The sequence below is a fragment of the Lontra canadensis genome, unplaced genomic scaffold (genome assembly GCF_010015895.1).
Source record: "Lontra canadensis isolate GAN:19392208 unplaced genomic scaffold, GSC_riverotter_1.0 scaffold8, whole genome shotgun sequence".
In the NCBI taxonomy this organism is placed as follows: Eukaryota; Metazoa; Chordata; class Mammalia; order Carnivora; family Mustelidae; genus Lontra; species Lontra canadensis.
In genome coordinates, this window is record NW_022631002.1 from 36849388 (window position 1) to 36920713 (window position 71326).

Sequence of the window (71326 nt, forward strand, 5' to 3'; positions counted from 1 at the left end):
AGATCATCTTTCTATGGGTCAGCTCTGGATTCTCCCGAAAGGGTCAGGGATGGCTCTGGCTACCACAGAGCCCACCACCGTGGGGACCAGAGCATGCTACCTTCCTGATGATTCTGGCCAGACTCCTCCTTGCGGCATGGACGTTACATCTAGCCAGGACCCTGTGCGTCCCTGAGCTCGTTTCCACAGACGGGGGTCGGAGTGTTCCAACTGGCAAGGTCTGAGTCACATTCACATCTCCGAAGCTAAGAAGTGGAGTCAGCCCCATACCCCCCGTAAGCACAGGGTGTGGGGGAAGCGATTATCTCCATATGGAAAGAGTTGTAGGGTTTTTTTCTTTAAAATCAGCTATTCCCTATAAATGTGAACAGCATGCCTGTATCGCCCTTTCCCGCAATGGGGCGGGGGCGGGGGGTGGTTGGGAGGGGTGGCTGCAATCTGCAAGAGTGGAGAGAATGAGGCTAGCATGAAGAGAAAGGGAGAGAAACAGCTAGAACAAGCATCCTGATTGATTCATTTGAGTCCCTGGATCAAGCTGTGCCTGAAATCTATTTGAGTTATGCGAATCAATAGATTTGTTTCTTGTTTGTTTTACATGGTGTGAATGGTTTTTCTGTCACTTGCCACCAAAATAAAGACATGTTTAAATCCCTGCCCTCCCACCTACGGGGTGAGCTCCAAATGATCAGAAATCACACCTTCTCCATCTCTGGATACCCAGCACCTGGCACAGGGTCTGGCACGGATGGGAGATGCTAACTGAGCGGTTGTTGAATGAATGAAAAGTATCAACGGGGATGAGGTTGTTTCTCTGCCCACTGCCCTCTGCAAGCTCTCCACACTCGTGGAGCCCATTGCTGTGTTCACGGCACCTGCACACCGGGCACCTTTCCCATCCCCCATGACATCCTCAGACTCTGGCAGGACCGGGTCTGGCCCCCGTCCTACAAGAAGAATGAGGGCTAAGGATAGTGTCACCCAGCCTTCTCTCCTCAGGGCTTGTCCTTTGTTGCATATTGATTAAAATGTTTTTAAGAGACCCGTTTATGATACTAGTGAGCCACCTTTTGGACAGGTGGCATCCATGCCTCCTCAAAGGGTCCCCTTCTTTGGACTCTCCCTACAAAGCTGCCCGTGTACCCAGGCACCCACTGATAAAGGGCTTCTGCAAAGCAAGGCAGGCAAAGCCTCGGACATGTTTTAAGAGTGAGATGGAAATCGTTAGCTCCCATTTTAATTTAACAAGCCCAATTTTATAAATAAGAGTGAATTTTCCCAGGCTATTATATCTAATTATGCATTTACATCAATTCACATTATGCGGTTGATGAAATGTTAATACCAAAGGCAATTTTCTGCTGACGGGTGGCATGGAGAAGAGCTTTCTTCACATTACAAGTCAATATTTTTGGAAATAATTACCCAGTTGCTCACTACAGTCTGCACTGACTAACCCAGTAGCTGTGTCTACACAGCCCCCAACTTGAGATGCTATGAGGGGAAATCCCCTGACAGGCAAGGAAGATGGGAGAGACCACGGGCGCCTGAGTGAGGGGTCCTGGTGGCCTCTGGTGGCTGGCAGAACAGGCTTTGCCCAGACTCCACCTCGTACCAGTACCAGGTCCTTTGATTATGTTATTACTAAATTGCGCCACAGCTCAGACTTTCATCTGCGAGAGGAGAATGACACTAGGTACTCTCTCCTAGGGTGTAAATGCATTTATGCCTTCACTCATTTGTTTGTTCAAGGAATGTTTACTGCAGGTTACTCTCTCTGGGCGCTCGGGAAATACACAGCACACGGTAATGACGATTATATGGAGGAGGGTGAAGAACTCGGACATCCTGACGGCCTGGTGGGCACTCTTGGTCCCCAGGGGCAACACCTCTCAGGACTGATGGAGGCCAGCAGCCACAAAGCCTGAAGGACCACCAGAAGGACAACGCTTCAGCAGAGAGCCTCAGCAACGCTTCACTGGGCTTCCTCCCCATGGGAGACGAGTGCTAGGGCCAGGGGCCAGGGGACGCCTCGGCATCAACCAGCAAGGGGTGGCAGGGATCAGGATGGGACGGCCGCTGAGGAGGTGAAGAGAAGCGGGTGATCTGAGAGACATCCCAAGGGTCAAATCACAAGTCACTCCCTCCCTCCTGGGGGGCAAGGGAGAGAAAGGTGCTGTGATCTCTCCAGCTCGGCTGCAAGGAAGTCAGGCCAGTTGCTAAGCCAGAGAGAACTCCCAGGTTCACAGGACACCAGGCTTTGGAGAGGGCCAGGCTGTCAGGTCCCATGGGACATCCACGCAGAAGTGCACACCCACAGAGGAGCACCACCAGCCGGAGCTGGAGAAGAGGGCCCAGGCCCAAGCCATGAGGACTCCGAGACTCAGAGGCTGGGCGAAGACGGCCAGCCCACGGGGAGGCAGGTGGCACAGCCAGTGCAGGAGAAGGGACATGCGTGAGAAAGAAGAGCATGCCCAGCTGTGCCGAGTGTGTAGAAGCTCAAGCTGAGAACGACAGTGTCCCTTAAACTTGAGAACACTGACATCCTGAGGTTTGTGAGGTTTGAGATGCCACTGCGGTGAAGGAATGGGGTGCGAGGCAGGCATAGGAGGACTGCACAACGGGGACGCAGACAGACCTGCCCCCGAGGGAGGGAAGCGAAAGGCGGGTGGCGGTCTCTGTCAGCCTCAGCAGGAAGGCCGCAGGAACGAGACCAGCCCTCCTCCTCCCCAGCCTGGGCCTCTCAAGCCCAGGAATGAGGAGTAAAGCAGGCACTGCAGGACCCTTCTTCCCGAGTGTGAGCCCAGCCTCCTCACCTGTAAGTGGGGGAGGAATTCTAGACACAGGTGGCCGTGAGGGTGACAGGGTGAGGAGCCTGGCTGGCACCAGCACCAGGCCCCATCCCTCCAAGGCAACTCCAGAGCCAGCTCCAGTGAGAGACCTCTGACTGAAAAAAAAAGTCAGATTCAAGAACATCCTCACCCAAACTTGAAACGGACAGAAACTTCAGGTGAGTCTGAGAACTCCACAGGGCCATTTCTCATAGGAATCTCTAGTCTCGCAAGTATCCCCAGAGGGTGCACAAGGGTGCTGCCTGCTCTCTGTCCGTGTCTCCACAAGGTGTGGGGGAGACTGGGCGAGGGCCGCACCAGAGTCTTGCTGGGCGGGGGCGGCGGCTGGGGTTGGCCAGGGACGAGGCATGCTAAACTGATATGGAAAACTGGACCCTGTAGGCCAGGGCGTAGCCAACAGACCACAGAGGTTTATTTCTGTAGTGGAACCAACATTGAAAAACTAGATCCTGCATAGAAACCTGGATTTGCCAGCTTCACCAGAAACACTGGAGAATCAGGTACCACAGACCGGGGGCACGAAAGCAAAGATGGCCCCAGTCCCAGCTCCTCCCCAGCATCTCCTCCAATGGCCCCTTCCCGCTTTACATGTCTGCCTGGGCCCTGAAGGCTTCAGGTCTTGCCCCTAGAAGAGAGATATGGTGGAGTGCAGCTTCCAGGAAGCATGCGGGGACAGAAGGCATTCCTGCAACATGGACAGCTTGGCCCTCTTCCGCAGCTAAGACAGGGCCTGCCCAGAGTCCCTGTCCACTCACGCCCTAAGAGCAGCCAGGAGGAGAAGGGGGACTGGCTAAGGGGGAACAAGTCAGGGAGGGGAGTCAGCTCAGGTCTGTAGTCCCAGGGGGGATGTGTGCCATTAAAAGGAGAGAAGGAAGGGAGAAAGGAGCAGGAATAGAGGGAGGGGTGGGGGAGAGGGAGGAGGAGAGAGAAGGAAGAAGGGAGGAGGAGGGGGGGGGGGAGGAGGAATGGAAGAAAGTGAGGCCAGGCAGAGCACAGTCTCTGGGTTCCTGTTCAATGCCCCTAGGAGGGCCAGCCAGCCACCTGGCTGCAACTTGTCACCCTGCCTTTATGCATGGTGCACAAGCCTGCACACACTGTCCATATGCATGCACACTGTCTGTGTACAGGCTGTCTGGGCATATGCACACCATTTACACACATCTACGCTGTCTGTCATGCCAGTTGTCCATATACACACACACACACAGGCCAGGCTGTCTGCACACAAATGCCCCATCTGCATACACATGAGAGGCACACCGTCTGCACACAGGTACACTTGTGCACACACACACAGGCCAGCTGTCTGCACACCAGTGCCCCATCTGCACACACATGAGGGCACACCATATGCACACAGGTACACCTGTGCACACACACACATGTCCTTCCTGCATCCATGCTGTCAGTACACATAAACACAGCATGTGCCCACCTCCTGCGTCCTGAGAGCACATCCCTGGGACCCCAGGCCCTGGATAAAAGGGTTCGGGTAGAAGACCAGGACCCACGTGGAGAGTGAGCCTGCACCAGATAGTCTTTGAGGGGACAGGCCGCAGGGTGTGTGCCAGAAGAGCACAGTGACAGAAGTCGGCAATGCCTGGAGCAGGACCCAGGGGTGGCCGTCCTCCCAGTTCCCCACTGCCCAGAGATGGGGTGCAGGTGTGGGGGATCTGTGCCCCTTTGTCAAGACTCCAGCTTTACTTGAGGCGCACTCTGCCACTCTCTTACCACCAAGCACCCCCTGTTCTGTCATCCTAAGCTCTGTCACCTTGCACAAATGTGCCCTCCAACAGCCCCTTCCCCACAACTTGGCCACCATGGTCTTGCCCCAGCCATCCCCAGCTAGGGGTTCCAGAAGCCATGCCATCTCCCTCTTGCCTCAGCACTGCGGAGACCCCTGGTGTCAATGCCCACCAGGGCGCCCACCAGAGCCTGCTTCTCTTTGTTCCAGCTTGCCTTCCCCTACCCACCAGCAGAGCCCTCTCTGAGCCGCACCCCCACCAGGGGGTCTAAAAAGGCTGGCCAGGCTGGGTTGAAACTCTGAAAACCACTTCTCTAAAGTGCATGGAGCAGATCACAACTGGACAAAAATTCTCATGCCCGTTCTCCACCTTTGCCAGCTCCCTGACCTGAAATGAGCAGGACAGGGTGTTCCGTTTGTGGGGACAGCTGGGAGCTGAGCCAGAGAGAGAAGGAAAGGGGCACAGGCCAGTGTAGACAGGGGCCTGGTCTCTCCCCAGGCTCATACCTCTTCCCAAACAGAGAACCTTACTCAACAGCTTTTTTTTTTTTTTTTTTTTTTTTGGAAAGGGAAAAATGACATTTTGAAACTACTGTGAAAAATTAATTTTGGTCTGAAGCATCAAAGACATTTTGCAAACAAAACCAGGGGATTTTGTGGCTGGCGACTGCCGGAGTTTAAAGCCCCAGGCGCCCGGCCCAGTCAACAGGCCCCAGGGGGCGTAGGGACCTCACCCACCTGCAACTGCTCTCCTGGGGGAAAGCGTGGCCCAGCTCCAGAGCCCAGGGGGACTGGAGAGTAATCACATGCGTGCAAAGCCAAGGCAGCCCCCGGCTCCTCAGGCAGGGTGACCTTTTGTCAACTTCGGACAGGAACACAAATCTACCGTCACTCTGGATCGGCCTTGATTGGATCAAAATCCCATTGGAAAACAGGGGGGGAAAGGCAATAAAACCTCCAGAATTGATATTAAACCACTGACATTTCACAAACCGAGCGGCCCTGGCAGCTGCCAGTCTACCGGCAGGAGGAACTCTAAAGGGGCAAGTCAGGCGTGAAGGTCACGGCGGTGCCGAGGAGCCTCTCCCAGGCCTGGGCATCAGCACAGAGGGCTAGGGGCCCAGCTGGCCAGGGCCCAGCATGCCCAGGCCAGGGTGGACGCCCCTGCCTGGGGGTCCTGTCCCTTCTGGACCCATGCATTTGCACAGGTGCACCCCAGCAAGAGAGATGAGCTGACCTCCAGGGCCATCCAGACCAGACACTCCGGGGCTCTGAAGCCAAAGATAATGTCAAACCTGGAGCTTGTGCCTGTTCCCTTGACCCCAGTGGTACACCTACCATAGCCCAACAGTGGGGAGGAGCCCCTATTCAGGAGGAAACCAGGACCAACAGACATTCCTTTGAGAAACGCGCTGGGAACTGTGCAATTGCCTCAGCTTCCTGCGGTCCAGCACACACTGAGCCCCTGCTACATGCCAGGGCAAGTGTCTGGGTAGGTCCAGACCAGAGTTCTTTTTCTGCAGGTAACCCAACTTGGGCAGGAGCAGGGAGACAGGCTCAAACAAGGCACTGCCAGAACCAGGCACCTGTGCCTACCACTGTACGTGGACAAGGAGGGGGACCCAAGAGCTCTCATGTTTATGCCCAAACTCTGCCAAGTCTAGGTACAGACCTACAGGTGCTGGCCTCAAGGGGAAAATGGGAGAAGGAAGCCCTCTCCAGAGCTCAGGGAGCTCAAGAAGCCACTCCAGGGTGGGCAGATGCTGCCATGTGCCTCCCGCCCCCACCCACAGCAATGGCACATGTCACTTCACCATGACAACAGGCTTCCTGGCAAAGCCCAGATGTGGCCTCAGAGTATATTCCCCAACACAGAGCCCCAGTGGAGGCCAGCACCTCATCGAGTCATCCTGAGAGATGATAGCAGGTCTGAGCCTTCCTGAAGTGAGAGTTTCCCGGGGGCATGAGGGGTGTTCTGAGTCCAGACGAGAGGAGGAGATCATGAGGAAGTCTTCCTGGAGGAAGAGTCTGGAGGCAGGAGTCAGTCGGAAGAGCTAGTGGGTAGGCAGGGGAGCATACCCTGGGCTAAGCAGGGATGGTGGGGCAGGACCACGGAGCTGGGCCTGCAAACTGGACTGCAGGAAGCAGCCCGAGTCCAGCCCTGGGACTCCTAGGTGGGGCTGGAGGTGACCCTTTGCCGGACCCTCAGGTTCCACGTCAGCTCAGGATGGAGGTGGGGGACGGAGAGCCCGTTCCGCTCCCAGACTCTCCAGAGCCAGCCACAACATGTGGCACCAAGGGCGGCACCACTCGGCCACGGGGTGTAACCGCCCATGGGCTGCAGTGCCTCCCGATGGCTCCAGGTCCCCCGTGGGGTTGCTCTGTTCAGAAACTTCTAGGTGGTAGTCCGAAAAAGATGTAGAAAGATGCCCAAACCTTAGGGTCCTGGAAATAGAGTCATCTGATGGCCAGACAGGGATTTCCTGAGCTGCTCTGGGGGCCCAAAAATGCAGGGGATACAGGACCATAATGACGAGTCTTCCCCCATGACAATTCACAAAGCTACTTTGTGGACATCAGCTCTTTTGACCCCCACAACAGCCCTGGGAGGTAGGGATCGCAGTGCCCTCCGATGGGGAACTAAGGCTCAGCTCAGCATCAGGGAGAGACTTGGCCCTGCCCCACCAGGCTTCCATCACCCTATCGCTGCCCCCCTAGCACCGCACCCTGGCCTGTGTTTTCTGACCACATGAGGCCAACTCCTCAGAAGGCTTCCCAATCCCAGACATAGGGAGGCCGCCACAGACACCTCTGGCCCCCAAAACATCTCCCCTGGAACCATCAAACAACCTCTCACCGCGGGGTCTCGAGACCTTGCTGTGGGTCCAGAGAAAGCACTGGAGCCAGAGCCCTGACCCTCAGGCTGACCCCTGGCCATTACAGCCAGCTCTGTGTTTCTAATCACCATCCTCACCATTAAGGTGAAGAAAGCACATAGGGAAATAACAGGGTTTTATCTCAAACCGATCGATCTGCTCAGATCCGTCTGGCCCCAGCCTCTTAATTCTCCATAATGTCAAAGCAATTTTTGGTTAAGTGTACAGTCTGTCCTCTACTAAATTAAACTAATAGATCTAGTGGGAAATAAAACCCCAAGTGTACTGAGAATATTAAAAATTTAAAAAAATAAACTCTTCATGGGTCTGTAAGATTTACTTTGGCAAATGATTAAATAAATAACACACGGACAGGCTATAATAAGATCTATTAGGGGACACTCAGCTCCACCGGTCACCTCCCTGCAGGCCGCATGACCCGCCCAGACACCCAGGCTTGAGGGTGGCCAGGCAGTTCCCTGAGGTCCCCCACCCACAACCTCATGACCCAGAAGCCAGCAGGACACACACTTCAGAATGCGGACCACGGCTTCTGGTCCTGAGTCTCACAGGCCCTTTAGCTCAAAAGCCAATGCTCCCATTCCCCCTGCACTTAGCACAGCTGGGACACCCTCCTTACAGGTAAGAAAAGTGAGGCTCCAAGAGGCCAAGGCAAGACCAAGGTCTGAACAGGAGCCCACTGGATTCCGCAATCCTGGACACCACCTTGCTTTGCTTTGTTTTGTTCGGTTTGGTTTTGACTTAATTTTTCATTGAGCCATCGAAGCAGGATCTTGCTCCCATGAAGCTCGTCAGAGCAGGGTCTGAAGCCCCAGAGCCTGGCCCCCTGTTATTCCTGCCAACCCTGGCCCAGCACCTTCCGGCATGTGCATGGGAGAGAGGATGCATGCAGGAGAGAGAGGAGCTAGGGCAGGAATTAAAAATCCCACTTTGCAGCTGGGGAACCTGAGCCTCAGGGGCTTTCCTACCTGCACCTCAAGGTCCTTCCACATGTGGCTAGAAGCCTATGTGTGCCCTCACCTGCTTGCCTCACCTCCCCCCAGCCCCACTGTGCACCCCTCTCCTAGGAGGCTCTGCCACCTTCTTCCCTCCAAGTGCCCACCCTGCCCAACCCTTGGCCTTCACACTTGCTGTGTCATCTGCCTGAAACATTCTGCCTCCCCCAGGGCTCTGCCTAGCTGACCACTACAGGTCTTTCTCTGCCCACGAGGCTCCCACTAGGTACGTCTGTGTGTGCGCGTGTGTCTGGGCTGCGGGTCACAGGGTACACAAAGCTAAAACGATTAGGCTTAGGTTTTGTTTCTCCTCTGCAGGTGTATCTCTGCCCCCTTCTGGGCTGAAATGCCCATTCCCTGCAGGCGGGAAGTTACAGACTCCCCACACCCTATAGAGTCCCTGCCGACACCTATGTGCAGGGTAAATGAAAACTGGGCTCTCAGGACACATTGGCCAGATAAATGTTTGAGGCGAAGCAGGCTCTGCCTGGAGTTTCTCCTCTCATTCCATCTCTCCAGGCAATCCACAAGCCTAATCAATCCTGTCTCTGACAAGCAAACAAACAGTCCCAGGGACAGGGGATCCAGAGCAGTGACACCAACACAGCAATGACAGGCCAGACCTGGTACTGTGAGCCAAGCCTGCTTCTCAGAGTGCACCTGGGCAGGACCAGGGGCAAGGCCAGACCCACCTCCCTGACAGCCCTGAGGTATGGTGTGAGCCAAGGACCCTCTCTTGTCTCCCTGGGATGGCAGGGGCCGGAGCCCCGCTCTCATCCTCCTGCAAGGAGGAAGGGTAGAAGAGGACAACAGGAACCCAGGACCCAAAACGAGCTTTTCCACTTGCCTCCCCCCATGTCTTAGGGGCAGCCAGGGTGCAGAGAAGGCCACCCTCTGCCACCTCCATCTGGAGACGCTAACCTGAGGTTTGCCCTTGGAGGGGAGTAGTCCTGGGGCTGGACTTCAGGCCTTTATCCCCTGACAGTGATGGCCACTGAATGACTAAGGTGGCCAAAAATAAAAGTCCCCATAAATCTGGTATTTTCCTTTAAGCCGTCAGGTACACAGAGTATGCCGGGATTATTGATAGAAAAGTTTATGGATGGGCTGCATCTTAAAATCAAAATACATTACCCAAAATCAATGTTGCGGTGTGTGGTATGGGGAGGACAGGAAAGGTCACCGAGACATGAATATCGAAACCAAAACTCCAAGAGGACCTGAGCATTAAAATAAATATATTTTGAAAGTGAGTTCCAGGAAACATATTCACTTAGGGCTGTAATTTAAGGGTACTTTCACGAAAGGCTGGACACTCTTTTTAAATGGTGCTTTTTGAAGTGCCTTTGAGAGCCTAGTGAATCCATCCACAAAATGGTATTGACAAGCGCCACACATCCCAGCTGGCAGCCCGATGACGGGAGCACGGATGACAACGGGCAGGGCAGGGCAAGGGTGACCACGGGTGAGCACCCAGCATGGGTGAGTCCAGGACAGGGAGGGCCTAGTGGTCACGCCACAGGAGGGCCCACCTCCAGGTCCCTGTACACTATGATCCTGCAGGCATTCTGGAGCCTGTGAATGGACAGAGGGAGAGAAAAACCTTGGGGTCCCACGGTTACTGTTACTACTACTACTACTGTTACTACCCACCCATGGACACTCAGGATCAGAGACACAACCTTCTGAAATGCTCTCAGAAGTCCACCAGTGAAGAAACCAGCCTCTTGTCACATGACCAACATTTCCTCTAAACAGGGGATCTTTGTGGGGACCCAAGGGACACTCTGGCAGTTGCTAGGGGTAAGTGGGTTGAGTGACCGTGTCCCCAGAGAGAAGTTTCCTGTTGAGAAGGGAACCAGAGAAACCACACACGTGCTCCATCACAGATGCCTTCTTTACAGCCTCCAACTGAGACCTCTTCCCATGTCTCGACACAACGAGAAGGAACCAGCTCCCTTGCAGAAAGGGGGGCAGAGGCCAAACATCCCTTCCCGCCACAACTAACAGCACTCCTAGTTGCAATGTTACTGAGCCTAAGCAAGGGCTGGCCTAGCGGGGACTTAGAGACACAGAGAGGGAAGGCACAGCTGCTGATCTCCCAGGCTGCCAGAGGGGACAGAAGAAAAAACAGACCCTCTGGATACAGAACCCCTGTGCACTTTTCAAAAAGCAAGGAAGAAGCTGCAAGGCAGGTCAGGCTGCCATCAACCAAGGACAGGGAGACCCTGCCCTCCATACCAACAGCACATACAGAGACCAGAGTGTCACCTGGAGTAGGGAAAAGTTGAATGTTTAGGTGAAGAATTAGGACCCCAGACTAAGACAGACCTGGGCCAAAGCTCTACTCTGCCACTTACTGGCTGTGTGACCTGGGGCTAGTTCCTTAAGCTCTCTGAGCTTCAGCCACAACATTTCTAAAATACAGTGAAATCACAGTGTCTACCCCCACAGAGTTGTTATAGGGGTTAAATTAGCTCTTTCATTCACTCCACAAATATTTATAGGGTTTACTCTACACCATACTCCATCTTGGTGTCAGAGATGTGTCAGTGAACAAAGCAGTGAAATAACCCCATCCTAGTAGAGACTACATGCCACAAACAAGAAACACAAAAAATAAGGATGTTGTACCATATGTTGGAAGGCATTTAGTACTAAGGGAAGGAGAAAAAAAGGAGAGCAGGGTGAGGGGAGTGCCGGGGAAGAGAGCGTGCAGACAGCAGTATAAAAACGGTGGTCCCGGGATCCTAGTTGAGAAGGCGACTTCTTAACTAAAGCCAGAAGAACATGTCAGAGTTTGTGAAGTAGGTGTGGGGAGGAGCATCCCAGTCAAATGATATAGCTGGTGCAAAGGTCCTGGGGTGCGACCACAGTGTGTTGCACTGTAGTAAGGAAGCCAGCGTGGCTAGAGAGAGTCATAAGGGAAAGGACACAAAAAGTATGAAGACATAGTGATGGAGTGGAAGACAAAAGCAGATAGTTTGACCTTGTCAGACACTGTAAGGCCTCTGGCATTAATCCTGAGTGCAAGAAGAGCTTCTGTAGGATTTTGAGCAGAGAAAGAGTGATCCAATATCATAGTGAGAACTAATGCATGGAAAGTATATAACCAGTGCCTGATACATGGAAAGCATGTGAAAGAACATGGCCATTATTCTTGTTAATAATAACACCAGCTCATGAAGCAGTCAAGATATAGCTTACCCCACAAGGTGGTTCAGGTTTAGAAGACTCACAGATCTAATGGGGAACCAAGGTATAACTCCCTCTACCTGCGGGAATTCTCCCCTCGAGTATCCCTGATCACTGGCCATCCATCTTTGCTTGGATCTGGTGTCAGGACAGGAGATCGCTGTGTCCCCAGGCAGGCCCCCTGCCCTGTGGGCTAGCTCTTGCCATCGGAGCCCTGCCTGGAATCTATCCCCAAATGAATGTGCTTTCCTACAATCCCCTCAAGGTCCTGAATCTCCTTAGCACAGTGCAAGTCTGCCCCCTCCGTTCAGAAACTAAGGACAGCTGTGGGGCCCACAGGGTCTTCCATTCAGCAACCCAAGGCAGTTTCTAAAGGGAGGTGGGATTTCTAACGGGAAGCCCCTGGCCCTAGGGGGATGAAATGACCGAAGGCAGCTGGCAACTGCCTCCGTGGGTTGGAGTCCCTGCAGAGAAACTATAGAAATAAGAGAAAGACCCTCGACATTCCTCCCTTCCCAGCCAGGGCTCCCTAGTGGAGCAGCAATGGCCTGAGGGGGTGGGAATGACACCGTGGTCACAGATGAGGATACTGAAAGCCAGGCCCAGGAAGGGTAAAGGGCACAGTGTCCAGGGGTATCCTATTGGTAAGACAAAGCTTAAGAAGGGACTGAAGCTACTTCCCCACCGAGGGTGTGCCCTGGGCAGCATGCACCAGGTCTGCTGCCCTGAAGTATCTGCCCTCTGGGTTTCCTTCTTCCTGGCTCTTGGGGAACACTCTGGTGGTGCCTCCAGAAAGCTGGCAAGCCAAGCTGGAAAACAGACACATCAACCATCCACCGGTGGGGGCCTCCTGTAGGACTGAGCTGAGAGGTTGGGGCCAGGAAGATAAGGACAGAGAAACTGAAATCTGGGATTCAGGTCTCTCATGGGAAGGGAAGCAAGAGAGACCCAAGCCCAGTTGCGGGACTTGCCCCTACAACTGTGTGCCCATCGGAACCAGAAGCCGGCCCTACACTCCCCCTTGGAGGCCAGACTGCACTCCCGCAGAGAGCTGGGGAGGGACAAGCTCCTGGTGAAGGCTGGGAGAGGTACAGGGATGCGGCGGGGGGTGGGGGTGTGGGGGTGAGATGCAGGGACGGGGGATGGGCTTCGGAAAGCTCCCTGGACCCGACCTCTTGCCGCCTTAGGATCCCCTAGCCTTGCACCGGTAAGGAGAGGGCCGCGACCGGCGAGGAACGAGTGGGCACGCATGGGCCAACGATTTAGGTGCAGGAACCCCACCCCCGCTCGGAAACCTCCGGAGCCCTGAGTCGTGCTGGGCGCTCCCCACCCCACCCCACCCCCGCCGCCTCTGCCGTCACTCACGGCCGCTGCTCGCTGGCTCGCTCGTGCGCTCTCCGCGCCACAGGCACCTGCTCGCCGGGCGCTCTGCGCTCACTTCTCGCTCGCACACTGCAGACTCCCGGCGTCGCCTCCGTCACCCGGCCTCGTCCCCAGCCCAGCACAGCGCTCCGCCCTTCTCCCTGGCCCCCGGCGCCCACCCACCAGCCATGGCCTGGGCCTGGGACAAAGAGCGGTGCAGCTCTTTGCCCAAACTGGGGTAAGGAGTTGAGGGCGGGGGTCTGCGGAGAGGGCCGCGGGGCACGCGGGGTGCAGGGATAAGCGACCGTCTCGGGCGAGGAAGATTGGGAAGAAGCCAGGGAGAGTTTGGGTGGGAGGACCCCCAACCAAAGAGGCTGCGGGGGGGGCTGCGCTCCAACCACAGAGACTGTGGCCCCTCCAAGCGACCCCCGCGCGGAGGGGGGGCGCGCTCCGGGGCGGGGGCGGTGCAAGCTGTGGAAGAAGAGGGGAGGGCGGGGGTGATGCAGCGGTGGAGGCGGCTCCGCGCCCAGCCACTGACCGCCCCCACCCTTTCTCCTTCCCCTCCCCCTCTCCCCGCCTCTCCCCGGCTCCGGGTCGGCTACGCCGGACCCGCTCTCCCCGCGCTGCACTGGGTCGGACGCCAGGTCTGCTAGCCGCGGCTGAGCGCCCACTCGCCTTGCGGAAAGAGACGCGGAGGGACCAACGGGGGCGGCCGCGGGAGAGCTCGGCGGGAGCCGGAGGAGGTGGCGTTCGGGAGCCAAATCAGAACGAGAACGGGAGGCAGAAGCTCGCGGCTCTGAGGCGCGCACTCCCTTGGCCAGGGATGGGTCTCGGGGCAGCCCAGCCTCTGCCCGGCCCGCCGGGCAGAGACTGAATTGAGCTACCGCGTCGTCCTGTGGACGGCCCGAGAGAGGGAAGCACGGACAGATCACCAGTAGCCTCCCGGCGGGACCTCGCGTCCTGCGCCCCCAGCGCAGCGCCCCCCGCCGGAGCCGCGCCGGGCAAGCGGGCGAGGGAGCTGGGCTGATTGGCGGCCGCCGGCGGCCGGGGGAGGGGGCGCCGCGCGGGGCCATGGCAGGCTCCGAGGCGTCCTAGCCCGAGCCCCGAGCCGGATCCGAGCCCACGCTGCCGCCACCGCTGCCTCTCGGCGCCCGGGCCCCCGCCGCCGCCGCGTCCCCCGCGGGAGATGGAACAGCGGAACCCTCTCGGAGCCCTCGGATACCTGCCGCCGCTGCTGCTGCACGCCCTGCTGCTCTTCGTGGCCGACGGTGAGCGCGGGAACTTTGCTGCCGCGGGGGGCTCGGGCGGGGGAGTCCTTGCCGGGGCCGCCAGAACCGTTCTGTCCCGGTCACCAAGGAGCCGGAGAAGGAAGAGAAGGGGAAGGCTTCATGGTCTCCAGCAATCCCGGTGTGCAGCCCAGGCCCAGAGGGGTAGGGGGAGGAGAGCAGCGAAGGGTCGCCGCATTGGTGGAGCACTCTCCGGGGTCATTTGAAGCCGGACAGGTGCTCCGGCGGAAAGGCGGCTTTTGGGGCGCGCGACTTGGCGCGCCCCAGGCTGGCTCTGACAGTGTGACTGGGAGCGGGGTAGAAGCATAAGCTGCCCGTGCCGCCCCGCCGGATCCGGAGGAAAGCAGCCTGCCGCGGTAGCCGGTCTCTGCTGGGGCCGGGCAGCTGTTCGACCGAACTTTGCTAGCTCCTGCGCCACGCTTGTGGCTCCAGGGTGGCAAGCACAAAGGCCAGCGAGCCGGGACGCACAGTCTCGCCTAGAGTTGCCCCAGGCCCCCGCCCCACAGTTGGTCACGCCTCTCTCTTCCCCGCCCCCAGCTACATTTACCGAAGTCCCCAAAGATGTGACAGTACGGGAGGGAGACGACATCGAAATGCCCTGCGCCTTCCGGGCTAGCGGAGCCACCTCGTATTCGCTGGAGATTCAGTGGTGGTACCTCAAGGAGCCGCCCCGGGAGCTGCTGCACGAGCTGGCGCTCAGCGTGCCCGGCGCCCGGAGCAAGGTAACCCGCCGCCCACGCGGCGCCGGCGCTCACCCGGCTCAGGCCCCGGGCGGCTGGGGCAACCCGGGCAAGGAAGGCAGGGCGCCGCCCTGTGGAGCAGCCCGTCTCCCACAACCCCCATTCCCGCAGCATCTTGAACAACAGCACGATCTTGGTAATCCCTTCCCTTCTCCTTTCCTTTAAAATTCTCTTAAAAGCAACCCTTCAACCAGTTCGTCTGCTCTTGCTTGCTGGCTGCCGGCCGCAGAGTCAGACGGGTACTGGGTGATGAAGGAAGACCACTTAGTAGGGCCAGGCTTTCCCTGCCCTCTGCTACTCCGAGGTCCCCAGGGCACAGGGCCAAGGAGTTAAGCTCCTCTGGGCAGGGTTCCAGAAGCCCGCAGTACACCTTCAACCCCCACAGGATCAGAGGGAAGGCCCCCACCGTCTGTCTGCCTTTTAAACCGGCCTCTCACATACAGTCTAACACACACAACATGCACACCTACTCTCTACCCAGGGTCCCACCCAGAGTTACTGCTCACGTCTCCCTCTGCGTCCTGTCCGGATACACAGGCCCCTCCGTCCAGCTTTCCACGGGGTTTAGAGAAACACGGCAGGGAATGATGATGCTCCGGGGGGAGGGAGATGAGCCTTTCTTCCCACCCTGGTGGCAATCCAGCCTTTACTCTGTGTCGGCCAGGTGTGCTAGGGCAGCCTCTCCTTGGCCAGGGACCATGCTAGCTCCAAGCCCTGCTTCCTTCTGGGTGAAACTCCAGGAAATCCTCATGTCCTTCGTGACTTCAGCCTGGCTACATCCCGAGCGGTTTCGAGTCCTAGCCCGCCCGCGGAGAGTCCCCTTGCCAGAGGCGCATCTGAGTTCCCGGAGCCTGAAGGCCGAGAGCCTAATGTGTCTCTCTTCCTCTTTGCATTTTAGGTAACAAATAAGGATGCAACTAAAATCAGCGTAAGTGTGGAGCCCAGCGCGGGCCGCGGGAGACCCCTTCTGGCCGCTTCGCGCCCCACATTTTCCTCTCTTTTAGAAAGGCTCAGCGGCCGCGCGATGTAGGGCCGTGCTCGCAGCCTTGCGTTGTCGGTTGCTTGGCATGTCGGGGCGCCATCTGTCGCCGCTAGTGGAATCCGGTTCGCTTTTGTGTAAATCAAGGGTCCCAGGCCTGAATCTCCTTTCTCTGTGAGGCGCTCACCTGTAAAACTCTCCTTCGTCCGGCTGGTGCGTCCAGACCCCTGCGCATCGGCTTGCCTCTCTGCTGGCTTGTCTCCCAGCAACTGAAGCGCGCTGGCCTTGACCCGTTCGCCAACTGGTGGGCCTTCCCGCCCCCGCCCCCACACACCCGGCGCCCAAGTGGCGCCCTCCACCGCATTCCTCTCCTTTGCGTGGCTTTCAGGTCCGGTGCCGGGTGCTGTCGGCAGGTCCTGGGGGAAGGTGGGGGGCGGGGCGGGGAGTGGTAAGGGGAATTGGCGGAGCTGCTAGAGGCCCGAGTCTTGGGATCTATAACTCAAGGAGGAGATGCGCCCAAGCTCTCCTACCTGGAGCGTGGAAATATCAGGGCTTGGAAACCACTGAGGCCTCATCATGCGCTGGGTTCCGAGGTGAGCACCTCAAAGCGGTTGCTTGCCAGCGTATCCTCCAGGCCGCGGGGGGAGGTGGGCTTGTAGGAAGCTTCGGGCTGCCTCTCTGAAATGCAGACTCAAAAGTAGCAGAGCCTGGGGAGCCCAGCAGCAGCCTCCGCGTTGCCTACATCCTCAGAAGGGTTGAGGGTTAGCTGTGAAGGGCAGGGTGGAGAGGGGAAGCAGATACTTACGTGTACTCTTGAGAGCCAAGTGGCTGTCCTTCAGGCACTAACCCAGGCCCTCTGGATTCCAGAGTAAAGGAACGTTGGTGGAAGTGGATGTGGAGGGCTGGGCTTAAGGCCCTGCGGTGGTTTAGCGACAGGAGGCCAAGCCAGAATTTTCCAAGGTGAAGAAAGGAGGAAGGAGGGGTGGGTTCTGCTTCTCTGATGGACAGAAGCATAGTTTGGCCAGCGGATGTAACATGATGCATTCGCTTAAGATTATGGGGACACGGCGCAATGGGTAGGGCCATCCAGGCTCCAGTCAGGTTTGGGAGTCCCGTGCCTCTGGGGAGACGCGGGATGAAAGAAAAACTGAGTCACCAGGGACAGACCTGAGTGCGAGAGGTGCTGGGGTGCTGCGGCATGAGAGCGCAAAAGCAGAAGTGGGGCGCGACGGCACTACGCTGCTGGAGAGCTTGCTGTGGGCTTGCGCATTCCAGCCTCTGACCCCAGCGCCCGCTCTCTTGCAGACCGTGCGCGTCCAGGGCAATGACATCTCACACCGGCTGCGGCTGTCCGCCGTGCGGCGGCAGGACGAAGGCGTGTACGAATGCCGCGTGTCCGACTACAGCGACGATGACACGCAGGAGCACAAGGCCCAGGCGTTGCTGCGCGTGCTCTCGCGCTTTGCGCCGCCCAACATGCAGGCCGCCGAGGCCGTGTCCCACATTCAGAGCAGCGGTCCGCGTCGCCACGGCGCCAACAGCGCCAACAGCGCCGCCAACGCCAACAACGTGGGTGCGACCGGCGCCGCGGGCCGCGCCACCTCCGACCCCGGCCGCGGCGACAAAAGCCTGCCTCTGGGGAGTCCTCCTCCGGCCCCGGGTCCCGCAGTCCCCGAGGCGGCAGCCGCCTCCGCGACCCACGCAGCCACGACCACCGTCGCGGCTGCGGCCGCAGCTTCGTCGGCGTCACCGCCACTGGGCCAGGCGGTCCTTCTTCGCCAGAAGCACGGCTCAGGTAAGGGAAGGTGCCGAGAGGGGGCGCGCTTGCGCGGGGGCTGCGGAACGGGGGGCGGGGGGAGTAGGGGAGGGACTCTGGCATTTGAGTTTGCCTGATGATTGGTAGTGCACTTGGGTCCTGGGGCAAGTTTTCCGCAGCCTCATTTGGTCTCCCTCACTTCCTGAGTTTCCTGTTTATTGCTGGTTGCTCAGAAGCATTCAAGATGTTTATTTATGAAGGGGGTGGGGGCCGGCCTGTCCCGATCTCCCGGTGCACCCGTGGCTGCAGTGTGGGGAGCCCTCTCTTGAGTTTGGAGAACTGGACCCTTTTCTCCTGGAGCCCTGAGAGCCTAGAGGGTAGGGCTCTAGCGCCCAGAGTGGGAGGAGGTGGTTACAACTCAGACAGTGGGCGTCTGGATGCTGATTGCTAGAGCAGACATTGTCCGAGGCTGCGGGTAAGACTGGCTGTGCAGCCTCTGCTCTCTTTGGCTAAGTCCAGACTGGTCCTAGGCACAGGCTCTGCTATAAATAGTCCCCTTTGGGCCTTCTTGGGGAATGGGGGCGTGAAGATAGAGCCTTGCCATGGTTAGCCGGGCACCCAGAGGTTAAGACCTGCTTTCCTAGGGAGCTGAAAGGGCTGGGAGAGATGGTGGGGGGACAGGAGAGAGGGGAGTTGGAGAGCGGAAGGGAAAACAGACTGACGGCCCCGGGCAGACAGCTCTGGGGCAGGACCCCCAGACTTGTTTGACGCATAGTCCCAGAGAGAGCATCTCTACTGGCTTTGCAGCACTAGGTGTCTGAGCTCTTCGACAGTGGCCTATAAACGTCGCTGTGGGGTGGAGCACACTGTGCCCTAGGTTCGTGCTTCTCAAAGTGCAGGCAGCTCAGCAGAAGCATAGAGCTGGTTAAGGACGCAGGATCCTGGGCTCTGCAACGGAATCTGAGGTGACAGGGATCCCAGCCTGTCTCCCTTGGCTGGTTCTGAAGCTTTCCAACAGTTGAGACCCTATCTGTCTGTCTTCGTGTCTGTTCAGTTCCACTGCCCTTTGGGGGGTCTCTCCATGCATCTCAGGCTTCTGGCTGGATCTTAAGCTCCACACAGCTCCCCACAAGACTTTCCCCCCAGGCTGTGGGAGAAGGTGGGTGAGCTGAGATCTGTGGAGGGCCCCTCTCCAAACAGCCCCGGCCTTCCCCACCTGACTTGGAATTTTCTATCCCCTATGTAAGTGTGAGATAACACTAGCTGCTGTGACAAATAAACCCTAAAATGCCAGTGCTTAACACAATTCAACTGTATTATTTCTGGTTCACGTCTCATGCTGCTCTGAAGTCGGGGGTAGGGTGGAGTGGGATAGAGGTTCTGTTCCGTGAATTTATTCAGGGACCCAGGCTGACATGCACTTTCCCATCTTCAAAATGTGCCTGCCAGGGTCACTCTGGGCATTAACTTACAGCCAACAGATGGGAGTAAACAGAAGCAACATTCTCAATCCAGTTCCCTGAGAAAACCAAGCCCTCATGCTCTGAGGCATACATTGTAGATAACAAATTGACTTCTTTCTTGTACATTTAGAATGGTTCTAAGTTTGCATTGTTCTTGGAAGACTGAGAGAATGGCCACTGAAATCATTTTGGTAGGGGTGAATTCTCTCAGAGCAAAACTGTTGTAGAGAATGGCAAGGCAAGTGTTTAAAGACCAGGCCTACAAGTGGTAAAGGTTACTTTCCTTCTCACCTTTTGGCCAGAACTCAGTCACGTGGGGCAACAGAGCTTCAAGGCAGGCTGGAAAATGTAGCCCTCAGCGTGGCAGCTGCTTTCCGACCTCATGTCCTGTCTCTTCTCAGTGGAAGGGGAACATAAATTTTAGGGGGTTAGCCATCTTTGTCTAGCACACAGTAGGTCTACTGGAAAAGTGTTTATTGACTTGTAGAGTGAGTGGCTTAATTGTGTTGGTGAAAAAAAAAAAACCCTCTGCTCTATGCCCTTGGGCCCCAGCAAGTAAATGCATGTGTCTCTGGCCAGAACATTCCTCTGGGATGTTCCATAGACCATGAGTAGTGGCAGAGCAGAGAGTTCAGAAGGCAGGGCCAGATGTGAGTTGTGCTCCCAGCACTTAATGTATGAATGACTTAAGCAAGTGGTCTAACAGCTCCGAATGTATGTCCTCATCTGTAAAAGAGAGTGGGAATCCCTGACTGTGGAGGGAACTCCGTGTGGAAATTTCTATGGAAATGTTCATTATCATCACCGGAGCCATTACCTGCTGTTGCCAGAGAGGAGGGGATGGGGGAGATGAACCTGAGTGGTTGGCAGTTGGAGGCCACACTGCTGAGGGCCTTAGATGCTAAGTGGATCCAATAGGGACCTTTAAAGGCTTAGGTCAAGGAAGCATCATATGAAAAAGATCTTTGAGAACGAACTTGATAGTGTTCACAAAAGGTGTTAATGAGACCAAGGCCACAAGCTCATTCCTGCTTGAATCTTCTCTCCCCAGCCAGAACCTTGACACCCTGCGCCCAACCAGGGCTGATCTGAGTGTGCCTGGCATCGCTGGTCTGATACCCAGTCTCTGGGCTGGCCACAAGGGGCTCCAGGGTCACTCATCCCCACAACAGGACCCCCACTGTGGAAGATGGCACAGATTGTGCCCTTTCTGGAAGATCTAGAGGGTCTCACATCCGTTCCATTCTGAGGGCGTAGTGCTCAGGACCCCCGGCAGGTGAGGCCTTGGGCACTTGCCCCCCACAGGGCAGCATTTTAACGGGGGCTCCTCTGTCCTCCCATGGAGTGGCTTGTAGTGTGCATTCCCTCCAAAAAGCATACCAAGTGGACTCCCAACAGGGCTGATAGGGCAGTGCCACCAGGATGGGGGTGTGGTGGCCCCTAAGGTCTCTGTCATCCTGAGCAGTTGCCGGCTCCTGAATAGGCCTGGAACTGCATAGACACATCTCAGAAAGAACCCCAAGTTTCTTTCCAGCTCCCATTCAGAAGGCCAGAGGTGGGCCTTCTGCCAAAAGACCAGAAAGCCTGCATCTTCTCATCTCCAGGTGAAGGTCTTGGGAGAGTTTTGGTGCTCTGGGTACCTCTGTGCCCCACTGTGGCCATGGAGAAGTATATGAGCTGATTTCTAATCCACAAACATACCCAAATGGCCTGGATCCCAAGGAGGGGGCCCATGTGGTCCTATGTGTCCCATCCCGCCTACCACCCAAGGCCACCCAGGTTTGGGCTGTCAGTGGGACAAAGCCTGAACATGGTGTTTTAGGTGACAGGCGTTGATCACCGCTCTGCAGGGGTGTGTCACTGAGCCATGCAGGGTCCTGCTGAGCCTCCCTGGGATGCAGCAGGCCAGCCAATCCGCCAGAGCCGCCAGCAGCATGAGCCAGACAGGGAGCTTGAGACCGTGACCTCAGGCCTGACCTCCCTTGCTCACAGTTTTCAGCAGCCTCGAGGACAGGGCGCTGGCAAGGACTGCTGCCACCTGGTTAACAAGCACGGAGTACTGACAGTTTATCAGTCAGGTGCTGGCAAAGCAAATGGCACATTCAAACAGGGTCACTGGGGAGAGGCAACGAGAGTAATTTTTGAAGGTGTGGACAGGGCTAGGGTAGCCAACAAAAGATGAGTGCCAGTCCCCAGGGCTGGGGACAGTGGGAGCCATTAGCACCCCTGGCCTAAAGGGGCAAAGGGGGAGCAATTAGTATAACCCGGAGGGGCTGGCCAGATGGGGCGGCCTGCCTGACGGGAGCTGCGGCCTTGGTTGGATGGCCCAGCAAGGACCTCACTTTCCTCCTGCCCTCCAGTTCCTGTGCAGGCCTCCCACTGGCCAAACCCTCCTGAGAGCCGCGGGCAAGGACTCTGACGAGGTGGCCTGGAGGGACCAGTGCCCAGGGGGTTAGAGTGGAGTGCAGAGAGGTGGATGACGATTCGGGAGGTGCACTGGGGATAATCCAACTCTCAGATGGAGGAAGAGGGTTTCCACCCCACCCCACCCCAATTCCAAGACAAACCCAAAGCTGAGTTTCTAGCTAAAAAGGCCATTCCAGGCCTGGGTCAAGGGAACACTCTGGCTGTTTGAGAATGGCAGCCTCAGGGCTGGTCCCAGCCCACCTCCCCAGAGAGTCATCGGTTAAGCTATTGCTCCTGGAAGAAAGAAGTCCCAGACAATACTGTGTTCCTCCATTTTTCAAGCAAGCTACTTTAGCAATGCCAGGAAAGGGGCGGGTGTGTGTGTGTGTGTGTGTGTGTGTGTGTGTGTGTGTGTTGCAGGGGGGTGGGGAGGTGGGTACTCACTTGAATGTCTGTCCTTTAACTACTGCCCAGCCAGGCCAGAAAACCCTTCCTGTGCCCCATAGGTGCCCAACACAGCCAAATACATATTTGCACTAAAAGTTTATGTCCAAAAACTCATTCATTTCACGTCTCATTTGTCAAGAGACATTTTGATATTTGTGCTTAAAAATAACATGGGCTGGATTAGCACAGCAGAGTTGGCACAGGAGACCAGGCCCCTTCTTAGCCACGTCCTCGTAAATCTGGCTCCTAATTAATCTGAATGCTGACCTATTTTTTATGAACACTTTGTTGCTGATTGCCACTTCTAGAAAAAATAAAGAGAGAGAGAGAGAACAAAACAGAGTATCTTCCAGACAAACCCTTCTAATCGGGAAAGGCGTCAGTGCCACAGTGAAGCCAACAGCAGCCTCAGAAGAATACAGTTTGCAACTCAATGGCTTGTGTGTTGGCAAGAGGTTCCCCTCTGCAGGAACCTGGGGATCAGATCTGTGGCATGTGAACCTCTAATTAGCCTCAAGGCTCCGGCTCCAAGGAGAGGCGCCCAGGCCCCTACAGAGAGCCGGCTGATGTGGCAAACTGGCCCACACAGGGAACTGGCTCTCAGTATTTCAATTACTAATGAGAGAGAGAGTCAAGGCCATGGGTGTGCCAGCTTTCAAGAGGCTCTTACTGCTGGGAGCCATTGAAAGGAGCATCCTTGGGTGTCGCCATGGCAACTGTAAACCATGCCAGAAGGAGGCTGTGGACAAGGTGAAGGCCCTCACTCTCAGCCTGTGCCCCCGGGGAAGACCAACCTGGGAGAGTCTCTGTGGAGCTGGGAAAGTCTCCACCCAGGCCAGCAGGGCCAGGTGAGAGTCACCTGGTGTTCCCAATCTCCCCGGACCCATGAAGACCCCCAAAACAATTGCCTTCAATAGACAATTCACTCTTCCCTCAAGCTCTGATGTGACATGAGGATCATAATTAAAGAGAAAATAAATCTGACAAAATTTGTCCCAGAGAAGAGGGCAAGGCTCCCTGAGCATCCTGAAAGAGAAAATTAAAGGATTTCATAAAGAAAATGGCTGAGCCTCAGCAGCTGGTGAGAGAGGCCTGCATGATCCCTGACAGCAAACGTGTGTGATTATTGGCTGCATGGCATCCTCAGCCCCATGGGCCAGTCACGTGACTACCATGAGCAGGAACCAGCGATGGTGGCCATGCACCCAGCTCAAGAGTGTCAAGGGCACCTGTGGATCTCCGCCACAAAGAATCTGTCTGTTTCAGTGGAAGTTCCAAAGTCTCCTCATCCACCAAAGGCAATCAGAGGAGGCTTCCCATAGGGAGCGTGCAGTTTCTGACACGAAGAGGCACCTGGAGCTTTGTCCGCTTGATTAGGTCAGTCCTGGGAAACCGCTGGAGGCCTTGCCTCCCTCCCCATCCTGAGCCACATGAATTGAGAAAGTCACACCAGATGGGATGACCTTCGTCCACCGCTGAGTGGTTAGCCAGCTCATTGCGTGGCCATTCTCTCTGCATAAGGGAGACCCCAAATTAAGGACAAAACAGCTACCCTATGGATTGCAATGACGATGAATAGAACTTGCCTTTTACTGAGCACTGATTATGGGCCACACGCCCACACCGGGTTTCCCTCCTTTTTGGTGTTCTGTGTAACTCCTCCTATCTCCCTTCATCACACAGTCCCCTCCCCAGGGCACAGACCCCTTCCCCAGCTCATGTAGAAGCCCCCACGAGAAAAGTAGAGAGCCAGCCTTTCTAAATGTCACTGGGAGCCAAACCCACCAAGGAGCTTCTCATTAATAAGCCAGGTGCAACACTTTTAAAGCTCTAAATATTAAGGATTCCCCAAGCATCTGTGGGGATAAATAAGGTCAAGTGCTTTTGTAATATGGTATTGATTAGTTCTGCCCCATGTGGACAGAGGCAAGGGCTTGGCTGTGGTCTAAACCCCTGAGCTTTATGGGAGATGCTGGCTTGGTTCGAACACTTCTTTGCAGCACAGAAGGAAAAAAAGAATTATCTTTTCTATTCCTCTGAGCTTTGCTGACTGTTACCAGGCATCTTTCAGAAACTCCTATCCTAAGCGTGAGAAGCTTCCCTTTGTCTTATGTAAGGGCAGCAGGGAAGTTTAGACCAGCAAACAGGCCTGGCCCCCGTAACTGCCGATCCCCACCTGTTCCTTGAAGGGTGACAGACCTACCCTGTGGTGGAGCTTCTGGGGAAACTAGCCTGCTTGTCAGTGGCTTTGCTATTCTTGGGGAAGGTGTGCTATAAATACCAAGATGACTTAACCAATTCGGCCTCCTCTGGGCTACCTCTGGGTTTAGAGGCTACTGAGCAGCTCGCCATGCAAATAGCTACAGGAAGGGCCTCTCAGCTTCGGACAAGAGCGTGAGACCTGTGCCCTCCTGGAGAGGCAGGCCAGCTGGCAGTCGTGGGGAGGCTGCTTCTGGAAATTACTGGTCGTTGTGTTCCACATTATCACTCCTTGGACTGAAACATCAAAGCCACTCTGGACTGGCTTCTGGTGTTTCTGGTTCAAGCGGAAGGTTTGGGGGGCCTCTGTCTGCACAAAATAGGGCCAAAGTGGACATTTCAGAGGCTTTCTCCCCAGCTTTCAGCCACCCCCGGGGGCTCTGCTCTGTCCAGCTCAGAAGCGACCACATGGCCAGAAGGGCTGATGTAGGGGATGGACCCCTCATGTCTGGAAGCCAACTATAAACAGGGCGTGGCCTGAGTGCTCCCAGCTGGACACCTGGTGCCCATGAAGGGCGAGCCCCGGGGACGTGGCCCAGTCACTTCTCTCAGGAGCTGCCCCTTATGGTGGAAGAGAAAAAACGCAAACCTGGAGGCCAAGAACAATTCAGAAAGAAGCTTTCCTTGCCACCTTTCTCAGACATTTCATTCTTCCTCCTGACATTTCGAATGTTCCTTACTGTTCAGTGAGATGGCTCATAAGCAATCCAGGGGTGGGTGCCACAACACTCGCCCCATTTCTGGGCCCTACAGAGCCCCGACCGCCGAGATATCACAGTATATGCCTTATCCTCCCAACCTTCATAGGTACCGTGCTTCCCATTTTCCGCATGAGTCGAACTGCTCGGATCCGAATCCTGATCCATGTGCCCCATGTGTGACTTCCACATCAGTTCTCGTCTGGATGGTCCCTGGACCTGTGCCAGCATCAGAGGAGATAATCTACAGAGAGAGCTGAACTTAGCGCAGGGCCTGCCACCTAGAGAAGCCTCAGTAGATGCTGACTCCTGTTATCTGCATTATTTGGGCAAATGGCATTGACTGTCTAGGATCCTTTCATGGTGCTCATATCTGAGCCCTCACTCTGAGACATTTCTCCCTCTGCACATGCTGTGAGTATCATGGAGCTAAAGGCAATGGGAGGAAGCTGAGGAGCTTCAGAACAGAAAGTGCCTTCAGACTGTAAATGGCTCAGTAGGTTGCTATTTTTTTCCTTTTTCTCTCAGTGCCTTTTCCAAGTAGGAAGTGGGGAGGACTCTACGCCCTCGTCCTGGCCTGGCTGTGGCTGTTTTCGATGAGTTAGGAGCTCCTTGGTGAGCATGGACAGGCTTATCCTGGCTTCTCTCGAGTTCCACCTTAAACCACACCATGTGTGTGCACCTGCCTGTAGGCCACTCTGTGCACCTGTGTTATCCCTGGCCTTGGTTCAGGGTTGTATAGGCTGCTGTCCACAGGCCATTGTGATGGGAGGAGACAGGCCCTTTGGTGGCTGGAAAGCCAAGTTCTGAGGAGAGCCTGGTGTTTGTAGCACTAGACAAGGACCCCTCCACAGGAGAAGGGAGCAGAAGGAACAACCCCTTCGGTGACAGTCAAATAGCCAAAGAGCCTCCAGAGCAGGCCTGCACTGGGGACAGGGTGCCCCACGTCCCCCTTGCTGGGACTCTTACCACTCAAGGTAGAACCGCTTTTGTGGGAAAGCCCGGTGTCCCACAGAGAGGCGCCTGTGGAGGGATGGGGCTTGGGGCCACTGTCACAGGCTTGGGCTTGCACTGGCTCTTCCACACGAGGTCCTGTCATTGCTTTTCATGTTCATGCTCTACCCAAATGCCCTTGCTGTGGCTCACTGTGCCTGATGACGACCAATCAAGGTGTTGGTTGGCCCCAAGGACCAGTGGGGAGAAGGTAGGACAAAGACCACCATGGGGAGGTGCTGGGAGCCTGAGAGGGTTATTTGCAGGGCTGAAGGCCAGGGCCCCTTTTGCCCAGCCACACCCCTCCCTGCCCCATGGGAGCCTTCCTTCCACCCAACACAGAAAGCCCATGCAGACTCACTGAAAAGGAGGCCCACCTATTCTTAATGTCTGTCAGCAAAGACACAGAGCCCCTTACTCTGCTCATTTCTGGCCCCCTGCCCATCAGCTTTCCTCAGGAGGAAATCCATTTTCTTTAACCAGGAAAGCCCAGCTGCCACATGAGTCCCCTTATAGCAACTTTTATTACAACTGATTCTCACAGAAATGCCACTTGGCCCAGATGAAGGATCTTTAATAAATTGGAAGGAGGGAGAGCTGACATCATGCCGTGGCTCATCCTGAGAGGGGGCTCTTGGCCAACTATATTTGGTCTGGCCAGAGCTAAGGGGCAGGGGGCTGCCCAGAGCATCAGGGAGCCCCAGCCCCTATCTCAGGAAGGAGCTCACAGTCTCACAGTGGTGGTGAGACCAAGCAAGAAGTACTCTGAGAATGAATTCAGCGCTCAGCTGGGGCACAAGTAGGGCTCAGAAAAGGTGGGACCAGTAGAGATCACTTCACAGAAGGGAGGAGAGCTTTGCTGACCCTCGGTCAAAGGGGTCTCATTCACCCTGAGCACCCAGAAGGGCTCCACTGCTATCTCGAGTCTCCCAACATTTCCTTCTCTGTCATGGAGTCAGTGTCTGGCAGATGCCAGGCTGATACCCCAGGGAGGCAGGCCCAGTTCTTTCTCAGGTCTTTATCCTCCCTACTCCGTGTTCATTGGGCCTGGCACTAGTTCATTCATTCATTCACTCGTTCATTCAACTAATGTACTTTGAACATCTTTTATGTGCAGGAACTGTGCTAGGCATTGAGGACACATACAAGGTCCTCAGAGTCTGACAGAGAGAGAAGCAGACATTGATCAGATAGTCACATGGCAAGTGAAAATTTGCAGTCATGGCTGGTTACTCTAAATGAGAGGCCCATGAGCTATAGGAGCTAAAAATAGGGAGACTTGACTCAGTCAGGGAAGGGTGTCTGAAGGAGTGACGCATGAGCCATAATCTGAAAGATGGTTAAGAGTAAAGAGAGAGGGTAAAGAGAGTAGGTTGGGTTTCTAAGAAGAGGGGATAGTGTGTGCAAAGATCCTGTAGCATGGCAGGAGGGAACAGGAGAGTACAAAGACCTGACAAAAAATTACTGCAGTTGGGGCAACAAAACAAGAAAGGGAACAGAGGGAAATGAAATGTAAGTAAAGAGTAGTTCAGAGCTCCTACTCCATAAGGCCTTATGATAGAGATGGGGGTTTGGGCTTTGTCCTCTGGGCAACAGAATGGGGAGCAAATGGGTGATAAGGAATGATGTTTTTGGAACCAATACTCTGGCTGCAGTGTGGAGGTTGGAGAGGTGAGGACAGAGTGGATGTGGAAAAGCCACTTTAGAGGCAGTGATCCAGCTAAGAGATGATGGGTCTTAGACTACCTGTTTGGTTAGACAGGTGGTGGGACTGGTGGGGGGTGGAAAAACAAGCCGGTAGCTGAGTAAAGGGAAAGATGTGAAAGTATGGTAAGAGGGTAGGGATGAGCAGAAGGAAAGGTGAGTGGGTGTGTAGATGGGTGGATGGATGGAAGGACAAATGGATGTGTGGATGAATGGATGGAAGGATGAGTGGAAGTGTGGGTGGATGGAAGGATGGACATGGTGTAGACATGAGGTGTAGACAGTTGGAAGGACATGTGGACATGTAGATGAATGGATGGAAGGATGAGTGGATATGTGTGTGGATGGAAGGTTGAGTGGAAGTGAGAATGGATAGAAGGAGGAGTGAAAGTGTAGGTGGATGGAAGGATGAGGGTAGGTGAAGATAGATGGAAGGAAGAATGTGAATAGGTGAACGGATGGGTGAATGGGGGATAAAAGGAAGGATGAGTGGATACGTAGATGAAACAGGAATGGGAAGATGGATACATGAGGGTGCATGTTGGGTCTTACAGAATGAGACATGCCCAGGATTGGCATTGCCCAAACCTGACACTACATGCACAGTCCATACTCCAGAAGAAGTTTCCTAGGCAGTGGCATGGCACAAACTGGTCCAGCTCAGAATTCCATGTGAGCCCTTGCTTCTGTCTGTAGTCCCCAGGCACAGTAAGAATGGGCGGGGCAAGTGGACACAGCTAGTCTCCAGCCTGCTCCAGCTCCCCTATCCCTTCAGCCTTTAGAAGGCACCACCATCACTCCCTGGTGAAGGACAAGAGTGGGGGACCTTTCCATCTGCTGGACACTGGGCACTCTGGTGAATGCAGCCTGACCAAGACTGATTGGATGATTATTATCCATCCAAAACTCAATGTGGATACATTTTTTTCAAGCATCAAAAAAAAAAAAATCAAATCTCCAGGTGGGCAGGAATAACTATATTCGCATTAAAGACTAATGTAACAAAAAATACACAAGGCAATAATTCATAATGCATTCTAGTCTACAGAGTCATATTTTAATGCGTGACATATCCTGGGCAGCTCCTCTGTGCTAATTTTATTTAACGAGCACATGTTAAAGAATTTTCAGAGCACTATCCCTGGGCAATTAAAATGTGTTAACCTTTTCAGTTAAATTGTATTCCTAAAGAAAAGTCGTCAGTGTGAAACAGAAAGAAATACCTGGGCACGGTCAAGGCAGAACCTAGAAGAAAGGTTTGCAGTTGTGTCCTGGCAGTGCTGGGCTTGGGGACCTCTAGCCCTTCGTCCTTGGCCCTCCGGCCTCTCCTCATGGCCAGGTCCCGCTCCATAGAGCAGGGCAAGGAAGCTGTGTCCTGGACCCACACACTAAGCAGGCTTCATTGAGCAGGCATGGAGTGCCCAACGTTTGTCTGACCTGGGGTGTCTGGGGCACACTCTGTCAAAGGACACAAAGGCTGTAGAGGGGACGTGTGGGATTTGGATGGGGCTAGGATACCCCAAAGAGGGGCAGAGTCCTCTAATTTGAAGCCCTGGCAAGTCCTCCATTCCCTGTCTGTGTAATAGGCACCCTAGTGCCCCAGAAGCCACAGGTCTGTGTGTTTCAGATCTGGAAAGGGTCCTGAAGAGCCTCTGGTGAATGGTTCTCAAGCTGTGTTCCTTGGAACCCTGAGCTCCAGCCCTATCCCCAGCTTTAACCAGAGCTGTTTGGTTTTTCTAATGGCTTGAAATATCAGGGTTCCACGCAGCAATTAGCTTAAAAAGGGGGTTCTACTGCTTTAGATTTAAAAAGCAATGGATATAGTCCAGATATTTTTATATATATATAATACAAAAATACACAGATTACATAGGGTATACAAGTAGTGTATATATATGTCACCTTCTAAGGGAAGACTTTGAAGTGGCTTACAGACTGCATGTAACATAACAGAACAAAAAATTTTTAATGAAGAAATTACCGTAAAGGGAAAATGAATGTAAAACAGTGAAATTCGTTTGAGGAAAAGTTGGACAAAGAGACCTGCGCACACCGTCTCAGGCAGTTGAAAGGTCAGATCAGTATGGTAGCAACTGGCCTCCAGCACCAGCTTGTGTTTGAAGATGAAAAATGAGATTCCAAATGTGAAGCATCTGGTGAATGTCTGGATGCTTAGACTAAGAAAGACATCCATTCGTTCATTCAGCCTGTGTTTTATGAGCATTGCAGGGTGTGGGCAGGGTGTGGGCAAGGTGCTGGGAGACAGGAGTCAGAAGGTGAACCTCCCATGGGCGCCCAAAGGCAGCTGGGAAGAATTGGAACTTGCCCTCAAGTCCACAGGGGGCAGGGAGCCTCCAGCTGGAGTCCGAGTGGATGCAGTGTCTGAGGGAGACCTTGGGGGTGCAGAGGAACCCGTTAGGGGAAAAGGCAGGCACGGGGTGAGCAGTGCGGTAGATGACAGGGCTGGAAGGCAGGTGGGAAGGTGCAAGGTGGGCTGGGCTGGGGCCAGGTGAGGAGTCAGATCTCCTAGCTGGGATGGAGCCCCTGGGGGGCCAGGGTGTGATGGGCGCTTTGCATTTGAAAAGGGCGCTGTGGCCTCTGGCCCAGTGGATGCCTGGCTGTTGGGATCAGTGGATGTGGGGAGTCAGAAACATCGCTGCCCTGCCAGGAGAGAGCTGATTTGGTGAGAGGGAGGGTCCAGGTGTTAGGTCCCCCAATAATGGGTCCGTGATTAAAGGAGCAAGACTGATACAAAGCGAAGATCAAGCAAAGCTTTATTTCACGTCAAGCATCAAGAATCAAACTGACCGGCCAGGGCTGCGCCTCTTACAGAGAGGGCGACCTTTCTCTGTTTCACAGACTAGCTTTTAAGGCCAAAGGCCATGCAGTTGGGCCTGGCCACGCACAGGTAGCTAATGAAATTGTAACACACAGAGAAAGCTGCACAGTGAAGCTAGGGGACCAGCTGAATTACAGTCTACCCTATAGTAGACATTTGACCTAGCCTATCACCTTGGTTAGAATTGGCACCCAAAAGGCTCCCAAAGGGTGGAGCCCATACTCCTTGGTAGCTAAGGAGACAGTATGCAACCCCCCACTGATCTCATGTCTCCACCTGGCCTGACCCACCCTTGTATCTGGACTTTGTTACCTGGAGCTGGTTTCCAGGACTTGTTTTTAAGTAAGTCCCCTCGGGGAAGGGGAGCAGGGATAGGTTAAGGGTTAAACAACGTTATTGTTTAACCTTGATGGAGGCCTCTGGCTAAATAGGTCCTTACAGAGGGACCAGACAAGGGTGGGCCAGGACAGTTCAGCAGGGGGTAGTATGCAACAAGAAAACTGTCTTGGAGGTCACCTTGTAAGGGCCTCTGGGTTGGGCTGGGCTGGGCTGGGGAAGGGGAGTGGGCTGTGGGCAGCCAGAGGAGACAGAGCAGGGCAGTCTAGTAAAGGGGACAGCGTGAGCGGCCTCCATGCAGCACCTCAGTCTGCTGGAGGTGGGGGTACCTGAAGCATTGTGGAAGCAGATGAGGCAGAGGGATTCCTGAGTGGGGTCAGGAAGAGCCTCCCTCAGGCTAAGGAGCTGAGATTCCACTCACAGCTACCAGGGAGTCACCAGAGATTAACTCCTATACCTATACTGCCTAGCAGCTGTGCAACTAACAAGCCCCTTAACCTCTCTGGGTCTCACCTGGGTGAGGGGAAAGTGGCTTCTACCTCCTAAGGCCACTGAGAGGGTAAAAGGAGAGAACCCAGAATCCTGTGCTGTTAGCACCCTGCAGCCTCAGAGCTCAGAGAATCCGGACGGAGAGTGCGGATCCCCCATGAGGATGGGCCCAGCACTGAGGGAGTCCCCCTCCCCCAGCCCAGGGTGCACCCTGACGGTCACCATGGTCAGGGCTATCCCTGGCTCTGCCAACACTGGCCTCCTGACAACACGGAAAGACTAGTTTACCATTTTCATTAAGTGACACCATTAAGGGATCATTTGGAACGAGATCTCAAAAGAAATAGGAAGCTGGAAGGGAGTTCACAACAAAGTTGTGGCCATATTAAGAAGCCATTATGAAGGTGAAGATACAGAAGAACATCTCCCCCCATGCCGTCTCCCTTAAGCAGCTTGGGGCTGGGATCCAGCTGGGGCATGGGGGGGTGAGGAGAAGCGCTCCTGCTCTTTGGTTCTGAGACTTAGTCTAAGCAGGGGGTTGGTGTGTGGACAGCAGCCGGACGGTCTGGGTATAAGTCTGGATTCTGCCATTTATCTGGCCCTTGGTAAGGCCAGATTTAAAAAATGAAAATATAGGACACCCAGTTAATTGAATCACAAGAAACAAACGATAGCCTTTGAGTACAAGTAGGTGCCATGCAGTATTTGGGATATACATGAACTTAAAATTATTGTTTACCTGAAATTCAAACTTAGCTGGTGTCCTGTATTTTCTCTGGCAACCCTAGGCCTTGAGTACTTCAGGGCTCTGGATCTCAATACCCCCCCACCTTCCCCCACCCCCATGAAGTAGAGTGAAATAGCAACTCCTGCAGTTAGGACGATTATATTTAATGTACCATACTGTGACAGTGTCTGCCCTAACAGGGGCTAGCCAGCTCTGCTGTCCTCTTTCTGAAGGTGCTTGCCTCTCTCTGCTTGGGCCTGGTTGGGTCTGCTTCGGGCCATCCACTCCCCAGTGCTGGACATCCGCTCCCACATCAGATCGCCATTCCTCATTGTGGGCGGGGCTGCTTGCTGAGGCAGAGGAGAGGAGGAGGTGAGGCCAGCCCTCTGCTGCCTGGGCTTCCACCAAGGCAGGACATATTGTAAGAAAGGCATTTATGGTAATGGGGAGAGAAGTGGTAAAGAGACAAAGGGCCACATGAACAGTACAGACATTTGTCCCAAACCCTCTGTGCCGGGGCGCTCAGGGAGGGCTTCCTGGAGGACGTAGCACTGGTTGCAGGCTTGAGGCACAGGTCAGAACTAGACAAAGGAAACAAAGGTGTCGCAGGGTGAGCCCAGAGTCCACTGCAGGTGCTCACAGAGAATGGTGGACTGGAGAGCAGGTCGGCTGGCAGGGGGGCAGCAAAGGTGAGGTTGTTAGGGAGTGTCACAGAGAAACCCAGCTGCAGCCCTGAGATGGTTGCTCTTTCTCCTATAGCAGAGGGGCTCTGCACCTCAGAGAGAGCTCTCCAGGTGTGTCTGAAGAAGGGAGGTGAGCAACGGGTGGTGACGGAAACAGGAAGATGCTTTAGGGAGCGCGGAGGCCGTGCACAGAAGACACAGCAAGCAAGGGCTAAAACGAGTGTCCCACCCCTGCCCCTGCCCCTTTCGCCCCAGGGCTCCTCCCACTGGCTGGACACTGAGGCTGCTGGAGGACAGCTTGTCTTCCCACACAGGCCCGGGGCAGGCCAAGCAGCAGGGCGGATCAACATGGGACCAAGGGACCCTCGTCCCATCTGCTCTCCTGCAGCTCTTCTTTCCACGCCCAGCTTTCCTTCCCAACGTCTCCGTTTCCTTTAAAGCCCAACTGCACTGGTTGTGCCTAGTTTCTGCCCTAGTTACCGGCATGCATTAATTTTATGGCAGAAATCAATTCTGTCCAATTCTGTTGGTGCCCGGTTATTCCTTGCTGACTCCCTTTGAATAAATATCCACGAAGAGGCTTTAATTAAAACGCCAACAAGGGAAGCTGCCTCCTTGCAAGGCTGGCCTCTTCCCACTCAGCCGTGGCGGGGTTGTGTGGCCTGCGCGGCATGGCGTCTGGTGGGGAGGCAGAGAACCGCGGCGGCGGCATGGGTGCTGGTGGCCATGCGCAAGTCAGGAGTATCAGAGCAGGGAGGGCCAGTGTCTGTCTTCACACAACAAGGTACAAACTGAGGCAGGACCAAGGCCCGGCCTCCTGGATGCTGCCACAGAGCTGGCTAGGGGGCTGCAAAGTCAGGGGCCACTGAGGGTCAGGCTGGGTGGTGGAGGCGAGCGAGGCTGGCTGAGCGAAGGGAGCCCCAAGTGCTCGAGGGCCGGGGGGTAACTGGCAGCCACCCTTGGTCCAACTGGGGATAGGGAGGGAGCAATGAGCAGCAGAATCCTGCTGAGAAGAGCCCCCAGCTATGGGCCGTGTAGCTGGGAGGAGTACGTGCCCATGGTGGCTGGAACTTGGGTGTTGGCAGTAGACGCCCAAACCTCTGCTTTCATGTAAAAGCCTCCTCCCCAGTTTTGCATGCTGGATTATAATTTAGAATTTTTAAAACTGTGTGCACCAAGCCAGACCCCTCTGCAGACCATACTGAGCCTCCAGTGGCCTCTTCCCTCTCCTTCTCCCTGCTGTTGCCCCTGGGCTCTGTGGGAGCTGGTGATTCCTGCCAGGGAGGTGGGGCTGGAGAAGGGGGTGGGGTGGTGAAGAAGAGGGAGAGGCCAGCCCGCAGGAGTGCCCCGACCCTGCCTACAGCTCTGGCCTGTTGTTCTGGGTCAGGCATCTCCACCTTGGCCAGGGTGACTCCTACATGTCCTTTCTGCTCCACTTCACAAGCGCCTAAAAACCCAGAGAGAAGCCCCCTGCACCCTGGCCTTGGGATGCTCTAAGAGGGACCCTCTCCTTCAGCCGGGGCTTGGCCCCCTCCGCCTCGGGTCCAGGAGGGAGTGGGGCCGCTGATGGGAACAGGAGTGAGGGCCAGGCCATCCCTGGCTGCTCCAGCCAGACAGCCCTCTGTCCCATGGCTACATGGAGGTCCGAGACCATCTCATAAAGACCAGCCACACGTAGGCTTCTGCCTCTTGGGGGCCAGCCCTCCCCTCTCACTTTGAGGCAGAGCAAAAGGGGAAAGGTCACTCACTTGGCTTCCTACTTTTCTAGCCAAGAAGCCCGTATTTAATTTTTTTTTATTTTTTTTTAAAGATTTTATTTATTTATTTGAAAGACAGAGATCACAAGTAGGCAGAGAGACAGGCAGAGGGAAAGGAAGGGAAACAGGCTCCCAGCCGAGCAGAGAGCCCGACGCGGGACTCGATCCCAGGACCCTGGGATCATGACCTGAGCTGAAGGCAGAGGCTTTAACCCACTGAGCCACCCAGACGCCCCAAGAATCCCGTATTTAAAAGAGGTGTTATGACAGCACAAAGTGCAGAACAGACTCATGTGGCCTTGCTCTGGGTGACTTAGAGGAGGGGACTGTCCTCACGACCCTCCTCACAGCCCTTACGTTAGGCTACCCTTGTTCTCTGGTGGGTTGGCTTGTCTGTGGAGACCAGACTAGTTCTCTGGCCACGTGTACTCAGCATGGAATATTCTAGGGCAGTACCGGGAAGGGAAGGGCCCAACATTGTGCTGTCAGCCCTCAGAGTGAACCTCCAACTGAGCCCAGGCCGTGAGGGCCAGAACCAACCAGTTATCTGTTTTGGTAGGTAGAGCCACGCCTCAAATGTATCTGAACTTTATTTATTCTTTGCAAACTGGGACATTTTGATTTTTAATCTATAGCGAAAACAAAAAACAAAACGGCCTCGGAGCAGCACTGGACTCTGAGGCTGACTCAGGCCAGCCCCTCCACTACAGCAGCCAGACCACCTGCAGGCCTGCAGCTGTCTCCTGTCCATGGCTGCGTGGCAGGTGCTACAGACCACATCGAGGCAGAAGTTACCCCTGAGGCCAGGGAACCCGGGAAGGGCAGGCAGGGTGCATGGAGGGAGGACGGTGGCTGCCCCAGCTAGCCGTACCCCTTCGACCAGCCGGGGAGCAGCTCACCATGCTTCTGATGTCCACAGAGGGGGCCGTCCCATCAGGGCTCCCACGCCTGTGGGCATCTGGGATGTAGTGGGGGTGACCTCCTGTTTCCCCTGCAGGACCTCCCCCACCAGGAACCTGACTCATGGGCTCAGCCTCCAGACATTGTGGACAGGGCAGGGGTCCCAGGAGATGACCCAAGAAAAAACTCCTCCTTCACCTTTGTCACGAGGCCTCAGATGGCCTCAGAGAGCCCGTGCTGTTTTCTGACGGGGAGTTTGGCATTCTGCCATTGTTGTGTCCGTGGAAAAGGGGGACTTCCCGGTCAGAAGCCGCTTGGCTGGCGCCTCTGCTGTGCCCATGGGGGCTGAGGGCCCCCACTGGCTTCTTCGGGAGCCTCTTAAATGGCTCCAGGAGGTGTCTTATCCCGCTCACCATCTCAAGGATAAAAGTTAATATTCACAGAGCAAAAGCAGCTTTGATTTCTTTAAGAATGATTAGCAAAACGGTGCTACTTGTTAAATTAAAGAATGAATCAGCCACTATCCCATCAGAGGGCTTCCCTCACCTCTGATTTTCCAGCCTGATTGGAAGCAGCCTGATTTTCCAGCTTAATCATGACAAATAAACTTCTTCGTGTTCCAGTGCTATTCCTGGTAGTCCTTGGGAAGGGAGGAAACAGATACAGAGACGGCCCGCATCCCGTTGCGCAGCAGCCTCAGGCCCCCTGGAACAGAGCCGCCTCACGCAGCATAATGAAAGAGGCCAGTACAGGAGATCCTACCCCAGCTGAGGCGCATGCCCGGCCCTGCCCAGGGAAGGTGGGCCCCGACACAGTGAGCTGTCCTGGTTCACTCCAGGAAAGTGAAGACAGGGACGTGGGCAGCAGCTGTTGAGGGGGGCCCAGCAGCCTCGTGCTAACCGTCCTTGTCCCTCCCAGGAGCTGGCACCTGGGGAGGGTGACACTGGACTGCCAGAATCCTGAATTGCCCCTGGAAGTCAGTCTTGCTCCGTCGGCCCTGATTCATTCGGGAAGCCAGGCGTGTATTTGTATATCCAGTGAGGATTGGCAAGACATTCCAAAACTTTCAAACAAAACATTCCAAAACATTCCAAACAAAAACTCAGTCCTTCTCCCACCAAAGATCCAGGGACGTCCGTCTGTCTTGTAAGAAAGGGCTGGGGAGATCATTTAACCTGCTTCTTCTCTCTTGGGAAATTTTCCTCTTGAGAGAACCATAACCTCCCACATTCTGTTTTTCTCCAGCGCTTTTCAGAAAAGTGATTATGTTACCCTTTTTGATAAGATTTTTATTTGCAAAGCAACTGACTGTGTTTGAGGCACTGATGTTTACATGATTGTGTGACAGGGCAGTCGAAAATTCGGAGGCTTTGGTGTAATGTGAGAACCATTCATTAGCTCGTGATCTGCCGTTCTCATCTGGGCTCACTCATGCTTCTCTGCACAGCTGAACTTTCAGCTGAGGACTGATTGGACTAGACAGGCCGAGCGGGGACATCTCATGGCTTTTGTCCTGCTGCAGGCTGGCCCAGGCTTGGTCACAGGCTACAAGAGGCACAGAAGAAGGGCAAGCCTTGGCTTGCCTCATACTTGATAATGTTCATTGGCCAAAGCAAGTCATGTGACCTAGCCTGGGGTGTCGGGGACACCACCATAGGGTACAGCTGTGGGGATCGCAGAGATGAGGGAAGGAGAGTGTGGTCATTCCTGCAGTCTGCCACTGTGACCTTGCTTGATCTGACCCCAACCTTGTGCATCATGCCAAGTGCTTGTTAACTGTATGGAGCCATGAGTATGCACATCTCCACTTTATGGAGTGTGGCACAAGACCCGGAGAGGTACAGGGTCACACAGCAAGTCACACAGGTCACACCCAGGTCACACAGCAGGCTGGCTCGGAAGCCTCTCTCCCAGGTGTCAGCCCACTGCCCGACACCACCACCCTGGGCCAACTCTGTGGTGACACTAGGCCAGAGAGTGGATGACATGTCACCCAGGAGCCAAAGCCTGTCTGTCCCCCCACAGACATCCATCAGCAGACACACCAGAGACCTTGGCGTCTGCCGGCCCCAGGTGCTGGCCTCTGGGACCCACCAGCCCCTGCTGCTTCTACTCTGGCCCAGCAATGAATGGCAGGCTGATTGTTTTAATCCAGCGTCTTTAGGAAGTCTCGTGCAATTCTAAAACTTTGCAATGGGAGGAGGTGATAGTGTGACACTGGGAAAGGCCAGTCAGCAGTATTTGGAGGAAAATTAAAATTTCTCCTCGCATCTCCTATGCACAGAGTTCCGCAGGTGACGTTTACCTTGTCTGGCTCACGAGCCCAATTGCCCTTTCTCCTGCCCCTGCATCCCTCGAGGGTCTCTGTTCTGCTGTGCATATCCCTCTGCTTTCCGATGCCTCACGTGGCTGTTTGGTCCCACCTGCCTCTGCCTGAGTGTCAGGGTTTGCAGGAGCACAAAGATCTGAGCCAGGAGATCTGGAGGCCAGTGGGCCCAGTCTGGTCATGTGAGACCTGGGTGCCCAAGAGGCAGCGCTCTGCCCACTGCATCCCCCGTTTCTGTGCACCTGAGTCCAGGCACCCGGCCATCCATCAACACATCTGTCTCCACACCCACCCTCATCCTTTCTAGTGATGTGTGACAGTGAAAAGCAGCAAAGGAGTACCCAACCGAGTCTTTGGAGTGACCAGCATACCCTGGTCCTCCTCACTGATGGATGGCAAGATGCACAGGACCACTCCGACCAGGCTGCAAGGATGGCCAGTAGCAACACCTGTGTGGAAAATCAGTGTCTGAAGAGGAAGGTCAGCACACTTGGATTTGTCCTGTCCTTCCTTGTGCTTCTCCACGGGGTCTCAGACTGTGCTTGGAAACGATTCACTATGGGCGAGAGGTGCACCACCGATGGCCCCCACCCCCCTTCCATTCAGATGTTCGAACACAGCCTCTTTCCCAAAATGGGCAGATGGAATCCCAAAATCTGCAGCAGGAGTGGCCCCTGGATCATTGATCCATCCTCCTCCTTCTACCAAGGGAGACGGGCCCAGAACACAGTGATTTCCAGAGCAAGATGGATTTGTGATTGGGGGAAACACCTTGAATAGAAGATTACTGGCTCTTTCAACTGGAGAGAGGGGCAGGTCATAGGTTCAGGCCCAGCCTGGTCAGGAAAACCAGAAACCTGGCCTGCTTGGCACAGGGAAAGGCCTCCTGCCTCTCTCTATCCAGGTGCAGAGCTGCAGCCCAGCTGGTTCGCTGGAATGAAGGGAGGAGAGAGGCCTCCAGGGTGTGCCAGTGAGCAGGCTGGGGTTAGAAACTCTGCATTCACGAAGACATACCCTAAGCAGGACTTAGGGGCAGGGCTTTCCCCAGGGTTTGGGCAGCACTTCTACACTGGCTTCTCTCAGGACCCCTGGGGCATCCCACCTTCCAACGAAAGCCTGGGGTTCACAGGTAGGCCTGTCCCAGGTTACACCAGAGACCTCCAGTAGACGTAGACCCTGATGACAGATATGGCAGGAAGCCAGAGCAGGCTGCCCAGGAAAGGCAGAATGAAGACACATGTCATCATTCCTGTGGTGGGCCAGGGGCCCGAGTTAATGGCAGCACCGGAGAAGTAGATGGAAGTGACCTCCCACTAGAACTGTGCAGGAGTCACTCTTCCAGGAACCCAGCCCCGTCACGTCCACCAACCAGTGATTTCTGAGCCCCCCACTTTGACCCCAAGGGCTCCACTGACTGTACATGGGAAGAGGACTCGGAAACATCAGGATGCCTAACACAGCATTTGTAATGCTAAACTGTGCGATTCAGGCAGGGTTTGGAGGGGTTGGAGTCATGTGAAGTCGTGGAGTCTCCCTAGAGAAGAGGGGAAGCTGGGGCTTCCCTGCAGAGGGTACTTTGCAGTATACGTTGAGGGGAGTGGGGGCGGGGAGTATATTGTCTTTTTATTTAGCTAAAATAACAACGTGGACTTGAGAACTGCAACCTAACTCACCCAGCTTCAGGCCAGGGTACCTTTTGTCTGAACACAGTAGGCGTCTAAAACAGGTGGTCTGAAAACAACAAACGGCAAAATGCCTCATTGTTGTAGGGAACCGCTACCAAGCATCAGCTACGTGCCCAGCTTCTCTCTGGTCTGCTCATGGCCACTAGGTTCTCGTGCATCAGGCATTCACTGTGCCCATTTTCTCATCCCCTGCAGGCACTGGCCCTAGCTCGGCCACAGACCCACTCCTGTCCCTGCTCCTGCTAGGTCTGCATAAGTTCCTTCGCCTGCTGGTGGGGCACTGACAGACATGGCCATCCTGCTCACCTCAGCCGCCCCACACGACCTGCCTGGAGCCGGTGTGAGGCCCGCAACCCCAGACGGACACAGAGAGACTGAGAGAAGCATGACGGAGTCCACGTGGAAAATGAATAAATCCTATTTTAGGGGAGGTTACTCAAACGTAGAACACCTAAAATAATGCATCTAGTTTCCAAATAAGATGGAATTTGGGCCATGCGGTATGCATGGGATCCGTGATTTCTCTACTTCAATGTATTTTTCTTTTCTAAACTTTTCCTCCAAGTCTTCATTTTGCACGAACTGTTGAGCAGTTATCTTTAGGATACTATGTAAAAATGTTGGGTCCAAGCCTTTCTGACAAAGCAAAATATTTTTAGTAGATTATTGTGTTTAGGAATTTTTTATTTACTTCTTTTCTTTGGGGGCTTTCCTTTTTTTATTAAAGTAAATTATTTCTTTTGAGACATTTTGATTAAAAAAGATACATCTTATCATAATTAAAATTCACTGTCAATAATATTTATTTTTAAATAAAGATTGGAAACAAGGCCAGACACTTGTTTATAAACTGTATTGTATATTGCTGATAACAGTTGAATAAAAAACAACTTTGAAATAACCTTTCTGCAGGCATGTATGAATGTTAAGCCCAGGAGCCTAAAACAGCCCGAATGCCATGACCTCTTGTTCTTTGAAGCCAGCTGCACACTTGGCAGGATGCAGCCCAGCATGGAGGACAGCCCAGAGAACCTGGCCAAGAGCAGACAGAGTGTTTCCCAGCCTCCACAAGGCACGGGGGACCTCGCAGAGCCAGGATCGAGAGCAGCCCCCAGCCTGGGTTCAGAAGGAAAGAAGGTCGCTGGGAAGACCTTCTTTAAATCAAGAACCAATTTTCCCCTTTTGGTTTAAAGTAACTATGCAATGTATTTGTCCACTTGGATAAGACTATTTCACATTGGATTCACTGCTAGCTTGAGAAGGGAATTCCGGGAGAAGATGGGGAAGCTCATACTCTTTCTATATGCATGGAGGGATAGCTTTGAGCCTCTGAAATACAGGTGTCTGGGTAGGTGTCACATGTCTTAAAGGAATAGACATGACGTGGGGGCTGTTATTCATTCCACGATAGGATCTCATTAAATAGCCAGAACCCATAGATTTGTTAGCCTAGCAAGTTTTTTGTTTTGTTTTTAAAGATTTTATTTATTTATTTGACAGAGAGATCACAAGTGGGCAGAGAGGCAGGCAGAGAGAGAGAGGAGGAAGCAGGCTCCCCGCTGAGCAGGGAGCCCGATGCGGGGCCCGATCCTAGAACACTGGGATCATGACCCGAGTGGAAGGCAGAGGCTTTAACCCACTGAGCCACCCAGGCGCCCCAACCTAGCAAGTTTTTAAACAAGTGTGTTTGTGCTTGATGTTGGTCATCTTCCTGCATTCTGTGGCAGGTGGGGCAGCTCTGTGAGGGAGTGGTAAATAAAGGGGGATACATGACTTCCAGTCCCAGGCATTTGACTGCTAGTGCAAGACCCTTCAAAGCCTCTGGTAAGCCCTGCAGTTTTGAAGACTAAATAAATACTCAGCCGGACCAAGTCCTGAGTTTCTATGGTGCACGCAGCCCCCGCTGCTGGTCAGTACTGGAAATGCAGCACCATGGCTAATCAGCCTGTGACGCTTCAAGCCGCTGAGTTTGGAGTTATTAGTGCAGCACAGTCCAGCCTATCTCCACTGATTCAGCAAGTCACTGCCATATTCACTTGAGGGGTGAGAGGAAAAGAAGGTGCATTTGGATGACTCCACGAGTGCAGAGACCCCTCGTGTGGAACTGATGCCCTGAGATGCCAATGGGGGAGACCACCTCTAGTTGCTGTTTCTGGCGGATACATTGAATTGCTCACATTTCATTTCTATTGATCAGCACCAATCAAGCTTTAAATTTAATCATTTGTGGGGCGCCTGGGTGGCTCAGTGGGTTAAAACCTCTGCCTTCAGCTCGGGTCATGATCCCAGAGTTCTGGGATCGAGCCCCGCATCGGGCTCTCTGCTCGGCGGGGATCCTGCTTCCCTTCCTCTCTCTCTCTGCGTGCCTCTCTGCCTACTTGTGATCTCTATCAAATAAATTAAAAAGAAAGTCTTAAAAATTTTTAAGTTAAATTTAATCATTTGCCTTGTGGACAGTGATTCTGTCCAGAGGATCATCTCTTTTATAGTTAACTCAATAGTGCAGTGGGCTAATGTCATGTTAAATACAGGTCCTCTGTGCTTGAAAAGAAAACGGCACCACCTAGGCTGACTCCAGGTTGAATGGAAACGATGTGTCAGTGGTGGGCTAACATTGTGCCAGATCAGTCCAGGGACCCGGAATTGGGGAGCCATATCCTATCCCTAAAACCAGATCGTCTGCACATGTGCAGTCAGCCAGGTTTCTGCCGCCATGATGGACCTGGGAAAGAACGGGCTGATGTGCTTTGGGGAACTGCTCTCCTGGGCTGCCCTCTTTCTGCACAGACGGGCAGCACCTCACACTCATAGGAACAAGCTCTCTGTCTTCTCCTGGGGACGAGGGATTTCTAGGAAGGAAGTCATGGGTGAGGCTGGGCTTAACTCCCCAACAGAGGCCAATGGAAGTCAGACCAAGACCAAGGTGGAACTGGGGTCCAAGAGAGCCAAAAACAAAACCTTCTGACCATGGACCCCCCTGGACCACGTCCCTGCTGGTTAGTGCCCTGGACTCAAAGGAAGAAGAAGTGAAGGGTGCACATGTGCACCAGAAAGCGGATTGACAAGAACCTTCACACATGCTCCCTGAGGTCCCTCATGTGACACTCCGAGATGCTGACAAAGAATGGACAGGCTGCATTGAGTTTTCTGGCATATACACAAACCAGGAGGATCAAGCACCCACCCAAAATGGAAACCATGGGACTGGACTCACCACCCAAACCACCTTTCCCTTTGGATTTTGGCCCAAATCCACAGCAGACAGGGGCTCAGGTATGAGGACAAAGATGAATATTTTGATTTGAGAAGAAGGCACTGCAGGTGATTCAGAAACTCTGGCCCCAGGCTGTGAAGACCACCCAGCTGACTAGAAGGGATTGTGGAAGTGTGGGTCATTATTGTAAGTAACACCAAAATGAGTGTGAGGAGGCAGCAGGGGAGAGGAGGGAAGTGATGGCAGGGCAAAGTCCACCCCAGTGGGAGACTGAGTGTGGGGTTGGGGGAGGGAAATAAGGGGGTAAGGGGGTATAGACATGCTGGAGAGAGTACACAACCCAGAGCCAGGGGAGCGGCCCTGCATTCTGCAGTTGTGATAAGGGCTGCGCTGGTTGGCATCACCCCATGGTGCTGAAGGCAGCATTTCAGGGCAAAGCTTTGCAGGAAGGACAGGAGTCCTCAGAGAAGTGACAGGAGGTGATGTGACCAGAGGGAGTGGCATTCTGAGTTTCAGTTCTGTATCAACCCCACATTCTTAGCTACAGCTCTGACCCATAAAACAGATCTCCATGTGATTGGTCAAGACTGACCTTGGTTGGAATATAACCAAGTAAGCCATCTGTGAGCTGAGCTTGTGGCTAAGGGGCTCCTGACACTGTCAGGGGTGGGGTCTGATTCCGGCTTCTCTCTGCACTGCTTCCCCAGACAGGCTCATCCCCCCGTATCTGTTGGCACTGGGCATCCATGCTGCAAGTGTTTCAGAGGGTGCACCCCCTGCTGTTTCTGGATAACAAGCAGCAAGAAACTCAGTGCACTTGTTCCTCATGTGTGGGCACACATCTGCTGAGCAGTCCACTGCTTCAGAACACATTTGCTTTCTTTGCAGTGAGTGATGCAGCAGTGGGAGTGACCCAATGCTTGGGGGAACTTTAGCCAGCCTGGCCGCATGGTGGGGTTGCTGCCCCTCAAGCTTCCCTAACTTCTATTGCCATGAAGAACCTTTACCCACACATGCATGGAAAACCCATGATGTGTAGGAAGGACCTACCCCCTCTTGTGCCTGCAGACACAACATGAGATAAAGTCTGAACACAACACCAGCAGGGACCCCTTTTAAATGACAAAGAGCCACGGAGCACTAAAAATACATATCAAGTCAGAGAACAGGACTGCACACCAAGTGCAACAGAAACCCAATGAAAATCAGATCTGTTCCCTGCCCTTGATTTTTTAAAGGGGCATATGATAAGTAATACTCTTATCAATCAGTGATAATCTTAGAAAATATGGATGATACCTTTCAGATTTTGAAGTGGGGGAGGATTTCTTTTTTTTTTTTCTTAAGATTTTATTTATTTATTTGACAGACAGAGATCACAAGTAGGCAGAGAGGCAGGCAGAGAGAGAGGAGGAAGCAGGCTCCCCGCGGAGCAGAGACCCTGATGCGGGGCTCGATTCCAGGACCCTGGGATCATGACCCAAGCCGAAGGCAGAGGCTAAACCCACTGAGCCACCCAGGTGCCCCTAAGGGGGAGGATTTCTTAAATAACTCCCAAAGACGGTAAGTTTAAGGGAAGAGATGGATGATGGTGACCAAGTATCATGAAGAGCATTTGTTCATCCAAAGCCACCATAAAGAAAGGGAAAAGAGACTTACAAAATGCAACCAATAAAGGATTAATATCAAGCATGTACAAAGAACTCCCGGAAATCAGTAAGCAAAGCATAATGCGAAAACAGACAGAAAACATGAGCCACAAAAAATATGGTCTGTAAACATAAAAAAGGTGTTCAGCCTCACCTCACTAGTGACAACAGAAATGCAGAACAAATCCATAATAATTACAGCCACTCAGTTACCAACAATGTGAAAGCCTCATAATACCCCGTGTTAGAATGTGGATTGTAAGATCTCTCAGGCATTGACTATGGGAACATAAATTGGTGCAACCTAATTAGACATGCTTTGCCACTAACTCTCAAGATTGAACATTCCCATACCCTGTGGCCCAGCAACTTCACTTTTTTTAAAATATATTTTTTAAAGATTTTATTTATTTATTTATCAGAGAAAGAGAGTACAAGCAGGCAGAGTGGCAGGGAGAGGCAGTGAGAGAAGCAGGCTCCTCACTGAGCAGGGAGCCTGATGCAGGACTCCATCCCAGGATCCTGGAATCATGACCTGAGCTGAAGGCAGCCGCTTAACCGACGGAGCCACCCAGGCGTCCCCCAACAACTCCACTTCTGAGTGGAAAAAGTCTTCCTCATGGGCGCCAGGGAATGTATACACAAAAGCTAATGGCAGCCATTTGCATAACCTGGAAACAGACAAGTTCCCGTGAACAAGAGATCAGATGAATAGGCTGTAGAATATTCTCATCAGGGAATATTACACAAGAGTAAAAAATGGACTATTATCTTATTATCTATTAGTTGAAGATAGTTAAGTCCCAAAAGATTACATACAGTTTAATATTCTTTTTATAAAGTTAAAACCCAACAAGAGCCAATAGATAGAGCATGAATGGTTGGATGGATGCATGGATAGACTCTCTAAAAAAACCCATAGATGAGATAAAACTATCTAAAAGGAAAGCAAGAGAGTGATGAATAAGGATATGGAACCACGGGACCATGGTAATCTTGGTTAGAGGAGGCAGAGAGATAGGGTGAAGGAGGAACCCACAGCCAGATGCAGGGGATTGTCAAGACCTTAGTTTTCAGACTAAGGTGGGGCACTGACTGCATCATTTTGAACGAATGAGTGAATGTTACCACACTTGAATCAATGATAAGAACTTATCATGAATGAGGGCCGTGATCAATCAGTTCAAGCCAGATGAGGTTAAAAACAAAAGAAGCAAAGACGGCGTCCAGTCAGGGATTTCTGTTAAATTCGAGAAGTCACATTCAGTGCTCCCCTTCTACAGGCTACAAGACAAACCCACATTTTCCTCAGTCTCCCGCCCTGAGGTTGCAGACCTAAGGTACGTGAGTTACCTCTGGCTCACAGACTTTCTTTGCTTGGCCTGCACAAGGATGTTGATTATTATTTTACAACAGCAGGAACTCTCATGTGAAAATCCAAATTTCTGGTTTCTCTTGAGAAAATCATCATAGGTGGCCACATGGGGCCCACATTACTGTGTGGTCACAATAGATGGGTACCAAGCAGCTGTTCCCTGAGAAAGAGCACCGTCTCCCCACTTCCTGAAAAGCCCTTCTTGCCCTACTCGGCCTGCTTCGTGCAGGTGCCAAATCTGTGACCACCTGGGGCCAGTGAGCGCCGCCCCCACCCCCAGGAGGCCCCTTGCCAGCCTCCTTTCTGCCTCAGCCCTCAGCAGCTTTCAACAGCTGTGTCCACTCTCCTGGCCTTGCAGGGCCGGAAGAGATTGCGCCGTTCAGAATACTTCCCAAAGGGGTCTGAAGCAAAAGAAGTTTTAGGGTTAACCACTTTCCATCCCCAAAGCAGGTAATTGATGTTCCTGTAGAACATGTATCCAGTTTTCGATTTAAGAACACAGTGAAGTTAAATTGGATTGCAGATAACCTGAGTTTTCTTTTCCTTGCAAATGTTGATTTTTTCGGTGCTTTTTTTTTTTTCAGTAAATTATAGTATATGAAATTTTCCATTCTGCTTTGGAAGGTCTGCAGTATGTCTACAGCACAATCTACCAACACACTCTTATCTACATAACCCACTAATGCCCTGTTTACAGCCAAACATCATCCTGCTCCCTAAATCTCTAAAAGCTTGGTATTGTCAAGCTCCTCTCCAATGACCAAGCTCTAAGACCCTCAATGGTAAAAATTTGATCCCACCAACCACCATCTCCCACAGCTTCTCCAAATAGGGTCCTAATGAATTGGAACTTTTAACACCAACTTTTCAGAATGTTAATCCTATAAAATGGAATGTCAGTTTTACAGGGAAGGCTCTCCTTTATCAGCAAAACTGATTCCATTTGACTGATTAATTGTCCTTAGAACTGTCAAAGGCTTCTAGATTAGTGGTGACAGCTGGGGAGGAGGTGGCCATGCAGTGTTGTGACGTGGGGCACTCCTGGGCTGGGGAAGCCAGATTACAAATGCACAAATAATTAATTCAAATCAATACAGCGAGAGGTTCAGGCTGAGAGACATTCAATTATGTTGTTCAAAGAGAAGATGCTGATCTTCAGCTAGTGTGCTTCATGCTGCAAATAATAGAGTATTTTTAATTTGTGCAGCAGGATTGTTAATCTTTCCTGGTGTAATCCAGCCCTTGGGGAACCCCATAAATGTGTGGCACTGCGTGTGCAAGGCTCCCTGTAGAGGGCACTCGATCAACCCAGCCCTGGCTTCCCTGCCTGCCTTTTTATGTCAATCTCTCAACACTCAATTTAAAAATATATGGTAGGCTAATAGATGACGGATGGATGGATGGATGCATGGACGGATGAATGAACAGATGAGTGGATGGACAGATGGTTAGATGAGTGGATGGTTAGGTGGATGGATAGATGACGGATAGATGGATATGGAGGGAGAGACAGAAATAGAAATTTTCAAAGACTGTCAGACATACACACCCCAACCATAAACAGTTTATGACTTCTAGATTTTACCTGAGCAAGTAGCACCAATAAATCCCAGAGGAGTTATGTCCCCAAAGGAATTACTTTAGAATTCCCTTAAGCAGCAAGCTCCTGCAGCCTGTTCAAAATAAGGTTTGAATCTTAATTTTATTATACAGAGAATATAAGCACATGTGTGCTTGTGCACACAGACAAACGTGTGCGTGCGCACACACACAGATTTGGAAGGTTATACCCCAGGGTGTTAAGGATTGATATCTCCATCGTGGGTGGCTTTAGTGGCTGACTGTAAGGCTCAACTTTTCCGCGATAAACACCACTTCTATAATAAAATAAAAGCAATAAGATATTTTTAATTAAAGCAACTCTCGCACACAAAAAGGATGATTTATGTATAAAAATGTAACTTCCCAGTAGTTTTCAGAAGGACATTTCCTCTAGGAAGGGGCTTTCCAGGAATGTGGTGCTTTTCACACCTGGCTCCATGGTGGCCGAGCCTGCCGCAGGTCACTTGGGTGGGAGCTTGGGGTTCATCTGAGGTGGGTGATCTACCACACCCCACCACCCAAAAAGAAAAAAAAAATCTATTTGGCCCAAACACAGGATTGGTAGCAAACCAGACTCAGAGGAAGAAGATGTTAGGGATACGGGGTGTTTTGGGGGACATGGACCCATGAGGTCTGCAGAACGTGACATTAGCTACTGTTACTCAAATTCAAACTCAAACACACATTGTTTATTATTCCACACAAGCTCAGTACAGGAGGAAGAGCTAACTATGCAAGAACACCCCCTCCACCATTCACTGAAGGAGCTGGCGGCCCAGCAGCAGGGAGGAACACATCCACAGTTAACTGGAATTCCATTTGGACCCAGATAGGCACAATAATGGGGTGGAAGGGGACCCAGGGGGAGAAATAATTCATTGTGATGGGGTGTGGGGGAGGGAAGCAGGGGCTCATCAAACATTCATGGAATTGAATTGAAGTGGCATTTAAGCTGGGCTTTAAGAGCCCTCCCTCCCTCCCCCTGACACTCGGAGAGCCCTATTAGACACAGACACAGCGGGATTTCCCCTACGACAACCAGAGCTGCTGTCATTTGGGCAAAACTCGGTGCTTTCTCACAGCGGCTGTCACCGGAAGTGGAGGCCTCACTGCACGTCCTTCCGAGATGTGTTGAGGTGCTGGAACAAGAACTCAGGGTGGTCTCAGGGTGGTTGAGCCATGTGGGAGTCTCAGAGCCCACTCAGGAACATGGAGAGATCTCTGGACAGGGCCGAGACACGCAGTGATGCTGAAAGTTGACCCAGTCACAGGGAGTGGCTTGTTCTGAGCCGTTGCATGCGGGCAGTGCCTGGGAGACAGTGCCGTGCTGCGTGAATCAGAGAGCACCGGTCACGACAGCGACAGATGTGGGGGAAGCCAGGCACACCACAAATCAAAGATAACAAGGAAACCTTCAGTCAAAGAAAACTCAAGCAACGCCAGCTCTTCTCCTCCTAGCTTTGCCAGAGCCTTGCGTTCTCTGCACACAGACTCCCTGGATCACAGAAATGGGCCCCGTGGAGGTTCTGCCTATGAATAGGCAGGTCCAGGTCAAAGAGATGTGTTTGTTGACCATGTTAAAAACGAAAAGTCAGTCAAATAAATGAGACATTTTCATTTCCCCCTAAATTTCAGGAGGCAAGGACTAAGAAAATAATCTATCAAGCTGGAAATATTTCAGCAGTTGGTTTTTATTTATGAAAGAGATGCATGGCATTTGAATTGTTACCGTATACATTTTCTATAGAATAGAAATTGTAGAAAGTATGCCATGAGACCAGAAAGATCGGAGATTTTGTCCTTGCTTGTTACTATGAATAAAGTTCCCAATTTTCCAATTTATGCCACTGAGTGGCAATTTCAGATAATTATTCCATCATTCCAACTTGGGGGCATCAACTATGTTCCCACATCCTAGTTACTTAGGTCATTTAAACATGACCTGTTGGTGTGGCGTGACTGCAACAGATGCTTTTTGCACCATACAGACCTTCCTTCAGTCTTCTTGGGCTTTACCCAGCTGTGGTGGATGCTTCCAGATGCTGGCCTAGGGCCATTCTCAGAGGCTTGGCCCGTGTCTTCTGCTTTTCCACCCAGGGCTTCCACTAAGTCACAGCACCTGTTCAGTCTGGAGTAGGCACAGTGGAAGCATAGTAGGGTTGGTTGAGTACTGAAGGATCCTGTGGGTCCCGTGGGAATCACCCCCCCCATTCTCTAGTGGATTGTTCTCAAAGGCATTCTGCCTGCTTCTTAATGTACAGCCGAGTCCTATTGCCTATAGAAGTGACCTAGATATAACATCCTTTATTGTCTTTTCCTCCTTCCAGGCTCACTCTCTGCTTCCTGCCATCCACTTTCTAGAATCATCCCCAAATAAATTGCCTCCACTCAAGTGCTTGCCCTAGGCTCTGATTAGGACTGAGAGCTTTGCAGTTTGGGGCTGTCCAGCAGCCATTCTTCCTTTATAACCGAATTTTCTTGGGAAATTACCATGCACTGGGTATGTGCAGATCTGTGGAGGTGGATCTATCAGGCACCCGCAAGAGAGTCAAATCAACTAAATCTGTCCCTTCCCCACACCATCAGGACCACAGGGCCACAGAGAGACAGAGGGTGAGAAGAACAGCTTGGGACCACTTCCAGGTGATAGTCGTTCATGTTTACTGGACTGTCCTTGCTGCATAGCTCTGACTGTGTCTTCTGCTGCCCCCCCACCCAGCTCCTTTGGTGCACCTGCCTCCCATAAGACCCTGAGAGCCTTCACAACCAAGAGATTCTCTCCAATGGAAGATAGCCAGAGTCAGGTTCCATTGCTGCCACCACAAATCCCAGCTGACATAGTTAGCCAAATCAAGCCAAGCTAGGCTGACAAGGGGAATTTATTAGGAAGCAGGGTAGCCTCATGGAACCCAATGGTGGAATTTGATCTTGTGCTTCAACGTGGGGCTAGAACAAGACCATAAACGCCAGCACTATCCATTGTCTAACACATTCCCTTGCTCACGGCCCTGTAGCTGGTAAAAGACATCCCATTCTCAAGTGTATAAGTTAAACATCTGGCTGCCCAGGAAGAAGGTGTGTACCTCTCTCTGTCTCAATGCCTCTCTGTCTCTCCCTGTCCTCCCTGTCTGTCTCTCTGTGTCTTTCTCTATGTCTCTCTCTCTCTCTCTCATACACACACACACACACACACACACACACACACACACACACACTCCTATCCAAATTCCCAGAGAAAGGCTGTGATTCTCCCAGCTTTGGCTAGGTGATTAGCTCCAATCTAATCAAATGTGACAGGGAGCTGGGGTTATGTTATTCAATGTGCCTTCCAGCCCCACCCCCTTCTTCTGGTGAGGGAATGGGGTGCCATTTTGATCTGGGAAGATACTATAATAGATATCCATTGTACCAATGCTGCTCACACTTCTCTGTGCTCACAAATCACTGGAGGGACTTGTTAAAATGTAGGTCCAGGATAAAGCCTTAGAGTCTTCATTTCCAACAATAAGATGTTGACGTTGCTGTGCACTCTGCATACTTTGAGTAGCAGCACTACTGTATCAGTCAAAGAGGACCCTCTTCAGCCTCACTAAGTAAGCACCCATCCCTCCCCACAACCAACCAGAAAAACTACTTTGCTACACAGCAAAGACAACAAGGAGGACTACTTGCTGGTTGAGATATGATAAGGATTGAGATGTCAATGACATTTTCATGGGGCTTTTTTTACACAGGGACATTTAACACAGCCTACAAACCAAGCCATTAAACTTTCAGCCAAGTAATTACTTTCAGCAAAGTAATGATCAAATCAGATCAAATTAGGTCCCAGCCCTGAGCCTCACCCTCCCATCATCTGCCAGCATTGTTGTAGAAATGTCTTGGATTAATTTAAAACAGTGATTTTATATTTCATCACAGCATTTTTGGGACAGTGGCTTCAACTGGTCAAGTCAAAGTGGTCTCCTTCTTTTGCCCACCTTGCCTCATCCCTGGAGTGTCCTCACCTGTCCTTCCTCTTGTAAATCTCATTTGTCTACAGCTCTGGTGTCTTCTGCCCTCACCAGTGAGGGCTCCCAGCCTGCAGAGTACCACATTTGTACTTTGTACACCCCTACCACAGCTGTGCCACATATTCCCCCTCCCAAGCCCTAGTCTCCATCTCTGTCTGTTCTTTCTGTCTTTTCCTGTCCATGGCCTCAGAAGCTACCAGTAGCAGATGTTCCTATTTCAATGGCTCTTCACGGCTGTGGTCATATTTCCCTTCACAGCCCCATCTTCTTACTAGCCAGTCAGGAGATGACCAAGGTCTCAGGGTGAAACACCCATGAGGTTTGGAACAGTGTCCAATTAGGGGAGCAACTCAATCTTGGTGGAGACCCTACAAAATGGATGCTGCAGAGTCTGTAAGTGAGGCTTCAGAGGGACTAGGGAGAGCCACATGGCACTATGGTCCAGAGAGGGCACTGCAGAAACAGTACAACCCAGACACCTGTTGCTTAGTATTTCATATCACCATGGTGCCCAACCCTTCTGTCCAAACCCTCCATACATATCTTCTGGAAAGGACCACCCAGGGCAGGTTTCCCAATACATCCAGACCCAGAATTGAGATCCACAGTGATCTTGTAGATCTGATGGGCCTGCCACTGGAGCCAGGAGTTCTCTTCTCAGTACCCACACTCTAGAAGACTCCACAGCCCCCACTAGGAAAACAGTTTCTGGGGAGGGAACTCTGTCCTCCTCCAGAGAAACCCCCTCTCCAGTTCAGTAGCATGGTCATGACTATAACAATTAATAGGAAAAAGAACTCAGGAGGAAAAGCACAGGCATGGATGGATCAAGAGTGCAAACATCATTACTGGGCCCAATTCTCCTTCTATCTCCCAGCTCTGCTTTTCTCAGGGCTGACTTGGGTCCTGAGCAGGTCCCTGTCTGTGTGGTGACTCCCATGGCTCTGGTTTATATTGTCTAGTTTAGCAACCAGTGGAAAGAGGACATCTCTCTCCCTAAAGCTTCTGGGATTACCTCTCAGTGATCTTCCTTGGTTTATGTGCCAAACTGAGAGCCAGTCAAAGTGGCCAGGGAGGAGTGGCACTCTCCTTGGCCAGGAATGAGTCATAGCCTCTCATTAGAGGTAAGAAGTGAAGGTGGGACAACTGTGCTCCCCAAGAGGAAGTTGAGGGCTGCTAACAGAAAAAAACAAATTACAATTTGTCTAAAACAACTTAATTCTGGAGACAATGAACAAGGTCATATAATTTCAGTTATTATATATAATATCACACTAAGCAGTTATCCAACATGCCCAAGGACAAACCTGTCTTTCAGATTGAAATGATGGGATCACACAAAAACTATACCCAGATCACTGAAGGTCATGGGTTGCCCGAGATGCAGATCCTGAGATGAAGGTTAGAGCAAAAGTAGTCTGTTTGGGAAGTTATGAGATGTCTACAGGGGAGGTGGAAAGTGAGACAGCCAATAAAGGGGGTGTTATCGGGCTCATTACCACCGTGGGGAACTGAAACCTATCCCACCAGGAAACTCTGGGAGGTGGCAAGTCACACTTGAGTTATCCCAAGCAGGGATGAGGGAGCTGGGGTATTTATACACCATATCCTGCCTGCTGATTTCCAGGACCTTCTGGCTCGCTGTACCCAGGGAAAAAGGGGCCCTGAGGCAGAGAGATTCAGGTGCTGGCTGTTGGAAGTGGGGCTGGCAAAAGCTAAGGTGGGAAGGGTACCTGAAAATGGACAGGCAACCAGCCACACTCACAAGATCCAAAGACAGACTAGACTGAATAGACTAAAATCTAAGGTCTTGGAGGTCCCAGAGTCATTTGAGAATCTTGTGATCCCTCCAGCTCTATAATAGGACGAACATTTACAACTGTATCAAGCCCTGTACAAAAATATAGTTAGTAGAGATTTTGGGCAGGTAGAATATTAAGTAGAGTAACTTTATGAGGTTTAAAAGCTAGAAATGTCTTCTTGAAGAATGATCCTTTTTTCCTCTTTGATATTAATATTACTCAGAATTTCAAAACATGTTATAAATAACATGGTCTCTAAGCCACCCGGAGAAAAGAAAACTGAATTTCAAGGTTTTTTTTTTTTTTTCCTTAAAGTCAATTTCTTTTTTTTAAAAGAGCCAAACTGGTTGCATAACCTCCTGGGAACAAAGTAACTGATGGGTTGATTTTTGCACTTTCAACCCAACTGTTCTGACTGTTGATAAGATGCCACTATGGCACCTATGGGATTTAGCTTCTCAAATCTACCTTGTCCAGTCCCCAGAGCTGGTCCCCAGGAGGAACACTTTGTTCCCAGAGAGCCCAAGCCAAAGGTTTGATCATTAGCTGTAAGAATCATTCCAACTGCAGGCCATTAACCCCACATTCACTGGGCGCTTTACCCCTTTAAGAGGTAATGTAATGCCCATCATCTCGTGTGATTCTGGGAGACCAGGAGAACAGATCCACTCCACAGATGGGCTGAATTTCATCCAGGTGAGATGAGGTTCAAGGTTGCTGGAAAATGTGGAAAACAAGCTTGATTCTAAACTCTAGCATGAAGATCTTTCCACCACACCACTAGGCCCCAGATGGTTGGCTTCTCATGCATTTGTAAAATTATTAGATCAAGCCATCTGAAATGCAATTTTTATTGGTCAAAATGATCAAATTACATCAAATTTGCCAATCTCATAGGTCAAAGAGGTCAAAACTGAATATCATGAGTTTCATATGGTCCAACCTAACACAAAATCATTTGGGAACCTGATTCTAGTGAGCAAGACTATCAGAAAAAAACATTATGAATACCATCTCAAATAGGAAGACTATTTTAATCAAAAAGGTGGGAAGGTAACTATATCACAATGTGAGACATTGGGCTTTGTGAAGCACTAGCTGTGCTATTTGTATTATGTTCACTAGACCTGCTTTGAAGGCCAAGGAGCCATGTCTGTCTGGAGTCCCCATCTGACAAAGAAATGCCAGGGAAGCCCATCCTGGGGCCGCTGCCACAGAAATCCTGTGCTCCAAAGATAGAGCTCTGCTTTGATGGTCCCTTCTCCACTGCACTGTCTCTCCACCCACACACAGACCCAAGAGAGGGAAGGGTAGAAGGCATGAGGCGCCTGTCATTGGGTCCCCAGGAAACAGCTTGGCAAAGCAGCCAAGGGGTTGCACAAATTGCAAGGACATGATCTGCCTGCGGAGCCACCCCCACTGCATGGCAGAGATCAGCAAAGTGGATACCACCAGGGAGAGACTCCTCTGATGCACCTCCAGGCAGAGAGCTACAGACTGAAGAGACGTGATGACTCATAAAACCCACAACTGTTTCGAGACCAGTTCCTTTTCATGTAAAAAAGAAGAAAGGAAAGAAGAAATATGTCTGTTTATTCTTTCTGTGCACTGAGTTTAATATTTAAATAAAGCATTTTTATGAACAGACCCCCACAAATCATCATCTTTGCTGCATGCATACTAATTGCATTATTGCTTAATTGCATGATAGAGTGTATAATTTGGGAGCTATAACGCCTGGGAAGGGGCGGGATGGTTTAAACTTTTCATGCAAATCCCGGAGTTCAGAAAACTGGGGTGAGAACAGCAGCCAGGGTCCAACTTCCCTTCCTAGCTGGCTTCTTGGATATCTTAACTCTCCATGTCAGGGAGGTAGCAGAGAACAAAACCCCCTCAGATAGTGCCTCCTTCTACCCTTGCAGCAGAAACTCATGAAGAGATGTAAAGTTCAGGACTGGTACGTCATCCAGCAGTTACTGTATGCTTGTTGCCAGGCTGCATGAGCATCAGGGACACCCAGATGAATGTGGCTCGTTTCTGGCTGCAGGAGAGGAGAGGCTGTGGAGGGAAGCAGACATGTAAACAGAGCTCACTGATGGAGACACATGGAAGAAGTTTCTTTGGGAAAAAAAAAAAGGAAGCCTAGACCCAAGTCTCTAAAAAGACAAAGTTAGATTTTTAAAAAGGAGCAGTAAGACTAGCTAGATGCTCACTGGCATTTCCTTCTCTTGGATGCAACTGATCTGTTGAAAAAGAACTCCTGAAGAAGCCAGTAAGGAGGTAATGGGGAAGCAGGACAGAGAAGGGAGAAGGCAAGCAAGGATGTGATTCTTGGTGAAATTCCAGATTCAGCTTGGTCCCTTGGGAAGCTCTGAAGCATAAATTACACCTCAGAGTTTGACCTACCTCAAGGCAAAGATGTTGCTCTTTTCTTCCCCAGCACAGGCAATTGTGTTTATGGGATGCTCTAAGTGAGAAAATATTCTCTACCTACAAAGGAAGAGGCTCTAGTCTTCAAAACATCCCACAGAATGTATTAGGTATGGTCTGTTAGCCAAAATCCCACAGATGCTTGGGCAGAAGTGTGCATGGTAGATGAAAATGACCCAAGAGGATCAGTGTTGGCCAACACCCAGTCTGTAACCCAGACTGACTCAACCTTGGCAATGAGATATGGGTGGAATGATATGCATTTGGATTTGCCAAACCATGCCTGGCCATAAAATACCAAGCCCAGCTGGCCACTTACCTGATCCCTTTCCAGTTAATGCCAAGTCCTCCAACTTTGTTCTTCCTTTCCAAATTATTTTAGCTACCCTAGGACCTTTGCACTTACATATAAATTTTTAATTAGCATGTCAGTTTCTACAAAAAACATCTAGGATTTTGATTGAGATTATGTTAAATCTATAGATCAAATTGAAGAGAACTGACATCTTAACAGTATTGAATCTTCTGATCCATGAACACAGTACATGGCTCCTCGTTTATGTGAGTCTAATTTCTCTCAGCAGTGTCATGTAGGTTTAAATCTGTAAGACTTGCACATCTTTTACCAAACTTACCTGTAGATAGTTCAAACTTTTGATGCTATCATAAATTGCATTATTTTGAATTTAAATTTCTCATTATTGCTAGTATAAGGAAATGTAAAGTGGTTGCTCATATTGATCTTTTTCTTGGAGCCTTACTAAACTCACTTATAAGTTCCATAGCTGGGTTTTGTTTGTAGATTCCTTATAATTTTCTACATAGGTAGATGCTGTTAGCAAATGAATATGGTTTAGCTTCTTCCTTTACTAATGGTATGATGGCTTCTTTTGTTTTGTTTTATTTTCATGCCTTATTGCACCAACTACCACCTCCAGCATAAAAGTGAATAGAAGTGGTAAGAATGGACATACCTGTCTTATTATTGATTTTATGAAATAGTATTTTCTCTTTCACCATTAAGTATGATGTTAGCAGGTTTTTCACAGAAACTCTATCAAGTTGACAAAATTGTGTTCTATTCCTAGTTCACCTTTTTTTTTTTTTTTATTTCTTTTCAGAGTAACAGTATTCATTGTTTTGGCACCACACCCAGTGCTCCATGCAATACGTGCCCTCTCTAATACCCACCACCTGGTTCCCCCAACCTCCCACACCCCGCCCCTTCAAAACCCTCAGATTGTTTTTCAGAGTCCATAGTCTCTCATGGTTCACCTCTCCTTCCAATTTCCTTCAACTCCCTTCTCCTCTCCATCTCCCCTTGTCCTCCATGCTATTTGTTATGCTCCACAAATAAGTGAAACCATATGATAATTGACTCTCTCTGCTTGACTTATTTCACTCAGCATAATCTCTTCCAGTCCCGTCCATGTTGCTACAAAAGTTGGGTATTCATCCTTTCTGATGGGGGCATAATACTTCAGAGTGTATATGGACCACATCTTCCTTATCCATTCGTCCATTGTAGGGCATCTTGGTTCTTTCCACAGTTTGGCGACCGTGGCCATTGCTGCTAGAAACATTGGGGTACAGATGGCCCTTCTTTTCACTAAATCTGTATCTTTGGGGTAAATACCCAGTAGTGTAATTGCAGGGTCATAGGGAAGCTCTATTTTTAATTTCCCTAGTTCACCATTTATTTTTACCATTTTACTATTTTTTTTTTACCAATCTTTATCATGTTTGGATGTATGATTTTTGTCGAATTATTTTCTACATTTATTGAGATGATGATATGATTTTCCTTCTTAGTCTGTTAAAAATGACTACACTGATTTATTTTCAAATGTTAAATTGTCCTTATGTTCTTAGAATAAACACCACTTGGTTGTGATGTATTCTTTATGTTTTGTTGTATCCAATTTGCAAAAATCTTGTTAAGAATATTCACATCTCCTAGCGGACTCCGTGTTATTTCTTATGCTCCACAAGTATGTGAAACCATATGATAATTGACTTTCTCTGCTTGACTTATTTCACTCAGCATAATCCCCTCCAGTCCCATCCATGTTGATCCAAAGCTGGGTATTCATCCTTTCTGATGGCTGAGTAATATTCTATTGTATATATGGACCACATCTTCTTTATCCATCCGTTGAAGGGCATCTCAGCTCTTCACACAGTTTGGATATTGTGGCCATTGCTGCTATGAACACTGGGGTACATATGGCCCTTATTTTCACTACATCTGTATCTTTGGGGTAAATACCCAGTAGTGCAATTGCCGGGTCATAGGGTAACTCTATTTTGGAGAAGGAAAGGAAAAGTGAATTGGGGGAAATCGGAAGGGGAGATGAAGCATGAGAGACTATGGATTCTGAGAAACAAACTGAGGGTTTTAGAGGGGAGGGTGGTGGGGGGATAGGTTCACGTGGTCGTGGGTATTAAGGAGGGCACGTATTGCATGGAGCATTGGGTGTTGTACATAAACAATGAATCTTGGAATACTGCATCAAAAACGAATGATGTATTTTACTGTGACTAACATAATACAATAAAAAAAAAGAATATTCACATCTATGTTCACAAGGAATCTTAATTTGCAGTCCTCTTTTCTTGTAACTCTTTTCTGGTTTTGAAATCACAGATAATGCTGGCTTCTTAGAATAAATTACAAACTCTTTCCTCATCTATAAGTTTCTAGAAGAGTTTGGATTGAATTGACTTTTTTTTTCTTTAAATGATTGGTAGAATTCTATACTTAAGCCACCAGGGCATGGAGGTAGTTTTTATTTTGTTGTTGTTGTTTTGTTTACTTATTTGTTTTTTGTTTTTATGGGAAGTTTGGTTTGGTTTGTTTGTTTGTTTGTTGTGTTTTATTTTAGTAGGCTCCACACCCAACTAATGACCCAGGATCAAGTCACATGCTCTACTGAGTGAACCAGCTAGGTGTCCTATGGGAAAGTTTTTAACTATAATTTCTTTAATAGATACTAGACTATTTGTGTTATCTACTTTTTTCATTAGTAAGCTTTAGTAATTTGTGCCTTTCAAGAAACTTGTATATTTTATCTAAATTGTGGAGTAATGATTCTTTTTCCTGAAACCCTGTATATTACAAGATTTTTCCACTTTTGCTGTTGGGAACATGTCTTATTCCAGCCCTGTATGAGTTCTGGACATTGTTCTACCTGCTTATTTCCAGTGGATCTTTCAGTTGCCTCAAGTAGTTTCCTCACATTCATGCATTGACTAGTAATGAGCTGAAGACTTGAGTGGAACCTGAAGGAGTCCAGAGTGTTCTTTCTCTTTCTCTTCTCCCTCCCATCCTATCTCGTTCTCCCCCCACCCACTCTCCTCTCTCCCTTCTGATCTTTCTCTCTTCACCCCATTCTGGTAGCCTGCCTGCCTGCAAATGCTAGCTACTTTGGCCTCCCTGAATCTTCCAGTTTCCTCCTCACTGGGTCTTGTGTAGACTTCCCCTTCCCTAGAAACTCACTTACCTCATGGGACAGGTTGGGACCAAAGATAAGTATTTGGGATCAAGTACATAGAGGTAGTAAATAAGACCATAAGGGCAACTGTAGTGGAGGAAGGACAGTATCTTAAACATAAAACCCACAGGGGCAGAGTAGGCACAAAAGAGACTATGATATGTAGGAGTAGAAGAAAGACATAAGTGGAAAGAAGTTCATCAAAGATGATGTTGTGGAAGTCAGGGCTTGGAGAGTTTCAAAAATTTAAGGGCTCCAAGTTTGTCCCAGAGGCATGGAGCATCAATGTCAGAGGGCTTACACAGGCACAATGCCACCCATGTGATGAGTACATCTTGTGCTGTGACTTTGCATATGCTTGTCTCCTGGGTTTTGCCAATATGGAAAACTGGTCCCCTTTACCAGAGAAGACTGAAGTGTGGGTGAGTGAATGAGATGGGCAGAAGTGGCACAGGCCAAACTTACAAGAAAGTTGGCTGAGAAGGAAAGATTAGTAGCTAGGGGAAGGCAGGACCAAGGTGTTGGGAGTGGAAAGGACACTTTCTGCTCAGTATCAAATCTTTAATCTGTGCATGGTCTGAGGAAGGAAGAAAAGGTCTTGAGGAAGAAAATGCAGTGGACAGGTAGAGCATGAGATTTGAAAGAAGGATGATTTATGGAGCAAGATCCCAAGAGATGGGAAGTGGGTAGTGTTGTCCCTGTGTAGGAGGCAAGAATGAGTGCCAAAGCAGGAAAATGGCAGGTTAGAGAGATAACAAGTTTGCAATCCATGCATTGTTCTCCGTCTTTACCAAGAGAGGTTAGCAGCACATGGGCAGGTTACATGTCAGCCTATGACAGCCTGAAAATAAGCCTCAGACTTGTTTCTAGCTGCCCAAGCCTACAACTCTGAAACCTATCTCCTGTAGCAATGATCGTAAGTCCCATCAATGCAGAGATAGCGGACATCAGAACATGGTGCTCAAGGCCACAGTTTAGGACTGCCTTGGGTCACCCAAATGGTGTGACATAGACAAGACATTAAAGAAATCCATTCTCCATAGTATTTGTACTGAAGCTCTAAGTTCCACATAGGAGAGGTACAACCACCTGATTTCTACAATTCAGAAGTGTATCATATTGATAGAACATGGCAATCCAAACGGGTTAAAACCAAAAGAGAATTTATAGGGCTGGATGTGGCTGCATCTCATTCCAGAGCCCTGCCAGGTAGGTACCTGTGGTAAGCTAATGGCAGCAATTTCACCAGTTGAACAAAAGTTCTGGTGTTGACTCCTGGTTCTAACTGACCTGGACTGAATCATAGGCTCATTTGGAACCAATTACCAAGGCCAAAGGGACCCAGTAGGCTGACTGTGTGAGCCAGGATGGCCTCACCTTCACAGAATGCACATGGCTAGAAGTGAAAACAGTCACCTTATTCCTGGGAGGGAGGGGGGAGAGAAATGCATGCTGGGAGGGGCCAACAATTAGTGTTCCCTACATGAATCTCTCTGAGGCATCAGCTCTGGGGGGTCTGCTCCAGAAATGGAACACGGACACAAAGAGCCATGGCCTGCGTGTGCATCTGTGATGGAAGGTAGTCCTACATAGTATGTGTGAGAAGGAGAGACACAGTGACCCACAAGCTTGGAAAATGAAACTGTCATTGTAGAAGCACTGCGTCTTTCAGATGGTGCAACATCTGCTTAGAAAACAGGGTTCCTTCACTTCTGCTTGACCTTTGATCTTGCTGCCTCTTCAATTTTGCTTCAAATGAACCTATAATTCCATCTTAAGAACTTGACTGGAACTAACTTCCTTATTAAATAAACTTCATTGAAGGGCTGACTGCCTCGTGTCATGGAAGAAAACACATCTTACTTTTGCTGAGACCAATCCAGGTCAGCAGTGCAAAAGCTTCCTTTTGAGAGAGGTGAACCACCATTCCTTGGATGAAGGGCTGAGGAGGCTTTTGTACTGAAGGTGCAAAGTGGAGAAAAGGAAGCCATCGCATCCAGTTCAGAGGGTAAGCAGAGTGCACAGCCACCTGCTGCTTCTCTTACTGCCCAGCCAGGAAAATTCTTTGAAACAGAGGCATCTCTGTGATCACAAGCAGACATGAGCAATATCTCCAGAGCAGACTCAGAGCTCCCACTGCTGCCTGCATCCTGAGGCAGAGGTTCCAGTAGTCTCCACAGAGGCTGTCAGTTTGTTCAGGAGTGAGAACAGACACGGGGACATTTGGGACTCCTGGGTCCCTTTGCTATCAGGAGATAACCTTGGTATCCAGCCTCCAAAATGATCCCCAATGATCCCTGTCTTCTGGTATTGCCTCTCCCACATTGAGGAGGACTGACCTGTGCAACCAATAGCATATTGCAGACATGGTGATGTCTCTGGAGGGTAGATCATAAAAGATACTGTAGCTTCTCATTTGCTTTCTCACTGATTCTGGGAGAAGCCAGGTAATACTTTGAATAGATACTCGAACATCCCAATGGAAAGACATAAATAGCAAGGACCAAGGTCCCCTGACCACATCCATGTGGACAAGCCATTCTCAGGAGCACACACTCCTGCCCAAGTCAGTCTTTCAATTGACAAGCTGTGGCTGGTGTCTGTAATACTGAAGAGGAACACAGAGCCAGAACTCCTCAGTTAACCCATTTCCAAATTCCTGACCCACAGAAACTGAGATAATAAATATTTTCTCAAGACAGTCAGTTTTGGGGTCATCTGTTATGTAGTAAAATAAATAATATAGCTCTACCTCCAGATGCAGGCAAACAAGATGTATTTCCTGGTTATCTGTCTAATATTTGCAGAACTTGCTCTCACTCAGTGCCATAATCCCATCCTGCTGGATAGAAGCTTCCAGAGGTCATGGACCAGGTTGTCATTAACACCCACTTCTTATGCTCCTAATTTCCCCACATACTATAAATGCTCAATAAACATTTGCCAGATTAACTTGAATTTCTGTCTTCTGTAGGGGGAAAACTTGTGAACACAGAAGTGTTTCCTTCTCCCAGAAATTACCTTCCATAATTCAAAATGAGAAAATGCAGCTTTTTAATTATCAGAAAACATCCAAATCCAGATCTTAACAAATTTAGTATATTGTAGGGGCTGCTTCTTGCAGAGATTATAGCTACTTGAAAGAGTCCACAGGTCAATACAATTTCAGAGAACTGTGTTCAGGAAGCAGTCTGAATGTCTGAGAAAGGACCTCACTGTAGCACAGATCAGCAACATGTGTCTGCTTAGCCAGTACCGTCTCTGCTGAGTCACAGCTTCAAAGAGCCCACCCATCAGGGAGGACTTAACACGTGTCCAATACCTGCTGGCCACTCTGTCAAGGTGCCCAACACAGAGCTCCATCCTCAGGAGGCTTGCAGTTGGCTAGGGCAGGAAAGATTCCCATGGAAGGATGAGCCACACTCACATCTGAATTAACCTAGCATCCATTAGAGTGGCAATGGTGGTAGGTGACCTTGGAAACAAAGAAGATTCTCCTCACTCCAGAAAAGTTGTCACACCCTGGACTCCTTGTCAAGGAATTTGTGGTCTTCCATAGACAGCTTGCCAGGGAAGTTCCCCTAATACATCACAGAGACAGCAACTAATGGTGAGCCTTAAAAGATGAGCAAGAAGCATCCAGGGAGGAAGAAACCATCACGAACAAGCAGCCTCATGAGGCAGAGAGACAAGCAGCTTGTTATGACTGAGCATGTGTTGTTAGGCAGGGGTGAGGAGAGATAAGATGGGACATTGGTTGCGGAAATGTTGGGATACAGATTTTCATGGGTCTGTCACATTTCTGCATATCTTGTGAGCAGAGGCACTGGTGGCCTTTGTTCTGGACTATCTTTTCAAAGATATTTGTACAGTGAACAGCCTTGAAAGACAGAGATAGATTTGTTCTCTCTCTGGAGTGAAAGGCAGGTATGCTAACTTCCCATTACAAAAATTCATAGACCTTATGGATTCCACTCCTGTGACACAACCCACTGGGTTGAACCAGTACAGGAAAATTCTGATTATGGGTTACTATTACTGCTGTGAGAATGGAGTCCTTGCCTTCTGACCCAGGACTCATATGCATTCCACCAGCATCCATGAAACTGGCAAACCAACCAGTGAACTGGCAAATGGGGTGTAATTCTTGACAGGGAGCCCCTGAATTCCAGGTTTTATCCTGATGGTTCTTGAGCAGTAAAATTACACATGTCCTTAACCATAGAAGAGTGTTAATGGGAGCATAGGAGGGTGTTCTGATATAAGGTCATTTATTGGGTTGTTTTGTATTTTTTTTTTCAAGATACACAGAAATCTCTGAAGGAAAAAGTTAAATTCCCTTTATCTTTTTTTTTCTTAGCAGGGGTTAAATAAGCATCTATGGAGTAGAAGGGGAGGAAACCTAGAGTGTTCCACCAACATTAGAGAAGTTCCCGAGACTGGGAGTCCACTGAAAGCTCCAGGACTGCTTCCTGGAGGGGTTAACCAACCTTGCCCACCACCTGTAACATAGAACCTGCTGACACAGATCATTATCCCCTCTACAGACACAGCAGTCTGAACATTCTTGGGCGTTGTTAGTCTGCCCAGGCTAGCATAACAACATAAATCCCCCAGATTAGGTGATTTACACAACTGAAATTTATCTCATCACAGTCTGGAGGCTAAGTCCAAGTTCAAGGGGCCAGCGTTGAGGTTTCTGGTGAGAACCCTCCTTCAGGCTTGAAGATGGCTGCCTTTGCATTGTGTCATCACATGGTAGAAAGAGAAGGAGCAAGCTTTCTGGTGTCTTTTCTTATGAGGCACTAATCCCATCATGAAAGCCCCAGGCTTATGACCTCACCCAAACCTGATTACTTCCCAAAAGTGCCATTTCTAATTACCGCAACACTGGCGATTATAGCTTCAACATAGGAATCTTGGGTGGGGATGTTATTTGGCCCACAGCAGACTGTCTGGGGTCTTGACCCCCAAAAGCTCCCATCATGCACCTACTAATTTATCACACAGCACTCATGGACCACTAAAGTTCTCAAGGTGAGAGAACCTTGAACACCAGCTAGTTCAGCCTCTTGCCCCTGAGCGGGGAATAGCAACATCATCTAGAGTAGGTAGCTGGTTACTTCATTTTTAAAAATCTCAAGGAAGCAGGTATCACCCTTACTTCTCTCAACAACGCAATGTACCCTAATGGTCAAATGCTCAAATTATCTAGCAATATTCTCTTTGGATTTCATTTAAACCCGATTTGTTGATCTTTTGGTTCTACTTAAAATGGCACTTGGTTATTCTAATAATAATTTGTTCTGCAAACAACCTGAATTGTTTTAAAGTCAAATAGGCAGTTGGGAAAAGGAAATGTTAATGTGCCCCAAGCCCAAGAGTCATAAAACATTCTGCCATTACAATTCAATATCAGGCAAGTGCTGTAAAGAGGTCACAGGTAAAGGGATATCACCAGTGAGGAATCTCTCCGGCTCAGTGCCTGAGAATCCAGACTGGAGTAGAGTCTATGATTCAACAGGGTTTTCCACCTGTGGTGGCTCGTCTGCTTCTGCATTGCCTCATCCATCACAAGCCAAGGCAGCAACTCTGCAGCAGAGGCTCTAACACTCCAGATTCCCAGAACCCAGGAGCCAATGCTTCTCTGATCCACTTTCTGGCCAGTGGTCCAAAAACTCTGCAGGTCCTCTCAAACCATATGCATTTCTCATGAATGTGACAATTACTCAGGCCCACCTTCAGAAGACCAAAACACACAGTGAAGTCATTTTAAAAAGGCAAATGTTATACTCTAACCCTAGAAGCCCTTGCTAGTAGACGATTTCTGGCTTTCTCTGCATTTGACCCAGTCAATTGTCATTTCTCAACATAAGGTTTTCCCCCAAGATATCACACAAGATATGGGGTTTAGAAAAAAAAATGTATACTGGAAGGGAAGGTGGGGGAGGCTCATATCTACAGTACAAGGAGCAGGGGCTGCTCCCAGCTCTGTCATTTTTCCTTCTCAGAAAGGATGCCTAGGGAACATGAAATAGAATTCATGTAGAGGACTGGAACAGTTTTAAACCTCCATCTATCAGGTGCAATTTCCCATTTTATTATAGGTTGGTAAAATCAAATTTTCTGGTAACCTTTTGAAGGTGTGGCTGTCCCAGGTCTCATCCAGTTACACATTGTACAGCTTTATCCTTTCCAATTAGTGCCTAATGCGGGAATTGATGTACTAAAAATTAACTTAAGTGATCTTCATCTGAGAATATGGTTAACAAGGCATAATTTTTTCTGATCAATGCTACTGATCAATTACTTAATGAAAGAAAAATAAAGGAAGGGCTTCGTTGGCATTGGAATGAACTTATATATCTCCAATGCAGCACACCCATACCTCAGAACTGGTTCTCTGATCAGGACTCTGCATTAATAACAGATAACTTTCATGCACAATGAGAAATTTGTGCTCTGTGCTTTCAAGGAAATCAAACAATCAGCCTTGGGGCATACAGCACCTAGTCCCTGGCATAGATAGGTGAAGCAAGGTGACTCACTTTCCAAGAAGAGGCAGGCACAGGAGCGCTCCCCACACCTGCACCTCTAGTGGTATTTTATCAAGTTCCTCAGTGGAAAGAAGGCCTGGAAATAATAAAGGAGGAAAACATTTTACTTCTCCACAGTTACAGCCAAAAAAGATAAGTCAAGCTCTCAGGACTCTGCTCCGTCAGATGAAATTCTAAGTCCAGGTTTTCAACGTGGAGGCAAAAGGGTGAAATGAGCCAAGTCACTTTTTATCTCCTCCCTTGTCCCCACCCCCCATCCCATCCTGACTCCTTAGACCAGGCTCAGCTGCCAGTGAAGGACTCACTTGTCACATGGCAGAGTTTCTTTACTACCCTCAATTAGTGTTTATATTTTAAAATAAAGCTCTGGAGAAAGCAATGCTCCCCTGAAGGAATGACTCCCCATTGGAATTCCAAGCACCCTGGTTCCTGGAGCAGGAGCATGCCTGTTACCATATGGGTGGGGTCGGGGACGGGCATTTATGGTGCCCCTGGATTCACACTGCTCAGGAGGTAACCTCTTCTGCCTAAGCATGAGGCAGCCCCTCTCTGTGCCTCTCAGTGGATTGCAGACACGCAGTTGTTCATGCATCCCTTCAAAGACACTCCCTGCATGTCCTTGGGATTCCCACACTGTGGATCCCGCAATTCCCACAGGCAGCCTGGAATAACAAGGGACAGCACCCCATTCCACTGCCCTCAGGACCTTCCATTTCCCCTCCATAAGCACTTGCTGTCCCTTGATAAGGAGGAGGTAAAACAATCAAGTGCTTCTTAACCCAGATGTCACAAATAAATGTCACCAGTGTCCAATGTCAAAATAATAATAATAATAATAATAATCTTAATTGGCAGTAATTTTGCTAAGTAACTTCAGCTCCCTTTGTTTTGATTTCTACCTCCATGAATACAGAAAAGGACACGTGTCACATGAAATTCATGAGCTCATGTCTATACATCACTGCCCCATGTTGTATTATTTACTCTGCAGGTAGGATTGTCTCTCTCTATGGTAATAACAAGGTCACTGGGCAGAAAATAATTTCAAGTAAAAGGAAAAAAGGCACTTCCAAAAACAAACAAACCCCCCTGCAGTGGAAATTCTCTCACCTTCCTCTAAGCAGCCCCATCCAACCCGCTGCAATCTACGCACAATCGAGCCAGTGGAACCCCTCCTCACCTGCTCTCCCTCCACCTCACTGATACGCCATCAATTTCTGAACGTCAGCCACAATCATGCCTCTTCTCCAGGATCTCATCATTCTTCTCTCCTTTTAATCTCTACCTTGTTTAAAACACTTAACTCAGTCACCATCCATTCTGGCAGGGAAAGTGTTGATCAGAATCAAGTTACATTGTTTAGAGAGAAATAACCCCATCTCCTGGATGGTCGTGGTTTTTAGTACCCAGGCTGCAATTCTTTGAAGTGGATGGTAAACCGGGTTTTTGACAGGCTCCAAGACTCGGAGGAGGCAGCCAGCCACTGACTCAATCCTTGTGTTAGGCTGCCATCTCGTGACACACTGGGGTATGCAGCTGAGGACCCAAGACAGCATTTACATGTAATATTCTAAAACCTCCCCTCCACCCCTGCCCCACCAAAAATGTAAACCAGAAAATAACAGATGCCACTATAACCTGTCTTAGCCTAAATGGTTGATTTAAAGCCAGTTCTTCTTCAGGCATCAAAGAACCTCATTATATAGGAAAGGAGATTTCACAGCTGACTCAACATTTGTCAGAAATCTGAAGTGCATCCTGTCATTGGCACCTCAGACCACCTCCCCCCTCATGTTCTCCCACCACCCAGCCCTGTGTCAGATGGGCTGGGCTCTGCTCTTGGTCATGATCCAGGTGTGGGGGTCTCCCTCACAGCCATCACTGCACCAAAAGCAGAGACCAGCAGGCCTCCAGGAGTACACTAGAGATGGATCTGCCATCAATATCCTCACAGCTCCTGGGTGTCTCCACTGGGTCCAGAGGACTGTGACAAATAGAGAAACCCCTTCAAGCTCACAAAGAAGGCTGCTGTCCCTTCAGGTCCTGACTGTTCTGGAGTCCAGCACCGGGGATAAAGTGGAGCTGGTCCTCCTATTACTTCACGGACAAACACGAATGACCCTCAGTAATGAGGTCTGACTTTGCTACTGAGAAAATTGGAAAATGACTCAGAGTCAGCCTGGCCCTGGAGCTATTCTCCAGCTGGCAAGCTCCACATCCCAGCTGTACAGATGCCTGAGGCTCTGGGACACAGTTCTCAGGGCCCAGAGCTCACAGAGACCATTTCCTGGGAGATGACTCCTCCCCAGTAGGGCAGTAGGGGCTTCAGGGGGGCAGGTAAGAGTCCCCGGGGCACCTCTCATTTAACAAGCAAGACACAGGGGCCCAGAGAGCACTTGACAGACAAATATCTGTTTACCAAATGATTTAAAAGGAAAGTGTGTGTGGTCTGAGGATATAGCCTCAGTAGTTTTAAAAAGGTTAAGTTTGCACAAGTAGGCCCTGCCGTCACAGGAAACGCTGAAAATATTTTTCAGCTATGGAATTTCTGTGCTGAAATTCCTCCTCTTTTTACCCACTTTATCCCTCTTTTCCTCTAAGTTATTCAATGTGCTTACAATCGTATTTTTTATTGAAGTATAGTTGACCTACAACACGGTACTAGTTTCAGGTGTACAACATGGTGATTCAACAATTCTATGCAATACAAAATGCTCACCATGGTAAGTGTGGTCACCATCTGTAACCATATAAAGTTACTACATAATTGACTATATTTCCTACTCTGCACTTTCCATCCGCATGACTTACTCATTTTACAACTGGAAGTCTGTAACTCTTAATTCCTTCACCTATTTTGCCCATCCCTCCCCCTACCATATCCTCTCCCCTCTGGAAACCACCAGTTTGTTTTCTGTATTTAACAGTCTAATTCAGCTTTATTTCCCTTTGTTTGTTTTTTAGATTCCACATGTAATCGAAATCATATGGTATTTGTCTTTTTCTGTTTGATTTTTTTCACTTATTCTTGCACCCTCTTGATCCATATATGTTCAGAATGATAAGATTTCATCATGTTTTATAGCTGAGTAATAGTCAATTATACACACAATACATCCTTGAACAACACAAATTTGAACTTCATGAGTTCATTTATCCATGGATTTTTTTTTCAATAAATACAATAGAATACAGTAAATGTATTTTCTATTCCTTAATTTTTTAAAAAAAGATTTTATTTATTTATTTGACAGAGATCACAAGTAGGCAGAGAGTCAGGCGGAGACAGAGAGAGGAGGAAGCAGGCTCCCTGCTGAGCAGAACCTGGGATCATGACCCGAGCCAAAGGCAGTAGCTTAACCCACTGAGCCACCCAGGCGCCTGTCGTTATATGTTCTAATATTTGTCTGTATTACCTTGGTATTGGTCGTGGTCTCTTCTTTTTTGTTCATAATTTTATTAATTTGGGTCCTTTCTCTTTTCTCATGGATAAGTCTGGGCAGAGGTTTATTGATCTTATTCTTTCAAAGAAACAACTTCTAGTTTCATTGATCTGTTCTACTCTTTGTTTTGGTTTCTATTTCATTGATTTCTGCTCTATCATTATTATTTCTTTTCTCCTGTTTGGTTTAGGCTTTTTTTTTTTTTTTTTTTTTTGCTATTCTCTCTCCAGGTCCTTTAGGTGTAAAGTTAGTTTGCATATTTTTGATTTTTCTAATTTTTTGAGAGGGGCTTGGAATGCTATGTACTTCCCTTTTAGGACTGCCTTTGCTGTATCCCATATGTTTTGGAGTGATGTGTTTTCATTCTATTAATCTGCATGAATTATTTAAGTTTTTTTTAATTTCCTGGTTGACCCATTCATTCTTTATTAGGATGCTCTGTAATCTCCAAGTGTTCAAGTTCCTTCCAAATTGAATAAATTTGTGACTGAGTTCTAGTTTCAAAGCATTGTGGTATGAGAATATGCAGGGAATAATCTCAGTCTTTGGTATTGGTTGAGACTGGATTTTGGAACCAGTATGTGATCTTTTCTGGGGAAAGTTCCATTTGCACTCAAGAAAAATGAGTATTCTTTTGACTTAGGATGGAATGTTCTAATTATATCTATGAAGTCCACCTGGCCCAGTGTGTCATTCAAAGCCCTTGTTTCTTTGTTGATCTTCTACTTAGATGACCTACCCATTGTTGTGAGTGGGGTATTAAAATCTCCTGCTACCATGGTATTATTATAAATATGTTTCTTTACTGTGGTTATTAATTGGTTTATATAATTAGCTGCTCCCACATTGGAGGCATAGATATTTATAATTGTTAGATCTTCTTGTCGGGTAGACCCTTGAAGTATAATATAGTGTCCCTCTACATCTCTTGCTACAGTCTTTGGTTTAAAATCTAATTTGTCTAATAGGTGATTGCTACCCCAGCTTTCTTTTGAGGTCCATTAGTATGGTAAACTATTCTCCACCCCTTCACTTTCAGTCTGGACGTGTCTTCAGGTCTAAAATCATCTCCTGTAGACAGCATATGGATGGCTTTTGCTTTTTTTTTTTTTTTTTTTTTTTTAAGTTTTTATTTATTTATTTATTTGACAGAGAGAGATCACAAGTAGATGGAGAGGCAGGCATAGAGAGAGAGAGGGAAGCAGGCTCCCCGATGAGCAGAGAGCCCGATGCGGGACTCGATCCCAGGACCCTGAGATCATGACCTGAGCCGAAGGCAGCGGCTTAACCCACTGAGCCACCCAGGCGCCCCGGCTTTTGCTTTTTTATCCAGTTTGATACTCTCTGTCTTTTGGTTAAGCATTCAGCCCATTTACATTCACTTTTGAAAGATGAATTTGGTGCCATTGTATTGCCTGTAAAGTCCCTGTTTCTATAGATTGTCTCTGTTACTTTCTGGTCTATGTTACTTTTGGTGTCTCTCTTTACTTACAGAATCCCCCTTAATATTTCTTGCAGGGATGGCTTGGTGTTCACATATTCTTTCAGTTTCTCTCCATCCTTGAAGCTCTTTATCTCTCCCTTCATTCTGAATGACAACCTTGCTGGATAAAGTATTCTTGGCTGCATGTACTTCTGAATATGTCTTGCCAGCCCTTTCTGGCCAGCCAGGTTTCTGTAGATAGGTACGATGTTATTCTGATGTTCCTCCCTCTGTATATGGTGAAATCTCCTCTTCCTAGCTGCTCTCAAGATAGCTTTTTTGGCTCTAAGATTTGCAAGCTTCACTATTATATGTCCAGTGTTGATCTATTTTTATTGATTTGGGGAGGGGTCCTCTCTGCCTCTTGGACATGAATGCTTGTTCCCTTCCCCAGGTTAGGGAAGTTCTCAGCCATGATTTGCTCAAATATGTCTTCTAGCCCTCTCTCTTTCCACTCCCTTTGGGATGCTGCTAATTCTGACATTGTTTCATTTCAAGGCATCATCAAATTCTCAAAGCCTTTCTTCATGGGCTAATAGTTGTCTTTCTCTCTTTTCTTTAACTTCATTCCTTTCCATTAACCTGTCCTCTAGATTCTCTCCTCTGCCTCATTGACCCTAGCTGTTAGAGCATCCAATTTAGACTGCATCTCTTTCGTAACATTTTAAATTCAGCCTGATTAGATCTCATTTCCACCCTTAGAGTTTCTGTATTATCATTTGTACTCTTTTCAAGGCAAGCTATTAACT

At 50.2% G+C, this 71326-nt stretch overlaps 1 protein-coding gene across 1 annotated transcript; it reads left to right on the plus strand.

The window, feature by feature from the left end:
* Positions 1–12844: 12844 nt before the first annotated feature.
* On the plus strand, positions 12845–40217 carry VSTM2B (V-set and transmembrane domain containing 2B). Its single transcript, XM_032854586.1, has 6 exons — positions 12845–13280; positions 13687–14310; positions 14866–15050; positions 15967–15996; positions 17353–17842; positions 39711–40217. The coding sequence occupies exons 2-6, from the start codon at positions 14229–14231 to the stop codon at positions 39797–39799; spliced, it is 876 nt and encodes a 291-aa protein (XP_032710477.1). The 5' UTR covers positions 12845–13280; positions 13687–14228; the 3' UTR covers positions 39800–40217.
* Positions 40218–71326: the final 31109 nt, after the last annotated feature.

Excerpts from the sequence above, each read along its gene's own strand:
- VSTM2B (XM_032854586.1), top strand. The coding sequence starts at position 14,229 with ATGGAACAGCGGAACCCTCTCGGAGCCCTCGGATACCTGCCGCCGCTG. Across the intron at positions 14,311-14,865 it reads GCTGCTCTTCGTGGCCGACG|CTACATTTACCGAAGTCCCC; the intron begins GTGAGCGCGGGA and ends CCCCGCCCCCAG. Across the intron at positions 17,843-39,710 it reads TCGCCAGAAGCACGGCTCAG|GCACTGGCCCTAGCTCGGCC; the intron begins GTAAGGGAAGGT and ends CATCCCCTGCAG.